This window comes from Sminthopsis crassicaudata, chromosome 1 (genome assembly GCF_048593235.1).
Source record: "Sminthopsis crassicaudata isolate SCR6 chromosome 1, ASM4859323v1, whole genome shotgun sequence".
Classification (NCBI taxonomy): domain Eukaryota; kingdom Metazoa; phylum Chordata; class Mammalia; order Dasyuromorphia; family Dasyuridae; genus Sminthopsis; species Sminthopsis crassicaudata.
Window position 1 is genome coordinate 543,217,581 of NC_133617.1, and position 72,089 is coordinate 543,289,669.

Genomic DNA, 72,089 nt, shown 5'->3' on the forward strand with positions numbered 1-72,089 from the left:
TGTGAGAAATACTTTAAAGTTAGGTTTCCACAGAATGTTTCAAGCTTCAAGGTAATGAAAAACAATAAGTACCATTGACAAGTGAGTTTTCAGAATGTGAGAAATTAAGGAAGGTTAAGTTTTCATGATCAGTTTCTTAGAAACCTTGAGCAAACTTGGGAAGCTAGGAAGGCACAGGTGGACTCAGCCAATCAGTGAGTCTTGTAGTTTTTGAGAAAGTCACAAGTTTAAGATAATAGCTGATCCAGTTCAGACTGGTTGGGGTCAGTCACTGAATAGACCAAATCCTTGGTTCAACTGCTCAATAGGGTAATTGAATATTAAACAACAAACCCCATAGGAGAGATTTTCCACCACTTTTGAACGCCTGATGTATGATAAGGGAGGAGGGATATGCTTATACATATTTAGGGGGAAACATACAGTGATGATATCAGGAAGATTGCAATTTAGAAGAGAATGGAGCAACCCATTCTCTGAAGGGAGGAGATTGCACCCAGCTAATAAATATAAAACTTCTCTTGCTTCTGTGCTCAGTGCTCCCTCTTCCTTGAATGAGGTGGGGGGGGCAAATCCTTTCCTGGTTAGAAACGTTAAGATGATTCCTTAAGATTCTTCTTTAATAAATTTTCCCTGATACTTGAATTTCAATGTCAAGTGTATTTCTAACATTAGTACTGTGGAAGGCCATTTTTCTTTTATCTCCTTAATTGCTTTAATAAAGCACTAGACTGTGCTCTCAATGGTCTTAAACATAAAAATGGAAATAAAAAGAAAAAAAGTAGCTATTTCTTGCATAATAATACATGTTTTCTCCTCTTTAGGTAGTTTATTATTTAGAAATAATTTTCTAGCACGCCTCAATATATATATATATATAGGAGAGGGGGGGATAATGAAGGAGGGAGGGAGAGAGGGAGAGAGAGGAAACTATTGAAACTATTAGTATGCAAAAGGGCAGGTCTGGGATATTCACTCTAGCTTGTCCTTTCAGTGTGTCTTCTTTTGACATCTTCACCCTGGGTATCCAGGCAACAGAAGCACTTTACACAAACAAAAGTCTCATAGAAACTGTTTGCTGAATTCCACAGAATAATAAAAAAAGACTATTTATTTAATCACCTACTGTAAAAAGGCATTTTAAAAAAATTGTAAGAAGGCAACTTAAAGTCCAATATTAAAAAGTGACTTACACCAAATGCAAGGCTATGTGTGATTTTTCTATTATCCCTTTATGCAAACAAAAAGGGAGAAAAAGAAAGAAAAAAATCATTAATGTTACAAAATGTGGAATAATCCAATGTTGTGTTTAAAGGTTCTCAAAAAGGCATCTTGTATTATGTCAGGGATATGGCTATAGACATATAACAGTCTTGTCAAATGTCTATTTTGCAACATGTACAGATAACCTTAGGGAACAAATAGATTCCACATTTTGCTCTGGAGATCGATAGATGTATCTTTCTCTCTGTTTCTCTGCCTCTCTTTTCCAGGTCTTTCTAACTTTATGATAGAAAGTGTGTTGCTTAAGGAGGTGCATAAACTCTTTCAGAACATTAGGGGATAAAATCATTTCATTCATTCTGTAAGGTTAGTGAAATGGATGGTTAAAGGAGTTTGATGGAGAAAGCAAAAATGTTCTTTAGCAACAATTTTTGAAAAACTGGCTTGCCGACAAAATGAGAAAGAAGATAAATAGTTATATAGTCATAGACAATGTAGGAAATGATCTTAAAGTTTATTGAGTCTAAGTATACATGAAAGAACCTTGTTGGAAAAGTCAGACACGTTTTTTATTCATACTTGAGTGGTAGCTATAGGTTTTTCTGAATGTTCTAGGGCCTAGAAAGAACAGGACTGAATAATTTTGAATTCTCCATTTTGGAGTCAAAACAAATGGAGGAATTTTGGAAATCCATACATTGCACATAGTTGATTATAAGGAATGTCAGTGCCCATCAGAGGCATTGTACAGTCAGCTAAACTTTTTTCCCTCAGGAGATTATACTGACCTTTGTTCTGTAGTTTAGGGCGAGAGATTTTCCTTCATTATAATGGATACTTATTTAGGATATGGGGTGGTAGTGCTAATTGCTTCTGTAACATTGCCACCCACTACCTAAATTATTATAGAACCTATGGGTCTCTCTATTGTACTATGGACTCTGATGAGTATATACATTTTACCCTGAAACTAGTCTCCTTGCCATCACTTTTGATGGATTTTCAATCTCCCATACAATAGTGTGACTGCCAGTATCATGGATTGTTAGAATGGCCTTTTAAAATTATAGTTTCACAAGAAATTTGGTTTTACACACATGTATTATATCTAGGTTATACTGTAACACATTTAACATGTATGGGATTGCCTGTCTAGATGACTGTCTAGATGGGGAGGGAGTAGAGGAAGGGAGGGGAAAATTTGAAAAAGTGAATACAAGGGATAATGTTGTAAAAAAATTATCCATGTATATATACTGTCAAAAAAAATTGTAATTATAAAATTAATTTAAAAAATAAAACAAAAAGTACAGCTTCTTGCTGTACTTTACACAGCACTAAAAAAAATAAATTATAGTTTCATCATTACACCCCTGATAATTAAGATTGGGTGTTTGATAAATCAATCCTTCCTCAAGGAAGGGGAAAGTGTTCCACTCCAGAAGTTTCTTGGATCCAGCATTTGTGTGGATATGATAGGGGTTCAGACCATAGATCAGTCCCAAGAACAAGCTATACACTGAATCTGTGTTCTGCTGAATCACTGGTTTCTCCTGGAGTAATAATCCTTTTCTCCATCTGAAAATTTCTTTCCTTGCTATGACTAAATAAAACTTCTTTTATTAACTCTTAGATGGATTACAAGTATCTAATTGCATTCCAGTTTTGGAATTAATCTACAGGAGACTGGTCCAAATCAGAGCTAATCCATTACAATTGTCTTTTCTCATCATCAGAACAATTCTGTAGAGTTATTTGGTAGAGCCTCCTTCACTATTATTGCTGATTGTGGCTTGTGGGGGATACAGTATATTGAATTTGAATCCCATCCAAGAAGTTAATGAGAGCTCAGGTCAGACTACATTTTAGTGTAAATAAGAGCCAAGTCGTGATGCAGATGGCAAACTCAGCCCTGAGTTGTTCCCAGCATAATGGATGACCTTAGAAAAGATAGTCATATACATCGCATGTTGTCAGCTATGACATTAAACTTTAGCATGCTTTGTGCAATTGGCATATTGTTGACTTTGACACAAAAGTGCCAGTGTATTGCCATGGCAACAAAGTGTTAGCATGTGGTTGATATGTAATTAACATGTAATTGGCATGTCATTAGCTTTTATGTTTAAAGTATTAGTATGTAATTGATATATTGTTTGCATTGGTTTTACAGTGTTAGTGTGTTATTGATGTGTAATTGCCTCTGTCAATAAAGTATTAGCATGCTGTTACCATATAGTTGGCATGTTATTGGCTTCTGGCATATGTTTTGCATGTTAGATTCTCCAATGTGTTAGCATGCAATTGTCATAATTAATATGCAACAGGTTTTTTTTGCTTTCAGGGTAAACTGATGGCTGTAATTGGTATGTTGTCATTGATGTGAATGTGTTAGTATGTTTTGTCATGTTATTGGATTTTGATGGTAAAGAGTAAGTTATGATCTATGTCAGTGGAAGGAATGGGAGGGGGCAGATTTGAGAGGTGTGGAAGTATTGGACACAACAAAGGACTCCAGACAAAATTGCTATATGCCTCCAGAGAGAGAACTGATGAACTCTAGAGTAAATACACTGAAGCAAAATTGGTAGGAGTTTCCTCAACTAGGAGTTTCCTTTGTTAATGAAATTATAAATCCATTCTTGATTCCATAGAAAATGCAATATATATGTCTATTCACTGAGATGATTTGGAGGGGAAAAATGTACTCAGACTTAGAAAATATTCATATAAGAACTGGCAAATATAGTCAAGAACCCAAGCTCTTTCAATTTAGAACTATGCTCAAAAAGTTATCAAACTGTGCATACCCTTTGACCCAGCAGTGTTACTACTGGGCTTATATCCCAAAGAGATCTTAAAGAAGGGAAAGGGACCTGTATGTGCAAGAATATTTGTGGTCGCCCTCTTTGTAGTGGCCAGAAACTGGAAACAGAGTGGATGCCTGTCAATTGGAGAAAGGCTGAATAAATTGTGGATATTATGAATATTATGGAATATTATTGTTCTGTAAGAAATGATCAGCAGGATGATTTCAGAAAGGCCTGGAGAAACTTACATGAACTGATGCTGAGTGAAATGAGCAGGACCAGGAGATCTTTATATACTTCAACAACAATACTATATGAGGATCAATTCTGATGGATGTGGCCTTCTCCAACAATGAGATGAACCAAATCAGTTCCAACAGAGCAGTAATGAACTGAACCAGCTACACCCATAGAAAGAACTCTGGGAGATGACTGCATGCATCTACACAGATATCTACATGCGTAGATATCTACATAGAATTCCCAAACCCTCTATTTTTGCCCACCTGCATTTTGGATTTTCTTCACAGACTAATTGTACACTATTTCAAAGTCCAATTCTTTTTGTACAGCAAATATTGTATTTTATTTATACTTTAACATATTTAGTATATATTGGTCAACCTGCTATCTAGGGGGGGGCGGGGAAGGAGGGGGAAAATTAGAAAATTAGGAGGGGGCAATTGTCAATGTTGTAAAATTATCCATGCATATATCTGGTAAATAAAAACTATTAAAAAAAAAAAAGAACCCAAGTTCTTTGACCTATATAATGTCAAATATTTAGAATTTTGACTACATCTAAGCCAACTTCAACAAATCAGTTTCACCAGGACAGGACAGGAGTGGAATAGATTTTCCTTTGAAAAAAATCTAAGATTTCAATGGATGGCAAGCATAGTCAACAATCTAATATGGCAACTGCTCCTCCCTTCAAAACAAACAAACAAAACAAACAAAACAAACAAAAAAAAACTAATAAGATCTTAGTGAGCATTAAGAAGAACATTTGTTGCTGTTTTTAGTCACAATCACTGTGACTCCTTTTGGAGTTGAGAGATATAATGGAAGTGTTTCCATAAATTCTGAGTAGCCATTAGCAGAAGAACTAGATAGATACAAGAGGATGCACCTAATTCTGTTCTGCTTTAGGCTAAATGTTAGTTAAGTAGGATACTACTTACCAAGGGTAATTCTTGCTTGGAGTGCTAATGCAGCAGTGAACTCATGAACATTAACTTTTCAGGGAGGAGTAAAGATGCATTGTAATGGTCATGTGATGCATAAGAAGGGAAGGGGATTATATCATAGTAAATGTGTAATGGGCCATGCCAGGAAGTTGTACACCTTGTAGTGCCTAACCAATGGGCAAAAAAAAAAAAAAAACCCACCAACAACTTTGTGGTGGGGAATAGGGATATAAAGCTTGCTTTCATTTTTGTAATGTGTGCTTTTGCAACTGAGTAATAAATTGAGCTTTTTACTTCGCCATCCCTGAGTTCAAGAGGCTTATTTCTTACAATTTCCTTAGCAAAGATACTGGAGTAGTGTGACATTTCTGACTTTAGCTCATTTTTACAGATAAGGAAATTGAGGCAAACAAGGTTAAAGCTACTTGTCCGGGGTCACACAGTTAATAAATATCTGAAGTTGGATTTTAACTTAATTCCTCATGACTTCAGGACCTGTGGGAAAATGAATGCTACAAATCAGAGTTTAGAATTGACTAGAAGCTTTCAGGGGTAGAAAAGGACCCAGATGAAGGATTTAACATTTGGAAGATAAAAAGGGAAACATACATAATAATATAATTATCTCCTACCATTGTACAATACTTGAACATTTCTAAAGCAATTTCACATACATTGTTGTGGTGGAAACAATTTATTCCTCATTTTATCACTCTGCAAATTAGTTTTCCTCAGATTCCTTATATTTCCTAGAGATTCTAAAGAACTGACTGAAATTGCCCTGGTCTTCATTCTCAGTGAATTGCTAGGGGCTGACCAGACTTCCTCAAATCCTACCTCTGATTATTTTGTAGATTTCTTAAACTCTCCTCTGCAGAGATTTCCAAGCTTTCTTTATGGACTTTTGTTGGTTACATAAAATAATTTACCAAGTGAGATGCCTAATTCCTTTAAACTGCAGTTTAGTCATTCTCTTTGCCCTGTACCTAACTCTCTCCTGGCATATCACAATACTTGCCATGTGGCATCCCAAGCTGCAAATCACTTACCCCAATTAAATAACCTCCATTTTTGTTGTATTGACTGTTTTCATCAAAATTTAGATGGACAAGATTTAATTGTCTTAAGGAACCAAGGCTTAGATCATTGGCAAAATATCCTGTCATTTAGATATAAAATAGCCAGGGCTTGAGGATGTGAAATCTTTCCTGGAGTTCAGATTGTATAGATCAGTCCCAAGCCATACTGTGCTGTGCTCAGCTGAATCACTGATTTCTCTTGGATTAATCCTTTCCCTGCTCTGAATTTTCTTTCCCTGTAATGACTAAATAAAACTTTTTTTTAAATTAACTTTTAGGTAGATTACAGTTATCTAATTTCATTCCAATTTTGGAATTAATCTACCAGGGGACTGATCCAAGTCTGGCTTAACCCATTATAGTTTGTTGTTGTTTTTTTTTTTTTCCATCATCAGAGCAACCCTGTAAAGTCATTTGGTAGAGCCTCCTTCATTATTATTGCTGATTGTAGCTTGTGTGGGATACAGTATATTGAATTTGAACCCCAGCCAAGAAGTTAATGAGAGTGCAGGTCAGATTATATTTTGGTGTAAATAAGAGCCAAGTGGTGATGCAGGTGGCAAACTCAGCCCTGAGCAAAAATATGACCTCAGAGAGAGTAGTCATATACATTTCTGCTAGGAAGAAATGGGAACATTTTTTGAAGCAAAGAAAGAGAATTTTCTCGTTCTTGAGAATTTAGTGGCAACTGATATACCAATCAGAAATCCGAGTAAAACTTATTATAGTTTAAAATATTTATTTAGGGCCCAATTTTGCCATTGTAATTCAGAGAGTACTCTACTGGGAACAGAAGGTAGCTGTTAGATGCTAAGGGAAATGAAACCTGATTAGAAATGACAGCCCTGATGCTTCTGAAATGGAGTTATAATTCCATAGTTCTTTTCTTTTGTTATGGAAGCTCAGTTAATAGGAGTCAGTGTGACCCCAATGGGAAAGGGTATCCAGTCTCTGTAGGGTAAAGCAGGGGGACTTTTTATGCCTTTCTAATTCCCATACATCTAAGGAATTTGACCTGTTGCTCTGTTTTAACATTTAATATTGGGAAAAATTGAAAAAAATTATTATTCAGGCAATATTAAAGCAATGTGTAATACAAATCTAAAAAAAGGCAAAATAGGCATGTTATTATTTGAATGACTGGGCAAGATCTCCAGGAAGCATGGGAAACAACACATTCTTGAATATACTTATACCTGATACCATCCTCCTCATACACAATCCCCACACAAGCAGCTTCCCTAGGAAATCTGATTGGTTTCAGCTTCCCCCATAGAACTTTTGGGCATAAGACCTATAAAAAAGTCCAGGCTTTGAGGGCTTCAAGTTTTTCAGACTTGATGAATGCCAGAGACCACATGAGTCACTCTACCATGGTGACTGTCTGACCAGCCTAATTTCCAGATGGAGAGAAAGGGGACCTTATCTGGAGAACCTAAGTGTCCACTGTATCCTTGTTGCTTTGCTGTGTTAGGGCAAAATAAATCTCATCCTTTGTTAAATGTTTAGTGAATGGGACTGATTGGATGAAGCTTTGTCAGTATTGAGACTAAGTCACACGATCCCTATTCCCAGATCTTGGACCTTAAGTTGCAGGGAGTCACATGGTCTCTAAAGGTCAGATCCTTAAGAAGTGAAGTGACCCACAGGAAGCAGACATTGGTCAAGGATGGTTACGGCCTTTTAGTCAATCAAATGAAAAGGCTCAGGTCTTTTGCCTTTTAAATTTTGGACAAACTGGAAGCTGGCCAGGTTCCAAAAGCACATGGTGGGAGTTGGGATGGCTCCCAGGAGTGTGTCTGGGCCGCTTCCTGCAAGGATTAAATAAGTGCTTTCTCTTTGTACCTGAAGATGTCTCGGATTAATTTGGGAAATGGGGTTTTGCACCTGTCCCGCACAATTTAAGGGGGCTCAGCCTTGGATCTGTGACTTTCCAGAAAGTTGGCTGGAATCTTGATTCAAGGCAGGCTCTAGGTTGGGTTTTCTCTAACTGACCTTGAGATCAGACTCACAGCCTCCTTCTCTGTGAAGAATGGGCCTAGGAAGACATTCAGATATAAGCAGAAGCACAAGTCTCCTAAGATGAAGAATCCTGGGTGATCAGGTTGTGAGATTAGATGCTCTGAGAGGGAGCAGTAATTTTTGTCTGTGTGACTTTGTGAAGAATGTCTTTGTCATGTCTATTCTGTGAGCTAGAATTTGTTAGGGGGAATAAAAAGAGAAAGGCCTAACTTTCCTGTAGACTACAACTCTGGCCAAAGTTGGAACTATAGGAAAGTCCATTGAGACTAATGATTGGGGAATTTGGCAAATGATCATTTCAAAATTCCAAAGCAATTCAATTAAATTGGGGCCTCCTGGAGGAGGATAGTGCAGAAAGGGAAGATAGACTCTTTCTTCCCCTTCCGTGTTTTCTAACTGCAACAGGGACATGTGGGGCCAGAGGGAGAAAAAGAAACTATGTTTAATTGGTTTAGTAAAATTTGTTATTTGAGATACGATAGCAAAAATAGTTTTGTATTATTGGGAATTTAAAGCTGTATTTGATTTGATTTGATGTCAAAATATATGTTAAAAGAAAATACTGGTAGCTTACCTTAGGGGAGGTCTCATTAGTATCCTCCTAATCAGATGGTATGTTGATTTCTAGAAGTATATTGGGTAATTTGTAAAATTATGAGTTATGCCTTAAAATTCTGTCAGCTCTGCTGGATACAAGTTTTATGAAATTTGATTCAAAGTTATTTAATTGTGAATCTTAAAGTTTAAAGTTTAAAAAAAGTGATTTAAAGACAAGGGACAAGAAAAATTGATTTGCAAAAGCAATTAATAGTTTAAATGGAGCATCTAGTTAGAAGGATTATTGGGTTTGGGAGCATGTTAGAAAAAGGGAGAAGAGTATGCTGGAGAAGGAGTGAGTATATTGGCATCGGGAGGAGATAAAGAGATGGGATGGGGAAGAGATGGTGTGAGAGAAAGAGGAAGAAAGAGAAGGGGAAAATGGCTTATTAGAAATAGGGGACAGAAAGGCACAAGCTCCTAGTGAACTTGCCATTTGCCAGGGGAAAGGAGATACCCCATGAGGTTGGGGCCTGTCTTTGGCTGGCAGATTGGATCCTGCAGTATTTGGCACCCTAAAAAGGTTAGCTATGAGAAATAGGGGTGGGGAAGCATGGTGGAGTTGGAAGGGCTGCCATATGGAATGAACCTTGTCAGGTTAGATTGTCACGTGACAATCTAATTTCTCCCTTCCCCCCACTTAGGGGTGGTGCAGCTGCTTTTTAACAAACTGTGGTTCTTTGCTGATTGAAACATTAATTGCTTATATTATTTAAAGGAACAGCCTACATTTACACGGTGTTAATAACTGAATGTTTTATTTTTATTTTTCAAGTCTAAGCTGCCCTAAGAGGTTTGTTGGAACCATAAGTTTTCTGAAAGCAATTTTTTTCTACTAAGGTGTTCCATCTGTCTTCAGCAAACTATTTAATGTTTAATGCATTAAGTGCAGAATGGTCTCCTTGTTTGAGGAATGTAATAAAAAAAAAACTAGAGCAGAATTTTAACCTGCTCTGATAAGCTGATAGGGCTATTTCCAAAAAGTCTTTAGGGACTCCTCCACTGGATGAAGTTGACTTAACATTTTTATAAGAATGAAGAAATTATTAATTCCAATAAAGTTCTTTTATATAAAATTAAGATTATATATTCTGTATAAGTTTTAATTGATTATATTGTGTCATTTTAAAGTCATACCCATTATTTAAAGTCACTCTGAGAATAATAGTTTTTGCCTTTGTCCCTTTGAAAATGTTTCTGTTATGGATAATATGCAATTTAGAATTTTTCTATGTATTGGATATTTTAGAAGCAAAATGATTTGTATAATGTTGAACTTAACCATCTACTTAATTATGAAAAATAAGCTGTGAATCTCTTACTGTGATCCTTGAGAGCTAGATTTATTTGAAGTTTTGATTAATGAGAATTGTTATTGGAGATCAAATAAATATCAGCTGCAGTTCTAAAGGATTTTGAGTTTTAAATTCAGATATAACTGTTTGATTTTCAAGCCAGTGATCCACCATCTGAAAGGAATATTCCACAAGCTACTCAGAAGTTGTTACAGGTGGAAGTTAATATCTGAGAATGAATTAGGAGGACGAACTCTGCTGAAGGTAGGATCCTTCTGACTCAATTTCCCAGTGGTCTTTTGAATTAGAACCCACCTGATTGTTCCTGAGTCTGGCTTAAGGTGGAATTGTTTAAAAAAAAAAAACAAAAAAAAAAAACTAAACAGTTTCCTGAAGTAAAACTGAGTTGAGAATGTTTTATTCTGTATGTGCTCTCAGGTCAAGACCTTAAGGAATAGTTTTGATACTATTTAAATCATGTCCCTGATTTTTCCTCTTATAGAAAATTTCTGTAATCAAAGCAATTGGTCAGTGGAAGATATAAAACACAATACAAGTATATAGATGTTTTGATTTGCAGCTCAGCCCTGGAGGATTCTCTGCTGCTACAAAATCTTTAACTCTTTTTGCTTCCTGGGGCTAGAGTTTCTATATCTAAAAGCTTATTTGGCTTAAGTATTTGGGGCCACTTCCACTTTTCCTTTTGTTCATGGAGAGGAAGCTGATAATATTATCATGCCCTGATTAGGCTAAGATTTTTTTTTTTAGGATCCTGAAAACTAAACTAATCTGCCTAGAGCCTTTAACACTGTATGTTGATGAAAGGTGGGCCTATATCTTAGGGGTCTCTGGAAGCCTATCCTAGATCCCTTGTTTACTTATAAAAGATCTATACTGATTTCAAATGTGATTTTCATGTTTTGCATGAATATGGGGGGATATATGGAAAGAAAGGGGATTTTTGACAGCCAAATAATTCTCCATTAAATATGCAGGGAAAATAATTACTGCTAGCTGTCCATGGATCTAGAGAGGTTTCTGTTTCCTAAAGGAAGGGGAATTTACTTCAGGTGAAGGGAATCAGGCTTACAGATCAGCTGCCTATGTTGATGATTGTTTGCCCCTGACCACGACAACTTTAGTTCCCCAAATCCCAACTCCTGCATTCCCTCATACAGCTCCCAGGCAAGTAAATTTTGAAAGGACTGTTAAAAGGACCTGCACATGTATCCCTTACAAGGGCTTCAAACTGCTTTCGCTTTTGTTAACACCTGTACTAATTATTGGGTAAAAACCTTCCCTTGTAAGACTCTAGAGTTTTTACTGGGAGAGATCATACTCACTGTAAGGCACATGTTCTACCCATTGAATCTACTCCTTTGAGGAAACAAAAGCAAAAATTTTGGGAAAACATTCTTTGGTATCTATCCTAGGAAAGCTGTTTGGATAAGAAGCACTTATGATAGCCTCATCTCCCCTCAGCCTTCCTCTGGGTGGGGTTCCTGGTTACTGTCCCTGTAACCGCCATATTAACTACAATTTTGTTTATTCTTTCTCTTTTGCTCATATTTAGTTCTTGTATTTTTAATATACTCGTGAGAGTTGCTTCTTCCAGACTCTGAGCCATGAAATTCCAACCACTTGGTCAGCCTGGAATCACCCGAGCCCTGATTCTGACACTCAGCACCCAATGCTGCTGCTGCTGCCTACAGCTCACTCATCTCTCATCTTAAGTCCAGACCCCACTGGGCAGGGCCAGCTATATGCCCCTTGTCAGCTTGAAGCAGCTCCAGAAGATGAGACCTTCATCTCTTTGTCCCAAATGAAGCTGGGTCTGGACTGCTTGAGGTGGGGATGGTGTAACAATGGACCTGAAACCTCGGGCCTCCACAGTGCTGCAGTTCTTTGTCTGCCAGATGCCAGTCTGTTCTGATGATGGGGCTATCGGATAATGGGAGTCGGTGGAAGCAGGATCTGATTCCTGCTCATTGTTTTAAGCAGCAATATGCTGTTACCTGAATTGCTCATGTACTTAATCATTAGAGAAATTCAAGATTTATCCAAGTTCAGAAGTACCGTGTTTCCCCGATAATAAGACACTGTCTTATTATTTTTTGGGGACTAAAAAACACCAGAGGGCTTATTTTCAGGGGAGGGCTTATTTTATCCTCCATCATGCCCCTTTTATCCTCCATCATGCCCATTTTAGCCTCCATCATGCCCCTTTTATCCTCCATCATGCCCATTTTAGCCTCCATCATGCCCCTTTTAGCCTCCATCATGCCCCCTGAGTGCTTATTTTATTCTCCATCGCTTACTGAACTTACCGAGTTTTTAGATGGTCCTGTCTCAGCTCTACTCCGCGGCGCTGCTCTCAGTAGTGCCAGCAAGCAAATCACCAGGGAAGAAGAGGATGACGCGCTCACTGCTGCAGCTCTGATTGGATGCAGCTCGGAGCGCGACGTGCGTTTCACCCGGGAGGGGAGGGCGGCGCTGCTTACTGAAGGTACCGCTACGCAGCATATAGAGCAGGGGATCACCATGATGACCGTTTTCATAGTAAGTTCGATAGGGCTTATTTTCGGGGGAGGGCTTATTTTAGCGGAATATTAAAGAGTATGTGGGTGTCTTATTTTCAGGATAGGTCTTATTATCGGGGAAACACGGTAGTTAAAGTAGTTCCTGAAAGCTTCCACTGATGGGCAGGGGTCAGTTCTAAATGATAGAGGATGGATTACAGTTAGTACTGAAGAAGGACCAGCCTGAAGGCCCAGGTCACAGAGATGTAGATATTGGGGTGAGAAATCTTCAAATGAATGAAAAAGAGGGGGACTGAATGGCACTGATTGGATGAAGCTTTCTCAATACTGAGACTAAGTCATATAATCCTTATTCTCAGGTCTTGGACCTTGGGTTGCAGGAAGTTACATGGTCTCTAAAGGTCAGACCCTCAAGAAGTAACATGACCTATGGAAGCGACATGACCCATAGGAAGCAGACAACATTGGTCAAGGATGGTTACATCCTTTTAATCTGTCCAATGAAAAGTCTTGCTTTTTAAATTTTGGACAAGCCAGAAGCTGGTCAGGTTCACCAGCACATGTCGGGAGTTGGGATGGCTCCCAGGTGTGTCTGGGCCTCTCCCTGCAGGGACTAAGTAAATGCTTTCTCTTTGTACCTGAAGATGTCTCTGATTAGCTAATTTGGGAAAGGGGTCTAGCACCAGTCCCACACATTTTGTAACTCATGATGACTTCATTTCATCCCAACATGAAAGTGAATGAAGCTGGGTTTTGAGCAGCAAAAGCTGAAGATCATATAGTAAAAAAGACATTGAAATATATAGAAAGCCCTTTCATGAAAATGGGACATTTAACACCTTTCTAAGGAACTGAAGTATACATAGCAAAATTACATATAAAGAAGTTAGCAAAAAATAATAAAATTGTGTTGATAGATCATAGGGTATAATCATGTATTTGTCCTTAGTGACTCAACTGCATAAGGGGTCTGAATTGGGACTTATCACCCTAGGCTTAGGTGGAATTCTATTCTAAGACATCTAGTTTTGAATAAGGAAGGATGGTCAAACAGGAATGGTCAGACCTTTTCTACCTCCTTACTGAAAATTATAAACCTTAGAGCCTCATTTGAGAGAATCAAAGTGGAGAGATTTCTGACACTTAAGTCTTTAACATAGATGAAAATAACATTTCCACTTAAGAAGTCTTAGTACTGATGAGGTCTTTGGTTTCTAGGTAGGTGTTGACTAAGAGTCTAAATTACTCTAAGCAATTTGGAAGCCAAGCTACTGCCTGAGGCAAAGAGAGGAGCATTGATAGGATTATAAATGAACCTCTTGATTTCAATTAGGCCTTGTTATACTAAGTAGGCTTTTATCGCCTTAGGCCCAGGTTGAATTCCTTGTTCAATTCCCTGCATTGACAAAACCTACAATTTACTTTATCCAATCAGAAGTTATGTCAACTTCCTTCTCCCCTGGTAAAAGAGACCTACCTGTACCTCAATCTCCTAACTCCTTTTTGGGTGTAAAATCTTTTTTTAGGGTAAACCTGCCTGTCAGTGGTGTAACCCCTCACTTTTTTGTGGGCTTATTAGGAACCACCCACTTTAGGTAGCAAGTTAGCTTCCCCCTGGTTAATTGTGAGTTCTGCTAGGGAATTTATAGATTGAGAATTTGCCCTTGTTAATGGCAAATATTAATTCCCTTTTGGAACTAAGCATGATAGTCAATGGCATAATAATAAAATCTTTGCCTCTTGATTTGGAGAAATCAGGTAGAATTCTATTCTAGCCTACAATTTCTTTTGAGATACTTTGTGACACTGGCCCAAGAACCCAATATACGTTTGGGATCTAAACTACCTTTCCCCAATATTTGGTAGATAACATGGGAGAAGCCTGAAATCTCAATCTATTTTGGTGGCTCAGCACCACTGCACACTGTACTCCATCATTTGACAGCATACCCCATGATCTAATGGCATACCCTGTCATCTGGTGGCCATGTATGCAGAAATGCTGGCTGAACCCCTTTACCCTATCCGTATTATCCAGCCAAGTCAGGGGCTGAAGATGGTGAAAGGGTACAGTTGCCCATCAAAAAAAGAGTCTAGGAAGTCTAATGAACTGACTTGCTTAACAGAGAGACCTTATCCTTAAAATTCTGTAGCAAAACTATTTGCTTGGTTTAGTCTAACAGCAAATGTCCAGTGGCAGCCTACTCAATGAAAAACCAGCACTTTGAGGACCAGCCCAAATGAGCAACTCAACACAATGACCAACAGCAAACTTTCATTTGGGGCCTTCTGATATTCTTGTTTGGAGAAGTTCTGGAGTTGTGAATTGTTAGGCCACTTGTTAGTGACCAAGTCTTTCACACAATATCTTTGGTTTATTCAGAGAAGTGTTCAGGCTTAGTTCTCACTCAGTTCCGATTGTTTGATTCAATTTTAAAAAGTATTTAGACCTAGTCAAGATACTAGAGTTAAATAGGGGTGATCCTGACCCACTTTTACACAGTTGCTTCGATTTCCAAGATGATTTCCAAATTCCAAGATGAGCAGCTCAGATTCCTAAAGTTTTACCTAATTACAGGAAATGTAGTAGTCAAGGCTTCAAGATTTAAGCCTTCTGAGGTTACTTCTTCCTTCCTTCTGTTCCTTTCCTTCTTGTTGGCAGGAGAACAGAAGATTCTTGGATTTATTCTCAGTCCTTCTCTTCTCTAGTAGTGCTGCAGAAACCTCACCTACTTTTCTCCTTGGGTATAAACTATAGACTTTATCTTAGATTATCAGTTTCTCTTGTGTGTTTTCATACAGAAGGCCTCTGTGGACCTTGAACAGGATGTATTGATTAAGAATTCATTTTGAAATTCTTTTCAGGAAGATTTATATCTTGTATGTCAAGGGCTGCTATTGAGGATCAATGTATTTAAGTAAATTCTGATGGATAAATCAGGACTTTTGTTGATAGATTCTATTAAATATACCCCAACCCTCTTCTTCCATTTTTTAGCACAATCTGTCTACCTCTTCAATAGTTTATAGGCAGCTAGGTAGCAGAGTGGATGGAGTGTCAGACCTGGAATCAGGAAGATTCTTCTTCCTGAGTTCAAATGTGGTCTCAGACCCCTACTAGCTGTGTGACCATGAGCAAGTCATTGAGTTTTAGTTTCCTCATCTGTAAAATGAGCTGGAGAAGGAAATGTCAAACCACTCCAGTATTTTTGACAAGATCACCACAAATGGAGTCACAAAGAATGGGACACAACTTTAAAAGACTGAACAACAACTTAGGAGAGATCATTGGATCAGGGCTATTACTAAAAAACTATCCATAGGTGAAAAGAATACTGACTCAACAAATATGAGGTGTTATAGTCTTATAAATGGTTTCTGCAATGAGTTCTTAATGGGAAAATGTGGGCAGTATCCTCCCTCTCAAAGCCCATATACACATAATTCATTAATGTCAGCTAAAATTGGGAAGTCTCTTTAACAACAGTGCCTGCTTAACAGCATCCTTAGGAATGGCTAGGGCTGGCTTTTAATGAAGACCTGAGAAGAGAAAAGAGAATAGGAAAAAAAAAGGTTGGAAAGAAGGAACTAGTAGTTCCTAGAAAAAGAAAGAGGACTCTGGAGGTTTTGTCCTCATCTTTTAGAGTTTTCTAGAGATTTAGTTTATTCTTGTCTGAGAAATTTAATAGACTACACAGTCAGAAGAAGGTCATAAAGATCTATGTATCTAGAGAGGAAAAAAATCCTCTATTCTTTAACTTACCGAAAATAATTGGTAACGATAGTCCTTAGCTGGAGGTGGCGAAGTATCCAAAAAAGAGCCCTCATAATTGAAGAATTTTAGGGGTTTGAGGATTTACATACTTATTTGGGACAACTGCTTGTTTATTCATGGCTTCTACTTTGTTTTCCTTTTTTTTTTTTTTTTTTTTTAAACAAAACTCTTCTCTATACTATTTTAGGTCATTTACATGCAGATATAAAATCAGTTTCAGTGTAGTAAGAACATAATGTCTATATTTTCCAAAGTTTTCTGAATAAGGGCTATAAGCCAAGCAAAGTGGGAAAATCCTCCAAGGTGTAGTCAAGAAGATTCTATTACCCAATGTGTATTTTGCATTTTAACTTTATTCCTGGTGATCCTATCTCTTTTGAACCTTAATTCTTGTTATTTTAGAAGGTCACAATTATTCTTAGGGAAGGTAATTTTTGCCCTAGAGAAGAACGCCACATGGAAGCACTTACTCAGCAGCCACCCTATTGCTTAAAACACTTAGTCTAAGTAAACTGTCAGACACCCTACCTATATTTGCATGTTGTAGATGATAAAATTTAGAGGTAATGAGTCATGCTTCAGATAGCACAGGGGGTAATGAAATCACAGAAGACTATTTTCAAACATTGCCTAAGAATCCTGGGTTTTAATTGCAAGGGAGAGGATAGAGATGCTGGGGGTTAAAACAAGTCAGAATACACTGACTTGCATTTCCTATTCAATGAGGAACATGCATGTTTTGGTAAATTATCCAAGTATATCATGTCAGATGCAATTCCATTTAGAAAGACACAATAGCCTCTACATTAGTTTTCTGCATATAATTTTTCAACTGGGAAGAATTTTAATAAATCCTCTTATATTTATATTATTAATTAGGAAGTTCTTTGGATCAATTAGGTAATCACTATTGACCAGGGTCTCTATTGCCCAGGTACTAAAAGAAGTGAAAGAACTAAAGAAGTAAGAACTAAAAGAGTCAGAGTCTTTGGAAGACATTGTTCAGGTTTATATATATAGTTTTGATGCAGGATTGAAATAAAATGGGATATTTGTAGAATACAAAACATTAAAAAATTGTTTTTCTGTTTACCATTAAGAACCTGACAAATAGCAATAAATATGAATATTTCTTTAATAGAAAGAATATGAAATTTGCAAGTGAAACCATGAATCTCCATTCTATCCAGTTTATTTTTAAACTATATATTTAACATGCCCTACTTATCTGAGTCTCCTTCTGAACTTCCTTCTTCTCCCTTCTGTATATTATTTTAGTATCCCATTAACATGCTTTTCTTTCTTTTCTCCTTTTTAAGAGTATTTTTCTCCATAATTTTCTCCCCATCAAAAAAGTTCTCACTTGTAACAAATACAGTTAAAGAAAACAAATGAACATAGTGGCAATGTCTGAATGGTATGTCTCATTCTATATCTCTAATGCACCACCATTTTTGTCAAGAAGTAGAAAACATTAATCATCATCAGTTTTTAGAGTTCTTGTTTGCTATTGCTTTGGGCATAGTTCTTAAGTATTTCAAAATTATTTTTTTTACATTATTTTATCCATTGTAAAAGTTGTTCTCCGAATTCATCTTAATTCACTTTATATAATTTCAAACAATTCTTTCCAGGTTTTTCTGAACTCATCATATTTGTTATTTTTTATGGAATAATAATATTCCATTATTTTTACTTTCTATAATTTGTTCAGTTGTTCCAAAGGTATTAATTTTGTTTCCCACTACTTTGCTATAACAAACATACACACGTTTGCAGGCATATGTCTGTATAGTCACACATGTATATTGCATGGGCACATGATATGGGTATTTTTAATGAAGGCTCTATAGCTTTTCCTTTGATCATTCTGAGAGCATATGCTTAATAGTGGTGTCATTGGGATTGAGAGACAAAAAGACTTTAGGGGGTACAATTCTAAATTGCTTTCCAAAATGGTTGGATAAATTCACAGCTTTACCAAAAGGGCATTAGCACTCCTTTTTTTTTTAGTCTTTCCAAAAATTGTCACTTTTATTCCCCCACCTTTCTGCTATTCTGATAGGTGTGAAACATATTTTAAATGGTTTTAATTTGCATTTCTGCTATTAGTGATTTGGAGCATTTTTTCCCCAAACGGTTATTAATAGCATGCTTTTCTTCTTTTGATAGCCAACTGTTCATAACCGAACATTATCTATTGTTATAGATTTATTTGTATTAATTCCATACTTATCTTGGTTATCAGATCTTTATTAGAAAAATTTGTTTCAAAGGTTTTTTTCCCCCCTAGGGTCAGTTTCTCTTTTAATTCTGTTTTGATTTTATTTATACAAAGTCTTTTCAATTTTATGCAATTGCCCATTTTATCTCCTATATAAAATTCCTTATCCCTTTTTGGGTCAAGAACTTTTTGCACATCCTTAATTGTGAAAGGCATCTCATTCCTTGGTTTTTTAAAACTTGTTTATGATATGATTATATATCTACACACACACATATATATATATAAATTACATGTAAATATTATACATAATTGTGTTATGCATCACATAATTATATGCTAATATATTTTTATATATTATGTGATATAATTATTGCTGATCCTTTCCTCACAAAGAAGACCAATGGTATCATGAGAATAATATCTTCACTTGTGTGTGAATTGGATTTGAATAAGGCAAAGCTATGCAAAATTGGCAGTCTTACTCTCTTCTCGAGAGTCATCAGAATCCAGTGGTAAGACATAAGTCAAAACAAGTAGTGAAGGCCCAGAATTTAGTGAGTGACACAGGCCTTTCTAAATGAAGGTTCCCTTCCATCAGTTCTCAATTTGACTGAGGTTTATGCCCATTCAATGACTAAGGGCTAGATAAAAATTGAGGCAAAGATAACCCAAATTTTCCATCTTAAAGATATCAATCTGAAAGGTGAAGAAGGTACAAATTTTGGGTCAGGACAGAAAATAATTGATATTTACACTCATTCTAAGCTACCCAAATCTAAACAATAAGTCTCAAAAGCTTAGGTTGAGCCTATTATTAGCCATTTAATGAAAGTAAAAATGGTTTGCTTTTAAAGTATCGGTCAAAAAGCTTCATTTAATGTTGGAATACAAGGAAGAGCTGTTGCAATACAAGGAAGAGCTGTTGCAATACATGGGAGCCACCTGATAGTTGCTGCTGGAGATCCATCCTCTCTTACTGGGAGGCCATTGCGTTGTCTGACTCTCTCCTCTTCCCTCTGCCTCCAATTTATCTCATTCCCGGTCTACAACACCTGTTATGGCTGTGCAACTCCTTCAGATGTTATGATCCACAGCTGTGGAGGCTCTGGGAGAATTGACCTGTTCCTTAACAATTTAAAACACAATAAACTTTTTTAAAGCCTGTTTTTCAAAACTGTATTTAACAAAATCAAAAATGAAAACTCTGAGGTTAAAATTAAATTGTCCCACATTTTGTAAAAGACATCAAAGGGGAAGGAGGAGAAGGAGGAAAAGGAGGAAGAAGAGGAGAAAAAGTCATAAATCTGGTTCTCTCTCCATTAGTCGTCAAAGTCCAGAGGCTAGAACATATATATTGTATAATTATGTTATATAATTTATATATGAAATAGTTAAATGTTTTAAGTTTGTATATTATATATTCATGTGTTATATTTGTAATATACATAAATTATTTATTCAAATATACATTTCTATATATATACAGACAAATGCTTAAATGTGTATATGTACATATGTACATGCATATACAGATATACACATATATACAGCCATCATCCACCTATTCTGTGGGGGTAGAATATTAATATGCTTGGGGCAGAATCTTCTTAACTCATCTGGATCTGAGACCTCTAAGTTACTTTTAATTTGGTTCATCTACTGAGATGGTTTACTGTACATGCTACAGCTTCTTGGAATCACAAGTGATAGTTGAATGAAGATCAACACACAAAGCAGATGGACAGTCCTGAAAAAGTTCAACAAGCTCACACATCAGAGGTACTAGACCTCCCTGAATAACCAATATATCCTTATAGATGGAGGTACTAAATGAGGGAGGAGCAAGCATTGCATTTGTTTCTGTCTGACTCCTTATATCATACATCAATTTAGCATTTATTAATAATGCACTTATCTTTTCAGAATTTGGAGATTTTGTCCTCATCCAGAAGGGACTGAGGGACTTGGTGAGTTTAAGAGTTTTATTAAACATATTAAGCAATATTTAATTAAACCTATGTGGTGCCTTGTCTTTTGTCTTCTACGGACTGGAGAGAAGGTTTTTCAGAAAGTCACTGTTCTGGTCACCATGACAAATATGATTGTAGGTAGTGCCTCCTACAGACTAATTGCTAGAGCTTCTATGAGTGAAAAATAACATTATGATTTCATGAGAATCACTTCATAACTTTCCTCCTCCCCTTCCTTTCCATGTCCCAAATCAACCAAGAATAGGTCCTCCATTTCTCTATCTTCAGTGTATGAGTTTCTGGGAATCCTCACCATCACCCCAATCCTTTTATAGTTGTTGCTATTTTAAAACTATTACTCTTAGGTTGCAGAAAATTAACTATCTTTTTGCAATACCTTTGGTTCTCCAGAGGCTGTGACATGTAAAGAGCACTTGCTTTGGAATGGGAGTGTCAAGGTTTTAGTTTTGATAAGAGCTCTTACCATTTATGACCCTAAATGGATTCATTTTCCTCATCTGTCAAATGAAGGAATAGAACTGAATTATCTCTCGGGTCTCATATAGTTCTATTTTTCTATGCATAGTACTGTGGTTGCTGGATTCTGATAGTACTTGTTAAGCCTAGTCCATTTTATTATTTGTCAGTTTTCCATGAAAAGGGTAGCTTAGGGTTTATGTGATCCTTGAGTGTTGATTTCCCTTGAAAACACCATTTTCTGACACACTTCGCTAAGCCTGGGACAACTTAACTCAGAGGGAAATGCAGAATCTGGAATTAATGAATGAGAGAGGGAGGAAGATGCTGAGAGGACAGGCTAACCTGTAGCTTGGTCAACTTTACAAATTAGAATATTGATTATCTTACGGAGGAGAGCTGTAGTGCTCTTTAAAAATGTACTAGACAGTTTTAGGAAACTGATACAGAAACTGCCTTTGAGGAAATTTCTAAGACAGATGGAAAAAATAGCAAATCACTAAAAGGTCAGGTAGCATAGTGGAAAAATAAGACTCAAAAGACTGATGGAATAAGAATTTTCACTGAAGAATCTGAACCATGTAGGAATATTAGCTGTTCTTTTTTTCTCTGTTCTACTCTAAATAGTCAAAAGGAATCTGAGATGAAAAAACAAAAACTGCAGAAAACTGTATATAGGTCAGACAGGGAATAGAATAATGTAAGTATTTTGTAAATGTCTAACAAGTAGGAATCAAATAGAACTGAAAAAAAATGAACTGGAAATGTCCTCTTTCCTCTTTTCCCTTTTAATCTGTCCTTTACTTTAACTCTTATATTTCTGTAGATGATACAAATTTCTTATCCAGGCTAGAAATCTTGGTCCTGCTGTCTAATTTTCTCATATCCTTCTTTCCCTACACTAAATAGTTGGTATTTTTCTGGAACTTTTAAGTCTTGAAAAGTGCTTTATATGTTATTTCATTTAATCCTCACAGCAACTCTGGGAATCAGATGCTATTATCCTCATTTTGCATGTGGGAAACTGAGGCTACTGGAAATTATGTAACTTGTCCATGGTCCATAAAATTAGTATATTTCAGGTGCAGAATTTGAACTTAGATCTTTCTTGAATCCAATTCCAATGAACTATGTACTGTGTGACCTTGGCATGGACTATCATATTTGAAAAAATAGTCAAATTTCAGGTTATATATCCTTTCAAGTATGGATTCCTCAGAGTCTCTAACTACAAAATTCTACTGTACAATTATTGACTTTGGAACCTATCACAGTTCAGTGGAATTAATAGTAATGGATTTGGAGTCAAAAGATTTGGGTTAAATCTATCCTTTCAATTTTTATAATCTCTTCTTTGATTTTGGTGTTTAATTTGTGTTTCAAAAATATTTTTGGTGTTTAATTGGGGTTTAATTTTTTTTTTAATTTTTCTTTTTTGGTAAGCTTTTATAGTCTTTTATTGATAAAAGTGTCTAGGAATATAAAACTTCACCAAAGGACTGTTTTGGGAGATAGACAACAGAAAGAGTTGTCTATCTTCCAAATGTTAGAATTTGTTTCTCATTATTGTCATTATTTTTAATGAAATGATTGAATGTTTCTGCTAAATGAATTGAATTTTCTGACTGAAAAAGATACTTATACTATTATATAATTTTAAATGTAACTCATTTAACTTTTCATTTGAATACTTAGATATTATGCCACTTAATGCATATATGTTTATTACCTTTAGTCCTTGGTGGTACCTTTCATCAAAGTATAGTTTCTATGTTTGTCTCTTTAAGTCAATTTTTGCTATTACTGTAATCATGATTGCAAGCCATTGATTTTTTTTTTTTTACTGAAGAAGCAAAATAGATTTTGCTTGGGCAAATTTTCTTTTTCAAGAAAGAAAGAAAGAAAAACTTGAAAAAGAAAATTTCTTTCCTCCTTTCTTTCTTTTCTCCTTTCTTTCTTTCCTTCCTTCTTTCTTTCCTTCCTTCTTTCTTTCTTTCCTTCCTTCCTTCTTTCTTTCCTTCTTTCTTTCTTTCTTTCTTTCTTTCTTTCTTTCTTTCTTTCTTTCTTTCTTTCTTTCTTTCTTTCTTTCTTTCTTTCTTTCTTTCTTTCTTTCTTTCTTTCTTTCTTTCTTTCTTTCCTCTTCTTCTTTCCTCCTTTCTTTCCTCCTTTCTTTCTTTCTTTCTTCCCTTTTTTCTTTTTTTCTTCCTTCCTTCCTTCCTTTCTTTCTTTCTTTCTTCCCTTTTTTCTTTCTTTCTTTCTTTCTTTCTTTCTTTCTTTCTTTCTTTCTTTCTTTCTTTCTTTCTTTCTTTCTTTCTTTCTTTCTTTCTTTCTTTCTTTCTTTCTTTCTTTCTTCTCCTTTTTTCTTTTTTTTCTTTCTTCCTTCCTTCCTTCCTTCCTTCCTTCCTTCCTTCCTTCCTTCCTTCCTTCCTTCCTTCCTTCCTTCCTTCTTCTTTCTTTCTTTCTTTCTTTCTTTCTTTCTTTCTTTCTTTCTTTCTTTCTTTCTTTCTTTCTTTCTTTCTTTCTTTCTTTCTTTCTTTCTTTCTTTCAACAACATAGTGTTGGATTGCATTTATGAGTGAATTTGTCCCATTTACATTTATGGTTATGATTGTTAATTGTACATTTTACTTCATCCTATTTTCTTATACTTTTCCTTCAAGGTCTTTGTTTCCTGCTCCTTGATTTTCTTTCTTTCTTTTGTCTCTTTCTGATATGAATATAAAGATTATATTTCTATCATAAAATAAATTTTATAAGACTCATTTTCTTTTTGCAAATATATATTCTTTTTAAAAAATGCCTTTTATTTTCAAAACATAGGCATGGATAATTTTCAACATTCACCCTTGCAAAACCTTGTTTTGCAATTTTTTCCCTTCCCTTCTTATCTCTTCCCCCTTTCCTAGATGGCAAATAATCCAATACATTTTAAACATGTATAATTTTTCTATACATATTTCTACAATCATCTTTTTGCACAAGAAAAAGCAGATCAAAAATAAAAAAAATGAGAAAGAAAACAAAGTGCAAGCAAACAACAACAAAAAGAGTAAAATACTATGTTGTGATCCACACTCAATTCCTACAGTCTCTGGTTGCAGATGGCTCTCTTCCTCACAAGATCATTGAAACTGGCCTGCATCATGTCACTATTGAAAAGAGCCACATCCATCAGAATTGATCATTGTGTGATCTTGCTGTTGCAAAATCATTTGTACAATGAACTGCTGATTCTGCTCGCTTCATGTAGCATCAGTTCATGTAAGTCTCTCCAGGCCTCTCTGAATCATCCTGCTGATAGTTTCTTTTAGAATTTTATAATATTCCATAACATAACCATAATTTATTCAGTCATTCTCCAACTGATGGGTATCCATTCAGTTTCCAGTTTCTTGCCACTATGGAAAGTGCTACCACAAATATTTTTGCACGTGTGGGTCTCTTTTTCTCCTTTATAATATTTTTGGGACACAAGCCTAGTAGAGACATTGGTGGATCAAAAGGTATGACAATTTGATAACCCTTCGGGCATAGTTCCAAATTGCTTTCCACAATGGTTGAATCAGTTCACAACTCCATCAGAGACAATCTAAGGATTATTGGACTTCCTGAAAATTATGATGAAAAAAAGATCCTAGATACTATTTTCCAGGAAATCATCAAAGAGAACTGCCCAGATGTTCTAGAAACAGAGGGTAAAATAGACATTGAAAGAATTCATCAATCACCTACGGAAAGGAACCCTAAAATCAAAACTCCAAGAAATATTGTGTTTAAATTCCAGAACTATCAGACCAAGAAAAAAATACAAGAAGTAGTTAGAAAAAAAAACAATTCAAATATAGAGGAGCTACAATAAGGATTACTCAGGATCTAGCAGCATCCACATTTAAGGATCAAAAGGCCTGGAATCTGATATTCCAAAAGGCTAAGGAACTTGGTATGCAGACAACAATAACTTACCCAGGCAAAATGAGCATTTTTTTTTCCTGAGGAAGAAGATGGATATTCAATGAAATAGGTGAATTTCATCTATTTCTGATGAAAAAACTGGAACTAAACAAAAAGTTTGATCTCCAAATATAGGACTCAAGAGAAACATAAAAAAGGTAAAAAGAAATCTTGGGAACTATTGTAGCCACTTCCTCTGAAATAACTGAGAGCTTATGGTCAATAGGATACAATAAAAATCACTTTCCTAAAATTGTCAAGGGTGATATGAGTTTGGATTAAATTGTGTAGTCATCTTTTTTTTGGAAATTAAAAACCTAAAAGACATATTTCCATTTAGAATCCTCTGATTTGTAATTTGTGATAAATGAAACAAAGCTAGATTTATAATTTCTATGAATCTTTCTTCAGAGTAATTAAGCTGTCTGGTTGATGTTCTAAGGTGGGTTGAGGTGCTTTTGTTGCCCCCATTTTTACCTTTTCTATACTCTTTCTTTACTCTTAGGGGACTTTCCTTCTTTTAAGTGCCTAGTGCTCTCATGTTTTCACTTTTCTCCCTCTATCTAAATCTATTCTCAAAAAAAAGAAACAATGAACTCTTACACATACAGGTAAAAATGTCTGACAAGGTTTAATATGTCACTGCTTCTAGAGTATTTATATTTTAACACTAGACTGTTCTTTCAGTAAAAGAAAGAAATTACAGAATTTTAGGACTTAAAGAATTAGTAGAGGAGTTTTTTGGGAAAAGAGATGATATTACTCTTCCCAGTGTTCCAGAAATCATATAAATCACATCACCCAAGTAGCCACCTCCTCTACCTGATAGTAAAGATGACTCTGGAACCAATAAGCAAGATTTCATGGGACGAATTTCAGAGAATAAAATTCAGATAACAATTTTAAAAAATTTCATCACATTTTAGTGTGGTTGAAAGATGCTGTTATTGATAAAATATGTTTAATTTTTCATTAAATTAGCTAGCTGTCCATTTAAAAACCCTGTTTTGGTTAGTTAAAATTATTGTAGATGGAATAAAAATAGGAAATGGAAATTGGAATGTGGAACTCTCAAATAAGGAAATTTCCTCTACCACTGCAGAAGTGTACCTTCTCTTCAAGTAATAGTCTTAGAGACTATCACTTAGTCACTGAGACATCATTTAGAGATTTTATGTGATTTTTCCAGGATCACACAACCAATATATATTAGATGAAGAACTTGAACCCATGTCTGAAAGTAATGAAACATTAAAAAATGCCTATTTTATAATTATAACTTTGAATTAATTCATACTGGGTTCATTAACCTAAATCAGTCAGAAACCTATCATCTAAACACTGCATGTTAAAAAAAAAAAAAAAAAAAAAAAAAAGGCTCATATCTGAAAAGAAGAGAACTGGCTCCCTTTTTACCAAGCTATCACAAACCTAAATCTACTCCATATTCACCACATTTAAAAAGATCAACACTAGTATTCCTTGGAAATTGGGCTATAAGTGAAGTGACCTGCATGCAAATGAAGTGAATGAATTAATTACTGAAAGCTAGATTAAGTTCTGCAGCTGTTCAGCCTAGGGAATCTGGTTAAGATTTGCCAGAATGACTGAAGATTCTTTATTGATGAGGGCAGTTTTAGAAAGCAGTCTTATGTAGTAAGTGGCATTTAGGAATACTGAGATGGAGAGAAACATTAAAATCACTTACTTAAACATGCATGAAATTTCTTAAAGGATTACCAAATAGATGAGTAGAAAACAGGCTTCTTTTGTTCTCTTTACTGTATAACCTTGGGGAGGAACACTGTATTCACTCACACAGCTGCCTGGACAAATCTGCAAGGATTCACTGGAATGTGTCAGAGGAGTTTTACAGATTATTTCTCAAATGTTACATGCTTGCTATTGTGGTAAATTCACAACCCCACATTCCCCACATTACCTACCAATGTCTATTTATTCTCTCTCCCCCAAACAGAGGAAGGCTTGAATTTTCACTTTTCAAAGTTTTGGGTCTCCTATCTTGGTAAAAATTAATGTTTAAGATATATTATGTGTTTTAAGGACTGCGAGAGATACAAATTTTATGTAGAAAATATTGGACTCTTCACTACCACTACCCTATGTTAAACCATTATTATCTAACTTACCAGCCTCCAGTTTCTCCTATTTTTAATTCATCCTCTATGTAGTTATTGTATTTATATTTCTTTTAATTTTATTTATCAGATTTTTAATTTATGAAATAAAGTGTTTCCATAACATAATATAAAAAAAGATTGCTCATGAAATAAACAATATATTTGTATTATGTATAGCTTTCTATTCCTTTTAAATATAATTAATTAAATAAAATAAAATAAATGAATAAAATTATCATGTAAATTTATTTTTCCCTTTCCTCCTTCCATTCTCCTAACCTAGAAATGGCTACTATTAGACACAAATATGTATATGTATATGTAAAATCATTCTATATATACTATTTATTAATTCTTTGGGTGCAAATAGCATTTTTCTTCATATGTTCTTTGTAGTTAATTTGGATAGTTATAATAGTCAAAGTTACTTTTTTACTCAAAGTTATTCTTAAAACTATTGCTGTTACAATGCATAGCATTATTTTTGCCTTTTATTATTTTGTACAAGTCTATTTTAAGATCCTCAAGATCATTTCATTTTTTAAAAATTAAAACTTTTTGTTTACAAAACATATGCATGGGTAATTTTTCCAAAACCTTGTGTTCCCAATTTTCCCCTCCTTACCCCCACCCCTTCTCCTATATGGCAGATAATCCAACACATGTAAATATATCATCATATGTATTAGATCCAATATATGTGTACATATTTCTACACTTATCTTTGCTGCACAAGAACAATTGGATCAGGAAGGAAAAAACAGACACTGAGAAAGAAAACAAAATTCAAGCAAACAACAACAGAAAGTGTGAAAATGCTATGTTGTAGTCCACCCTCATTTCCCACAGTCTTCTCTCTGGGTGTAGATGGCTCTCTTCCTCACAAGATTATTGGAAGTGATCTGAATTATCTCATTGTTGGAAAGAGACACATCCATCAGAATTTATCATTGTATAATTTTGTAAGATAATAATTTTTTATAGCACAATAATATTCTATAACAATCATATATCACAATTTGTTCAGCCATTCCCTAATTATTATTTTTAATGAGAATAAACTAGAAGTTTTCCCAGTAAGAACAGGTGTGAAATAAGGATACTCATTATCACCAATATTATTTATGGTGTTATAATGGAAATTCTAGCAATAACAAGAGAAGAAAAAGAAATGGAAACAGAATAGAAAATGAAGTAATAAAAGTATCTCTTTTTTTCAGATGACATACTTGGAGAATCCCAAAGAATCAACTAAAAGGTTAGTTAAAATAATGAATAATTTTGGAAAAGTAGCAGGATATAAAATAAATCTAATAAGTCATCATTATTCTTATACATCACAAACAAAATCTTACAAGAAAAGACAGTAATACATTACTCACTTAAAATAACTCTAGACAATTAAAAAATACCTGTGAGGAGTACACCTCTCAAAACAAAAATCAGAAACTATATAAGTAAAATTACATATATATATATATATATATATATATATACAAAAACTTTTTTTGAACAAATAAAATCAGACTTCAGAAATTGGAGAAGTATTAATTGTTCATAAGTAGACAAGGCCAATATAATAAAAATGACAATTTTATCTAATTTATATATTCAATACCATCCAAATTAAATTACCAAAAAAATTATTTTACTGAACTAGAATAGATAATAGTAAAATTTATTTGGAAGAACAAAAAGAATTGATGAAGAAAATGTAAAGAAAGGAAGTTTAGTAGTACCAGATTTAACTACATTATAAGGCAGTAATTATCAAAACTATCTGGTACTGAATAAGAAATAGAAGCATAGATACATAGTAGACAAACAATTTACTGCAGCAAATAAATATAAAAGTGTGAAGCTAAAGAGTATGGGATAAGAATTCAAGATTTCATAATAATTGTTAGGAAAACTAGAAATCAATATGGCAAAAATTGGGCAGAGACCAATATCTTATTCCATTTGCCAAGATAAGGCCAAAATGGATACATTGCCTAGATATAAAGATAGGTATTACAAGAAAAACTTCATTAAAATATGAAAATTGTTATTTTTAAAATCTAGTTAGTACTAAGTCTCTATCCAGAAGGAAAAATTTCAGTTGGATCCATGTTGTTACAGGATATGATACAAACACCTGTCTTTGGATTTAAAGTACAGTCTAGTTTGAAATAATCATTCTAGATTGATTTCTTATTACTTCCCTCTCACCCCTTTTAGCTATACTGCCCTACTTGTTATTATCCATAACTTTTCCTATTTCATGCCTTTGTCAAGATCACTGCCCATGCCTGGAGCGTTCTATATCCTCACCTGCACATCTTGAAATTCCTAGCTTCTTTTCAAAATGAAGCTCAAGTGCAACCTTCTACATAAAACCTTTCCTGACTTGCTCTGCGTTAATGATGTTCTCCCTCCCCCAAATTATTTTGTGTTTATTTTTTGTATATTTAGTTATCATTACTTCATTCTCTATCAGTTCATCTTTTCTGTGTAGAGATGCTAAATTTGATGAGTTCTAAGGCCTCTTTATCAATGTGAAACAATAGTGAAGGAGTGAATGACAGAAGGCATCTGAATTATAAGAGATGAAAAGGGGAAAAAGCTAGAACTCATAGTGAATGGCCTATAAATATATGTATAAGATTTCATTTATTATCTTTCAATTGTTTTTTTGTTTTTTTTTCTTTCTTTTTTCTTTAAACCTATCCTGGTGTAAAAACTAATCATTAGAAATCATTTCTATGTAGATTATTGCTTGTTTTGGGATATATATAACCCAAACAAGATAATTTTGCTCACAAGATGGTTTTAAGAAACTTGGCAAGTTTACAAACGAAGGAGAGTTATCAGAGACTCCGGAGAAGGGGCTGAGCTTGCTGCTCTTGCCCTCAGCAATTTTTGTGGGCTTTGTTATTAACTAAACAAAGATGAAGACTTTTACAAAATATAAAGCAGATAACTTTGATTACATGAAACTAAAAAAAAAAAGCAACCCTGAAAAACATAAAATTAAATCATCTATAATAAGAAGACAAGATGTCTAATGGGGAAAATTGTATTGAATTTCTATGATGAAATTTTCATATAAAATACACAAATAAATGTATAAATGTACATGTGTACATGCAAATATATATATATATATATATATATATATATATATATATATATATATATATATATGCAGAGAGGGGGTTGTGCATGTGCATGTGCATGTGAATTCATATAATCAAAAGTCTTTCTCCAATAGATAAATGGTCAAAGGACATGAGAAAATAGCTCTTAAAAAAACTTCCAACTATTTTTTTCAAATTATGTTTCTCATCTGAGAGTATAGGAGAATGAAAAGTCATTGGAGGTTTGGAAATGAAAATGTTCCAAATTCTCTTCTTTCCAAGATAGCAAGCAATATGATATAGGTTATACATGTACAATCATATTAAACGTTTCCATATTATTCTTGTGAAAGAAAACTCGCAACAAAAGGAAAAAACCATGAGAAAGAACAAAACAACAACAAAAAAAGTGAACGGAGTATGCTTTGTTTTGCATTTAGATTCCATAGTTTTTCCTCTGCCAACATTTTCCATTGTGAGTCCTTTGGAATTTTCTGGGATCATTGCATTGCTGAGAAGAGTTAGGTCTATCATAGTTATCATTATGCAATATGCTATAGTGTTCTCTTGGTTTTGCCTACTTCACTTGGTATTAGTTCATATAAGTTTTCCCAGGTTTTCTGAATGCATCCTGCTGATCATTTCTTATAACACAATAGTATTCGATCACAATCAAATACCACAACTTGTTCAGCCATTCCCCAGGTGATGAGTTTCAGTTTCCAATTCTTTCCCATCACAAAAAGAGCTGCTATAAATATTTTTGAACATGTGAGTCCTTTCCCACTTTTTTTTAAATGATATCTTTGGGATAAAGACATTAGGTACTATTTTGCCAAACCATATGCCAACAAATCTTAAAAATAAATAAAATCAGTGAATATTAAAAAAATACATATATTGTCCAGATTAATAGAACAGAAAATAGAGCTCTTGAATGACCCTATCTTAGAAAAATAAATTTAACAAGCTCTTAAAAACAACCCAGGACCAGGTGAATTTAAAAATGAATTGCATCAACATGTAAAGAATAGTTAATTTGAGAGACAGCATGATGTAGCAGATAGAGAGGAGGCTATGAAGCCCAAAAGATCTGAGTTTTAAGTGCTATCTCTTACATATAGTGGCCATGTGACCTCTCAGTGCTCTAGATAACTCTAAAAAAATTTAAGTTATAGAGAAGATGAACATCTACAATAGTAATGGGAGCTTCCTCACCTGGGAACTTTTATAAATGAAATCACAGATCCAAAAGAAATTTTAAAAAATAATAATTCTAATGCTACAGAAATTGTTGGAAAATATGAGAAGTCCTGTGAATTTCTTCTATGATATAAATATGGACTTGATACCTATATTAGGGAGAAACAGAATAGAAATGGAAAAGCATAGAATAATATCTCAAATGAATATTGCTATAAACATTTAAAATATAGTAGTGAGACAATATCAATATATCACACAGTTTGTTCACTGATCAGATTTTTTACATAGGAATGCAGTTTTCAATATTATGAAAATTATAAACATAATTGATCATATCAATAACAACTACAAAAATCACATGAATATATTCAATACATGCAGAAAAAAGCTTTTGACAAGATAGAACATCCATTTCTATTTTTAAAATAAAAGAATAAATGGGGCTTTCCTTAAAATGATATATAATGTTTATTTAAAATCAAGAGACAGTATTATGTGTGACAGGGATGAGCTAAACCTCTTTCTGATGGAGCAGAAGTAAAACAAGGTTTTCCACTATTTAATAGAACATTAGAAATTCTAGCTATAAAAGTAAGAGAATAAAAAGAAATTGAAAGGAAATTTTTGAGGTTTGATGTGATGGTTTATTTAATGAAGCATAAAGAGTCACCTAAAAGACTAATTTAGAAGAATTAGCAACTTCAGCAAAAGTGTGGAATATGAAATAAACTCACACAAATCGACATTTCTGTGTATTACAAACAAAATCTATGAAAAAGAATTAGAAATAGAAGGAAATTTCCATTTAAAATAACAAAAGAATAAAAAACGCTTGAATGTTTACCCGCCAAGACACAAAAAGAAATTATGTAAACAAAACTACAAAGTATTCTTTTCACAAATAAAGACATATTTGAATAATTAGAGAAATAGGAATTGCTCATGAGTAGGAAAAACTGCTATAATAATAATAACAATACTATCTAAAGTGATTTACTTTATTTTGGGCCATATCAATGAAATTTCCAAGAAAAACTACTTTAGAGTTCTAGAAAAATCAGAAAAAAATTAATCTAGAAGAACAAAAGCTTAAACAATACCAAGAGAATTAATGAAAAAATATGTTAAGAAGAGTTCTTAGATTATATTACACATCCATAATATGTTACACATCCATAATCTCTTGTCACTGTTTCCTCAGTTCTTCTCCAAAGCTAAAATTATCATTATGATTATGTGATATTTGCCTTTATTTTAGTGTTTTAATTTATAATATTATAGTCATCTGTATATATTGTTTTCCTGCTTCTGTTCACTTTATTCCATCCATATAATTACTTACACATAGCCATGTGTTTGAATTTTTCATATTCATTATTTCTCATGGTGCAATAACTACTATTATATTAATATCCAAGAATTTTTCATTTGTTCCCATTCTTTGACTTTTTCTTTGTTTTTAGGGTTTTTTTTCCATTACAAAAATCCTTTTTTTCTTTTACCAAAACAAAGACATTTATCTTATTGTAAATAGGATTACAAATCCTTGAAAGCTCTGGATTGTCTTTCCTGTTAGATACTTTTGATAACTCATTTAGCATTTGTTGGCAAGGTTCATGGAATATTACAGGACTATAATCAGAATTAAATGACATTTAGATAAATGTCCTTTGTGTTCATAACATAAAATCAAGTAGAGACTTTGGAATCATGTAACACAAACCAAATCTAAGAATTCAGATACTAAAATAGAAATCTACTTTGGGGGCTGTTATCCTTAGTTGGATTTCTAGCCTTAATTAACTTTCTTTTAGGCAAGTAATTAGGATAATAATTGCATTTAATTAAGAATTGTTTGTTGCCTTACAATTCGGGCCCAATTACTTAGTCTGCCAATATATAACTTAGGATAAGAAATTATGAATATTATGAAAATTATAAGCATTATTGACCATATTAACAATAACCACAAAATCACATGATTATATTCAATAGATGGAGAAAAAAGCTTTTTACAAGATACAACACCCATTCCTGTTTTAAAAATAAAGGAATAAAAGGAGCTTTCCTTAAAATGATATATAATATCTATCTAAAATCAAGATACAGTAATATGTGTGATAGGAATGAGCTAAAGACCTTTCTGATAGCAGCAGAGGTAAAACAAAGTTTTCTACTATTAAATAGATTAATTTAGAAGAATTAGCAACTTCAGCAAAGATGCAGAGTATTGTAGGAAAAAAATTGCTTAGAAATTAGAAGGTCTGGGTGATAATCTTGGCTTCATTTACAAATCATAAGACAAGAGACAAATAAAGTATTCTATTTCAGTCTCAGTTTATCTTACTTAAAATGGGGGTAATAATACCTGAATCATGTAATAGGAATGATATGTACGGAAGCATTTTCAAATTGTAACATAATACTACAAATATAAGATATTATTACTAATAGAGCAATATAAAACAGCCATGAATTTGATCAATCATTTCTATTGGTCATTTCCTATAATATTTTTAGAAATTCTTGATCAGAATGATGGAATAAAGGTATAAAGTTTGACTGCAAGGACACAGTATCATTTCTGTTTTGAACTTTTTAAAAACTATCTTCAGTAGGTTTCAAAATTTTAATTATATTTCAGACACAATCAATATCATATCTTATCTAAATAAAATCACTATCTGGACACCTTATAGATAAGATCTTAAAATTGTTCAGTTCTATGCTGCCTGACATATATTTTCATACCTCTCTGATGGGTATATTATGTGACTCCTTCAAAATGTTAATGTTTCTGACAATTACTTTACATAATTAACATTCTCTTTTCCCCTATTTCCTGAAATTATGGAGATTAAGTTGTATGTCTTCTCTTACTCTGATATGGGGAAAAAAGTAGTCAGATTTCCAATATGTCTAATTATCAATGATTAAATTCATTCCAGGAGTCTATAGTATTACAACTGTTTTGTATCAAGGACTGATATTCTGTTATAACATATAAGACATAATTTCTTCATTTAAAATCAATATGATGTCTTTGTATCTGATTAATACAAATGAAAAGAAAATCAGTTAGTACTGATAACTTAGATTTATTTTTAGTTTGATTATAGAATTAAACTTTCTTCTTTAGGAAAAGCTGGTCCTAACAGTTAAGCCAGACTAACAGATAATCTCTTAAATCTAAATAAAAAATAAATTTATGAATATTAGATTGATAAGACTTTCTGGTTTTAGAAACAGATAATTTAGAATAAGACAGATATCTTTATAGAAATAAGATAATCACAAGATTATTAGATACTTTTAAAAGGCTGCATCCTTTTCTGGAAGCTCCAGAAAAGAAGATTTGCCTAAGAGCTAATTCCCCTTTCTGGCAGATGGAAAAAGGGGAATTAGCTAAGGTTAAGTTCTTTCTAGTCTTAGTGAATAAGCTCTCTCTTTTTTTCTTAAGATAGAAGTTAACTTGAATAATGGAATCTTATAAGATTGGCATTTGGTAGATAGGGCATGACTGCTGATTCCATACCACAAGTTCCTCTTTCTCAGAGAGCATTTTTATGTTTACAAAAGGTATCACTTATAAGATTGTTAGGTTAAGAAAACTTGAGAGAAACTTACTAGTCAGAGGACCTGTCTTGTCTAATTAAATTATCTTCAAAACAAGTATCTGTAATTTTCTCCCCTCTCTTTTATTATAAAATCAACTCTGTTAATTATTCCTTGTCTCTGACATCTGAGGAGTCAGATGATCTGGTTTGATATGCAAATGATATCTTTTCAAATTAAATCGTCCATGTCCAATCCTCAGTTTCTTTTTATTTCAGATAATTATGTTAACACAGGGAAAGCTGAGGATTTTGGAATTTTTCATTTAAAAAAATCACCAATTCTGCTCAATATAAAATTATAGTATATGGGATTCTTGTTACCACTTTTTAATGAGAAGATTCTCTTAAAAGTTGAATAATCAATTTCAAAATAATGCATATCAAATAAGTTTTATATATATATATGATATGTATATCACATATATATCATATATATATATCATATATATATATGTAAACATTTTTGTTAATTTAACATAAGCTTATGCCCAGGTAGTAATTCCAAATTAAATAATGAACTCAAATAAAATGGACTTTTTCCATTTAGATAATAAATTACTCTTTATGGAAATTGATTTCACTGGAATTCTTTTCTTCAAAATAAAATTGAAGTTGTTTCTGATGCAATCTTAATAGAATACAGCTTGGTCCCATAAAATGTTGTATCAATTACCTATTATTCTTATATTATTTTGAAACATTTAAGGACCTTATTTTATACACAGCACACATGCACATTATACTTTCTCTCCCAAACACAATAGTAACAGTTAGGTAACAAGACCAAATACTCATCTACTTATATATTTAGAATATAGAAAATAATAAAATTCTAGGCTACATAGCTTAGATCTTATACTTTTATTTTATTGTAGAGACTAATATGTGCTCAAATGTTAGCCTATTAGATAAAGATTTAATAATGAGTTTATACTGATTACCTGCCATGATTATAGAAATTTTCCATAAAAGGAGAATTAGGGACATAGTTATAGAAAGGGAATTAAGTTTCCCTAATTTCATATTAGTCCCTGTCAAGAGTCATGAAGAGAGCATAGCTATCAGCCAAAGAAAAAAATATATGTCAACCCCATAAGGTTACTGGTATCATGGATTATTGGCTCAATAACATTTCTTGATGAGTACACTTGAAATCAGACACAGATTGACATTAATTATAATCCCATAAGGTCTTAAACAGGAAGATCGATAATCATAGCTTTCGAAGGATTCAATTATTAGGGATCACATATTGTTGAAAACAAGTATTGACTATAGATTGAAAAGTATAAGATATTTATCGCTTTAAAAAAATTACAGCTTATTTTCTCTCAGAGAGATTTGCTATGAAAGAAAAAAGATATGAATATGACATGACATGAACATAACACATCAATACTGGTCCTAAAGGCTTATGCCCAAGTCTCAGAATGATTATAAGCAGCCAAGTTTATGGAAGTAGGCAGATTTCTTGTTTGGGAAAATGAATTTTGGAAGTCCAACATTAGTCTTTCCAAGGCCATTCTCTTAGTTTTATTCCCAGGGACAGATATCCACTGGTCTTAGATCTCAGATGCCACTCCCATTGACCTGCTTGTATTTTTCTTGAAGTTCTCATTTTAGGATTGGCTTAAGGAGACAACAAACTTAAGAAGGAAGCTCAAAAAGAATGTTCAGAATGCCAAAAAGGTTTCACTTCAAACAACAGTCTCACTAATCACAGTATGGCTGGACATAATTGTTGTCAGTACTCTTAACACACAAAAAAAATTAGCTAGCAAATAAAATTTATCAGGTCTTCTGAAAAATCACCAAAAAACTTACTTACCATTTCTCTTTTACTAATAACTTTCTCAAAATAACTTAAAATACATCTTCATGTAAAAAGATAATTATTAGATTTTTATGAAGTAATATAGCTGGAAACCTCTAGAATGACAGATATCTATAATTCAAATTTTAAAACAAAAAAAAATCTTTAAGACTAGTATTTGTTGACTAAGTTGATTTGAAAATGTAACTTCAGTATCAACCATTCTAGCTATAACTTCATTTCACAAGAGTATTTTACTCTAAAGTCCCAATTACCATAAATAAGTTCATAATTACCACCCCTCTCTTTCCAAAAAGTGTTTACAATGGGGAAGGAGATTCAGTTTTCTAAGAAGAAATGCCAAAAATATAGCCTATTAAATTGGCTTTATAATAATCCCTAGTAACAACTATAATTTTTTTTCTCCTTAATTTTTAAAATTAATTTTATAATTATAATTTTTTTTGACAGTACATATGCATGGGTAATTTTTTTTTAAACAACATTATCCCTTGTATTCATTTTTCCAAATTTTCCCCTTCCTCCCTCTACTCCCTCCTCTAGATGACAGGCAATCCCATACATAATAAATGTGTTACACTATATCCTAAATATAATATAGGTGTGTAAAACCAAATTTCTTGGTAACAACTATAATCTTACAATTTTTATTCACAAGTGATAGCCCATCATTTTAGATGAAACTTTCTCTTAAACTCTAGGCAAGTACTTCAGAATATTAACAATTTTCAAGCACTTTCTTTTACTTTAACAATTCAGCTTATAATATACCAGTATCTAGATTAAAAAATGAAGCTGTGTTCCTAACAATATTTTTGCATAGTATTATACACAATATTATGAATTTGAAACATAAAATAAAATCCATTTCTATTGATACTTCAATTAAAAATTATGCAAAAAATCATTCTGAACAAATGTAGCTAAAACTTAAATGGAATGAGCTATATGCTATCTCATTCTAATTAGGTGTGGTAGCTTTACACCTTGGTAGCTTTTAGGTTTAAGCACTATAGGATTTATACCATGTCATCAGCAGAGCCGAAACAAATTACAACATTGTCTTTAGACAATATTTATCAGACAATAAAAATTTGTTTTTGCACTATTGTAATCTAAATAAAATACTCAACAATAATTTATAACTTAACAATATTCAAATTAGAAGAGAATCTACCAAGTTTTATAACATAGCCATGTATTTAATTTTACATGAATAATACTTGGAAATACATATAAAATTTTACTAGTTTGAATTTACACCTCTTATTATCAGGTTAGCTTAAAATATGTTAGGCTAAAATATAATAAGACTGGTTTTAGTTCAGGCTAAAAATCTTAAGGAGTTTATTTTGATGCTGACAGGCCTAGTCAGTTTTTTTTTTTTTTTTCAGGCAGAAAGGAACCTTTAAGAGTTTTCACAGAAATTAAATTATTCCCAGTTTGAACAATATAAGGAAAGTTTTAAGGTCCTATATAATAGTCACAGGTCATAATAATCAATACTTTCACCATAACCGATATTTATATAGTATTAAATATATAATATGGACTTCTTACAAACCATGCTGAATGTGGGTGGACATAATTGCCAGATGCTTATCTAACCTTGTTTGTAGGACACTAAAGTAAAAGGTGCAGAAATGTGGTACAATGAATAGCGATTGGATTTTTTTAAAAAAGGAACTCTTTTCCTTTGTAACATCTAGTTCTTAACTAAAATCAAATCACCATGTTTTAACTTGAGCATAGTGTTAGATTTTGAAGTCTGCAATTATGGAAACCCTACTTGATTGTTAAACTACCACAAAAGGTCAGCACTCAAAATTACATAAAATTTTGAAACTCTCTTTTCTCAGATAAGGACATTTCAAAGGTGCCTATGCTATAAGAAGCTCAAATTAATTATTATCCTTTGTATTTCTATAGAATCTTTTAAACATATCTACATCAGTATTTTAACAATTACATCTATAACCCCAAAGAATTAAAGAAGAGTTCAGTTTTCTAACAATGTTTCTAATCACATAAATTATCAAATTAATCTTAGGCATTAATTTTATTCACATCACAAATTGAATAACTAAGATAATTTGAGTTAAAATCACACAGCTAACAAGTTTCCTGATGCCTATAATATAGCAAATTGTAGGAGGGATGCATTTAACTTAAAAATGAGACCAAAAAACATTCAATTACATTTGTAGTTGTTTTCCAGTTGTTATCATAAGAATCTCAATTTATAATTTCAATTATTTAGTATTATATTTTACAAAGGGGCTATTTTTAGAATTTAATATTATAGAGTTAATTATTTCCAGCTAATTCACTACTAAGCATTTTAAAAGTAATAGCAATCTACAACAATTATCACATTTAAGAATATCTTGCTTATCAAATTTCTTCTAATCCTCTTTAATTTTCCCTATTCCATTTCAAATCAAGCTGCAAATTTTTCATTACTACTATAGCTTAAAATCTTTTAAACTTAATTCCTTAAAACTTGTCAACATATGCAAACTTGTCTCTTCAATTTTTTATCTTTTTTATTTTAAGAAAGACATACACAATCTTTTTCTTGCTCAAATTGTACATTTCAACCATATTCAAGACTTCCTTCATAATTTTAGTACATATTGTTGTTAAACAAATATCTTAATACAATTTTACTTTCCTAACCTATGTGATATTCTTCATTAACAAACCTATCACAATTATACTGTTGCTTGATTAGTTATAAATTAAGTGTCCTCTAAGAAATCAAAGAATACCAAGATTTCTCTCATTCTTCCAGAAAGGAGATAGAAGCTATTCTGCCTGTCCCTAGTCTCTAAAGAAGTCTGTGGGACTTTAAAAAAAATCCATAAAAATTAAGATTTTTAACAAAGTAATTATAAAAAACTGTTTTGGGGATGAGAGATCTGCAAGTGGTTTATGTTCCTATTGAAACCCTGGAATTGAAGAATTCCAGAACCCAGTCTGGATTCTTTCAACACTGTTGGCAGCTGATCTGCTATTTTACAAAAATCAACTTAAAGCAATTTTGCAAATTCAATAATTTACTATTTACTTTTTTCTGTTTAATTAATTTTTTTTACTTTCCAAAATCTGGAGAGAGTTAATACTTTGTAATTCATAAGTTAAGACAATTGCACATTTCTTATACAAACAGCTTTTACAATATTAACATACTTTTAAAATACAAATTGCTGAAATTCTAAAGTGATTGCATTTAAGAACACTTAAAGAAATCTTGATCACAATGTGTATTTAAGGACAAAGACTTATTTTTGTAGTTTTAAACAAATTGTTCTGATGTTAGATATTGGGTGGACAAAGACTTAAAATTAAATATAATCTACAAACTTTAATTTTGGGATCCACTTAAACTTTGATTATTCATTTTAAAAAATTAGTGAGAAGAGCACTTGGAGAAAGGCTGGGGCTGGGATGTTGGGGTCAGATCTTTCTCCACTTCCTGCCCTTTTTTTCTTTCTCCTATCCAAGGTATCCATTATAGAATTTTTTTTAACAAAAGGATAGATTAAAAGGATAGATTAAATTAGCACCTTCATAGCCTATTATAAAAATGATTAGGATTTTCACCTTCCTCTTGTATTGTTGCTTGTAGTGTTCGTAGTTGGTTTTCTGGAGGTCTTGAAGCAGCCTTCCTTTTAGTAGATAGTGTTAAAGTCCAAAAATCTTTACTGTCTCCTTTGCCTGGTGCTCAGCTAGCTTTCTTGTGCCCTTCAGAGGGGACTTGATTTCAATGGAGAAAATGCAGGAGGCCTGGCCAGCCACCACAAAGTTGATGAAGAGGGAATGAATCTTTCTCCTTGGCTCAGAGAGCCTCCAGTCCTCTTGTCTTCCCTGGCTCTGATTCTGCTGAGGCTCACAGCTTATATGCTCTACAATCTACACTGAGTATAAACCAATCATTACATCACTAGGAAACCATTATTTGTTGTAAGATTAAATCATTCACACTGAAGGTAGAGAACTAAGCACCATGCTAAACTATATAACCATTGTATTTATCAATTCCATCGACTTAATAACTTTAAGAATCCTTGTTTCAGAGTTCTGGCTCATAATAGTTGCTCAAAACTTCCTTACTTCTCTAGGTGGAGAGATCAGAAGGTGAGAAAGGCTTGTATTGTAGAATAAAAACTACATCATTCTGGTTAGACCAAGAGAAGAAATTTTTAGTAAATCTTTCAGTTTATATTTAGTCCAAATTCTCTCCTAAGGGGCCATGTGGTTTAGGACAGGTGGGAGGCTATTGATTAATCTTAATTAAGACTAAAAATTAAAGGTACAGGACACAAGAATAGGTGTGGAATCTACATCCAGGGGTATACTTTTTTCTTAGGTATAAAATAATAAATTTGAGTCTGTTATAAAATAAATAGGAGTCTTGTAATTTACAGCAAGTTCATTCAAATACAAACAAATTTAAAAAACACACCATTTCTAAAGTTCTTTTTTTTTTTTTTTTTTTTTTAGTTTGGGTTCCCATATTTTTTATTTTATTTTATTTAGAATTTTTTCCACAGTAAATATGCATGAGTAATTTTTTATAATATTATCCCTTGTATTCATTTTTCCAAATTATCCCCCCCCCTACTCCCTCCCCTCGATGACAGGCAATCCCATACATTTTACATGTGTTACAATATAACCTAGATACAATATATGTGTGTAAATACCATTTTCTTGTTGCACATTAAGTATTAGATTTCGAAGGTATAAGTAACCTGGGTAGATAGACAGTAGTGCTAACAGTTTACATTCACTTCCCAGTGTTCCTTCTCTGGGTGTAGTTGTTTCTGTCCATCATTGATCAACTGGAAGTGAGTTGGATCTTCTTTATGTTGAAGATTTCCACTTCCATCAGAATACCTCTTCATACAGCACTGAAGTGTACAGCGATCTTCTGGTTCTGTTCATTTCACTCAGCATCAGTTCATGCAAGTCTCTCCAAACCTCTCTGTATTCGTCCTGCTGGTCATTTCTTACAGAGCAATAATATTCCATAACCTTCATATACCATAATTTACCCAACCATTCTCCAATTGATGGACATCCATTCATCTTCCAGTTTCTAGCTACTACAAAAAGAGCTGCCACAAACATTTTGACACATACAGGTCCCTTTCCACTCTTTAGTATTTCTTTGGGATATAAGCCCAATAACAGCAATGCTGGGTCAAAGGGTATGAACAGTTTGATAACTTTTTGGGCATAGTTCCAAATTGCTCTCCAGAATGGCTGGATTCTTTCACAACTCCACCAACAATGTATCAGTGTCCCAGTTTTCCCACATCCCCTCCAACATGCATCATTATTTGTTCCTGCCATCTTAGCCAATCTGACAGGTGTATAGTGGTATCTCAGAGTTGTCTTAATTTGCATTTCTCTGATCAGTAGTGATTTGGAACACTCTTTCATATGAGTGGATATAGTTTCAATTTCATCATCTGAGAATTGTCTGTTCATATCCTTTGACCATTTATCAATTGGAGAATGGTTTGATTTCTTATAAATTAGGGTCAGTTCTCTATATATTTTGGAAATGAGACCTTTGTCAGAACCTTCTAAAGTTATTTCTAAATAATTTCTAAAGTTATTTCTAAATTGATACTTCCTTCACTTACCCTCAAATATACAAAATCTCAAGTGTAAAATTAAAATTTCTAACAGTTCCTTATAAGCTTACTTTTCCTTTGTGCAAGATTATCTTTTTCTTCTCATTGCAAAACCATGAATTTGTTTTTTTGAGGAAAGGATGTTCAGAATTCTCTTCCTTAAAACAATTTTAAAGAATGTTAATCTAATCCTTACATTGCTAAATTTAACTGAGTCTGGAAAGTAAAGGAAAAGGAAAAAGTTTTTTGAAAGCTTAAAGCTTCTCAGAGTGCTTGAAATGGTTTGCAACTGCATTCTCAGTCTCTGAGAGTGACACAGGCACAAAGAGACAAAGGGAAAACATTCAAAGACAGGTGACCGTTACTTCAGGAAAATATTAGTTTGATTTGAAACAAAAAGAAAACAGAGATGCTTGAGTTCAAACCATCTTGTGCATTTGGGAAGCAAAATGGATAATTTTGGTCCTATTCAATTACAAAGTTTTTGCACACACAGAACCAATGTAACCAAGATTAGAGGAAAACAGAAAGCTGGGAAACAATTTTTATAGTATAGCCTAATTTCTCAAATTTATAGAGAATTGAACCAAATATATAAGATCAGCCATTCCCTAATTGATAAGTGTAAACAGACATAATAGGTCAAAGGATATGTGTGAATAGACAGTTTTCAGATGAAGAAATCAAAGCTGTCTATACTTATATAAAAATGTTTTAGATCACTATTGATTAGAGAAATACAAATTTAAACAACTCTGAGGTACCTATCAGGTTGGCTAATATGGACACAGACACACTTTTGATGAAATTATGAAGAGCATTCTAAAGAGCAATTTGGGTAATCAAACTAAGCATAACCTTTGATGCAATAATACCACTACTATATTTTTAACCCAAATAGATCATATAAAAGGTAAAAGGACTTTGAAAGAAATCACTATTTTCTGTTATATTAATAACAAATTATTAAATTAGTATTGAGTATTATCCCAACTTTTTAAAATTTCCTCATTCAGGAACCAGCCCCTGTAGGTGAGTTAATCAGTCTCCAAAGGACATTACTGATAGATGAGATAGCTAAAATATTCAGGGTACATGCTCTTCCATCGTGGATGGGCCCCTACCCAACCTAAAGATGTTACTGATGTGTAGAGTTTAAATAGAATTTAATCTAGGTGAATTCTTGCTATAGTTATTGTTCTCCACTGGAGTTTGTGATAATCCAATTTATGGAGAAAACTGGAAATTGGTCTGGGTAGAGATGGATTCCTTTGTCCAGATTGCTGGAAGTGACTGAGACTCATGATCAAACTACATTTTCAAAAGGAAGAAGTGAAGACTTTTAGCTTATCTTGCCATTAACGTGTCCCTCCACTCATTGATTGTTTACCAGGGTTGATTTTTATCTGTCAGGGGTATTCTCTTTTCTAAAGGTATTTAAGCATTCAGTATCTTCATGGTTTTGCCTTTGGTTACTCAAAAAAAAATCATGAATTATCAATTTGTTTACCAACTAAGCTAATCAAAAAATTAATTATTAATTATCCACTAACTGTCTTTTAAGCTTATTATTCATTTTAAACTATATGTAAAATATTTATAGCAGCTATTTTTGTAGTGGCAAAGAATTGGAAATTGAGGGGATACCCATCAATTGGGGAATGGCTGAACATGCTGTGGCATACGAATTTGATGGAATATTATTATATTATAAGAAATGACAAATGGGGGAGGGGGCAGTTAAGAGGCTCAGTGGATAGAGCACCAGTCCTGAAGTCAGGTGGACCTGAATTTAAATCTGATCTCAGACACTTAACTCTTCCTAGCTGTGTGACCCTGAACAAGTCACTTAACTCCAATTGCCTCAGGAAAAAAGAAGAAGAAGAAGAAGAAATGACAAACAGATCAATTTGAGAAAAAAACTGAAAAGACTTATAGGAACCAATGCAAAATGCAGCGAGCAGAACTAGGAGAACACTGTACACAGTATCAGCAATATTATATCAACCATGAATAACTTAACTCTTCTCAGAAATACAATGATCTAGACAATTCCAAAAGACTCAGAATGGGAAATGCTATTTACATCTAGAGAAAGAATTGATGTAGCATGAATGGAGATTAAAACATTCTATTTTCACTTTTTTATGGGTTTTTTTTTTCCTTCTTAGTTTGTTTCTTCTTTCACAACATGCCTAAAATGGAAATAGGTTTTACATAATTGCACATATATAATCTAAATCCAATTACTTACTGCTTTAGGAAGGAAAAAGGAGAGAGATGTAGGAGGAAAATTTGCAACTCAAAAATTATAAAAAATGAATATTAAAATTATTTTTGCATATAATTAGGAAAAAGTACTAAATTAAAAAAAAAAAACCCTTCATCCTGCTAGGCTCTTTTGATGTGATTATTTGAGAAAACACACAACAAATATAAGGGTGACAGGATTTTACTCTCAATTTGGATAATTATTGGTCTCCAGTCACACAAACATATATATAAACACTACATTCAATACTCCACAAAGACAGACAAAAAGTTGCACAGCTTTTAAAAATAATTTAGTGTGCACACAAGAAAGTCCTTTTTTAGGTCAAATTCTGTGACATGTTTATATTAAGCTATTATGGAAATTCTTGAATGTCTCTTTCAGGTCCTGAGAGAGTCTTAATTTTCATTTTTTCTTTTAAGATTCCAATTGGTTTCCTACCTGGAGAAAAATATTTTAGATTCAACTTTCTTTTTAATTTTGAATTTCTTTGAGAGATGAAAGTCTAGATTCTGTTCCCCCCTTTTTATATAACTGTTTATTTTTTAAAATAGTTGCAAAAATAATTTTCAACATTCATCCTTGCAAAACATTGTGTTCCAAATTTTTCTCCCTCCCTTCCCAGCTCCCACTTCCCCTAGACAGTAAGCAATCCAATATAGGTTAAATATGTGCAATTCTTCTGAATATATTTATCCACATTTATTATGCTGCACAAGAAAAATCAGATCAAAAGAGGGAGGGAATGAGAAAGGAAAAAAAAAAAACAAGCAAGCAAATAACAACATCTGTTTCCCTCATAATGGCTTTTAACTATAAATGATTCAAGAAGTCACATTCAGGGTGTTTGATTTTTGATCCTGTCTTAAAAAGGGGACATTTTAAAACAATTAATTTTTATCCTTTCCAAGGGATCATCATAGACCATTTTTTCTTTTTTTTCTTTTCCTTTCTTTTCTTTCCTTTCCTTTTCTTTTCTTTTCTTTTCTTTTCTTTTCTTTTCTTTTCTTTTCTTTTCTTTTCTTTTCTTTTCTTTTCTTTTCTTTTCTTTTCTTTTCTTTTCTTTTCTTTTCTTTTCTTTTCTTTTCTTTTCTTTTCTTTTCTTTTCTTCTCTCTCTCTCTCTCTCTCTCTCTCTCTCTCTCTCTCTCTCTCTCTCTCTCTCTCTCTCTCTCGGATCAAATTTTGTCAGAGATTGTCATGATGAAACCCACCAGTGCTATCACCATTTAATGTCAAGTTCTGAAATAAACCAAATTTCTAAGTGGAGGAAAAATATGTCTTTAATTGAGATAGCAAACCTTCCACTCTGAGGGATATCCCACTAGGAAATTCACAGGAAAGGTTTTTATATTCTTAGGAGAAAAGAAGGAAGAAATAGTTTGAGATAGCAAGGTCTGGTTATGAGACTTTATTTACTCTTGGCTATGCTGGTAGGAATAACTACTTTATGATCTAATTTACCATAAATCTCAATGAACAGAACAAGGATATTAGGAACTGAGATCCAGTTCAAGCCAGATTTCTTTACAAGATCTACTTAATCTAATCTAGAATAATTATTTTAAGAGTAGTAATGCTAGGACATGACAAGGATCCTTACATAATTAGGATTAATAAGAGTGACAGATAATAGGTAATAATACGAACAATATTTTTGTTACGTGATCTACCTTATGCTTAAATTTTTATATATTAATGTTTTGTCTGAATAGCTATAAGCAAAAATTCTGTCTCTGATGATTTTATTGTTTTAGTCTAGTTTATTTATTGAATTTTCAAGAACATTGTAGGCTTTGTGTTTATAGTATGACTATTTGTCATCTGATGATTTATAAAGAATAGCAAGCTTTTGGCCACTGAGAATATTTTTCTTGATATCCAAGAAGTACTAAATTTCTGTGACCTGTGGGGCCATTGCACAAGTTTAGCCACTTCACTAAATGATCTGCATTAATCAAGAAATCCAGGTTTCTTCATGACCTTTCTGCTATTTCTGTTGCTGCAATCTGATCCTGAATCACTATCATAAACTCATGCTTCTATAAAGATATCAGCAAAATTCAACCATTTGATTAACACTTTTCCAGTGATTATTGGTTTAGAACATGAAGTTCTGCAAATGCTGTCCAAAGAATACCTTTTGATTTCGCTCTTGGATCTTAATCAAGAGTGCCCTGAGATAAACCACTACTACCTCCAAGGTGAAATCTTTTTCCTTTCCTCACCCTCCTCTTAAAATTTTCCCTCTTAACCCTTACTCATTCCCCTATATATCTCTTCTTATCAAGGCCACAGTGATCTTGTTGCTAGCCCTCAATTTAATCTGGGCTCATTGCATATTCCCCTCTCCATTCCTCTGCTTTCCTCTCTCTCTTTCATGTTCCCTCTTGTTTTGTAATGTAGTTTACCAACAGACATTGATTATCCTGCAGACAGATTCTGTAATGACTCTTCTTAATTATCTCCACCAGATTTCCACTTCTACCCCTGTCTCCATGTGTACATTTTGAAAGAATTTATTACTGGTTTCTTTGCTTTCTCTCTCTTGTGGCTGCTGTCCTTGGCTCTTGTGATTATTTACTCCTGCATTTCTATTGTTTGCAAAGCAAATAATATCTTCAATTCTCTCCCTCCCTCCCCCAAAATGGTCACTTAAAAAAAATTATGCTTAAGCTTAGATTTGCAGTGAAAGTCACCCTGGGCTGCATGCTGAGCTCCAATGTTCTTTGGAACACATTATTTGATTATTTTTTGATAAGTGTAGAACAATTTTGTATTATTTCAATTTCCTTTCCTTCATATTTGAAGACTTTCTCTTGATGGCTTGTAGAATTTGCTGTTTCTGAACAGAATTATTGAATTTAATTATTATATGTTTTGGAATTGGCAACTTTGGGTTTTATTCTGGAGATTTATAAATTTTTTCGATCAGAATTTTATGTTTGATATTCAGAAGTTCTGGACAGTTCTCTTCTATTATTTACTGCATTATGTTATGGGTTTTTGGGTTTTTTTTTGTCCTTTCATATTGTAGGGGAGATCTATGATCCTTAGGATGATTTTCAATGTCCTTTCTTTGAAATAGATATTGTTTGTATATTGAACACATTTTCTTATAATTTTTTTTACTTTTCTTCACCTACATTTTTTTTTCATTTTTCTATATACTTATGTATATTTTTTCATTCCAAGTTTGTTGTTCATTCTTTTTTTTTTTTTCTCATAATAGATTCCAATTTTTCTGTTCTGCTCATTAACATTTTCTATGTAGGCCATAAATTGTGCTTTCATAATTTTTTTTTTTTAACACTCATGAAGAATGTGTAGTGGTTTCACCTCCTCATATTCCACTGATTCTTCCTTCTTATCAAGTGTTGGATAATTTTCCTTTGTTTGGCAGTATCTATTTATAGTTAGGTTCAGGTAGGTAGTTCAGTGGGTAGAATGCTAAACCTGGTGTTGGGAAGACTCATCTTTAGAATCAAATCCATAGTCAGACAAGTGTGACCTGTTTGCCTCAGTTTCTTCATTTATAAAATGAACTGGAAAAAGAAATGGCAAACCACTTCAGTTTTTTTTTTTTTTTTTGTCAAGAAAATCCCAAAGGGGTCATGAAGAGTTGGACATAACTGAAATGACTGAACAACCATAACATTCATAGATGTTGAAATTAATTTACTAGATCTATAAACTATATTTCCTTTTGTTGTTAATGTTTTTTTTTCTTTTTCTTTCTGTTGATTGATTTACTTTTGTTCAAGGTCTTTTAGTTTTCTTCTTCCTGAAACCACTGGTAATTTCATTCTCCTTCTTACCTTCCCCCAGACTTGCTTTCTGACTTTTCCCCATCTATTTCTATTTAATCCTTGGATTTCAAAGTATCTCAAGCTTCTCCTAAATTGGAGAATTCACACATACAGTATCATGACAGGGATTAATTCTATAAAAATTGTCTCCCCTTTAATTTGTAAAATAATCACTGAAACTGGGTCCCCTTTGATCTGTAAAAGAAGGGAGATTCCGGCCTCCCAGACTCCAGAGAACCTGGGAGAAGGCTTATTTTTCCAGACAAACCTTTTTCTAAGATAAGAAGCATCATTCAGTTGGAAATCTTGGACAAGTCACCCCCATTGATCTTTTGGATAGTTGGATTCAGGAAACTCTAAATTCTGAAAAATCCTCCAAAGTAATTTCATTCAATTAGGAGATCCTGGTCTGATAATTAGTTCAAACTTCCCCAAGATTTGCTCATAAAATAGGTTTCTGTCAACTCATACTTTGCAAATTTCTTCATTAAGAAATCTGCCTGCTAAGAGAGAGAGCCTCTTAGTGAAAAATAAAACATCCTTTTTTTTTTTTTTTTTTTTTTTTTTTTTTTTTTTTTTTGCCACAGACTTTAAGCTTTGCAAATTCTTTTGTATTTGGACCTGCTTCTCCTAGCAGAGAGAGGATCTCTCTCATTCCTATACATCATCACTCTTGAATCTTGTCATGGTCCTCCTGCTCCTCAATTCTCTGGTCTGGCACCAGCAGTTCTGAACTTTGAAATGTTGGTGCTCTGCTGTTGCAAAACTTGGCACTGGAAACTAAGATCTTAATAGGACTGGTTCTATAAGGTCAACTGCCAACAAACTGGATGCCTCTGGTTTTCCAATAGGTTTCTGCTTCTGAAGAGCTGCTGCCATCAGGACTGCCTGCTGTGACCTAAATAAACTTTTAAAGCTTGGACCTAAGGTATGTTTGGCACTGAAAAGAGAGAGAGAAGACTAGAATATGGAGTTATGCTGCAAATTCAGATTTTGTGCCTTTGGGTCTATTAATGCAGCTTTATTGCAGCATAAGAGTGGTGCTAAGGAGCTCATAATAGGTGTAAATTTCTATGTTATTTTTAAAATCTTTTTTTGTATTCTTAGTTTTATAGATTAAGGAGACAGTTGGAATTTTATCTTTGATGCAGAATTTCTGTTTTGGAGAAGTTTGAGAAAGAATAATCAATAGCAGGATAGCAGTTTGATCCATGACTATTTATATATGAATTCCATGAAAAATATGAGAATGGGATAATAATGATAATAATAAAAATAATAATATGCAGTTACATATCATTTAAAAGTTTATGAGATGTTTTATATACACCATCTCATTTTATTTTTCATAATAATACTGTAATATAAGGTGACAGTCTTTATTTTACAGATGAGAAAACAGATTGAGAAGCTACAAGGCTTACCCAATTAGGTTGCATAAATAGTATGTGCTTGAGATGAAATTTATATACAACTATTCCTGACTTCAAATTTAGTGACTTATTAAATATGGCATAGAAATCTATTGAATTATAAAGCATTTTTTATTCTGTATTGATCTTAACTGAATGTGTTCTCTTGGGCCATTAATAATTTTTCTTTAGTTCCTTTATCCTTGTTGGTCTAACTAAAGGATGTTTTTCTTACTTCTTTACCTCCTAATTTCATGCTCTCAGATCCTTTAGATATGTTAACCACTTTGATTAGATAAGAAAATACAACACTGAGTGAATTTTCTTTCAGTGGAAAAGAAATATATTTCAATACTCTCAGAAATTATTCCAATCAAGGGTGAACACCTTTATATTTTATATAACCCAATTTAAATTGGGAAAAATATGCTTTTTAGTGAAACCATTGTCCTCCAAAGTAAGCTTTTTGGGAGGAGGGCTTCTTCCACAAATTTCTTATGGATTATTCTAGAGATAATAATCTCAGTAAATTATTTCACCATTTTTTGTTACCATTTAAATACATAGTATTAAAGGAAGGCTCCAGACTCAAAAAGGGAGCCTTAATAAACATAGTTTAATCATGGATTATAAAGGATTTACTGTCTGAGAAGAGATTGCAAAAGAAAACTTGTAAGAAAAGAGGGGGGGAGAGAGGAAGGAAAAGAGAATCAGTGAGAGATAAAGAGAAACAGAGAGAAAGAGACAAAGACTGAGAGTTCTTAGTTTATTAAAGATGTGGGAAAAGATTATATTTTAACAGTTTCTAAAGGCCTTCAAGGAGTGGTATGTTAAGGAGAGGGGAATATCTGTAGACACAATAAGCCAGGATGTTTAGGAAGTCTATAGCAAGGTCTCAAGTCTACAGCTATTGCTCAAGATTGCCTTTGAGGTGACTGAGGCTAATTTGGTGGTTTCTTACAACTATAGGCATATCCAAATTTGGATAGAATTCACTTGCAAAGGATCAATGATAAGGCTCTGAGCCTTATCTTTCTAATTGGTTAGTTGATGTATAACTCCACTGTCCTGCTTCCCATGAAGGGGAGTTCTAATTTATAATAAAGTCATTACAGAGTCATGTTCACAACAGAGATATTTAAAATGCATAGCATTTGTGAGGTTCACTCTGAATATAAATCTATTCTTATTTCATAAGAGAGTCATATTTATAATTATCAAGAAAAGAGTTAAAGGAAAAATATTTCTGTTAGTAAGTTAATAAGCATTTACGGACTTCATTTTTCCACCATCCTCAGAAGTCTCATCTCATCACTTCTCCAGTAGGAAAGTATATTTTAATTACCTTGGTGTGGAGGCTCTAGAAAGCAATGGTATGTATTGTCACCTCACCTTGGGGGCTCTAGAAAGCAGAACACAACATTTGGTGCCCAATGTGGGGTGATCAGTTGAATTCAGTGGAGAAGTCCCTGTGACCTGGAATAGGGTAAGTATAAAAATAGGCCAGTGGGAAGAATGGGTAAGGGATAATCTAGTCACTTTTGTTTTTCAGCCAAAATGGGGAAAATACTAAGAAAAGAGCCTCCCCCATCCTGAAGGAAGTATGAAGAGTGCATAATTAGGTTAATAGAGAAGCAAGATTTGTTGGTAACTCAGAAACAGATCACTGGGCTCTTAAATATATTAGAGCGGATGCATCTTTGGCTCTCTAAGGAAGAAAAATTAGAGCCAGATATGTGGGAAATAGTGGGAGAACAACTAATTGAATATTACAAAGCAATGGGTCCTGATTCAATTCCTGAGGAAACATTCTCTATGTACAACATAATGCAATTGGCTTTAAAGAATCCCCAAAGCTTTAAAACAAAGAAAGATTTTAACTTGAATGTCTAGGCAAGGAAGTGTGAGTAGAAAAAGCCTGAGGGAGAGGGTAAAGACAAAACAGCTGAAAGGCATAGTAACCAACTTAAGTACCTCAAGTACCCTGCTGAGAAGCCTAAAGAATATGGTGCTTCTCACTTTCACAACTTGGTTTTACTTCCACTTCCACTTGAGCAGGCACCCTTAGGGTATTTCCCATCTCCTGAATCCTCTCCCTCAATTCCACCTTTGTAGGTGGAGGTGGAGGGAGGAGGAGTGGGAGGGGTAGTGACACCCTCAGCACCATCCATCCAGCAGCTTTGTTCATCCCCTATGACGCAATTACAAAAGGCATTAATTAAAGCTAAAGTAAAAGGACAGGATACATCTGATTTGGGAATAGAAGCACACCCTGTAATTGAAGAACTTGGCTCTTCTGGTCATATCAGAAGAAGATACACTCCTTTTAATCTAGAAATTATCAAAGATCTAAAAAAGGCTTGCACTCTTTATGAGGCTATATAATCTTATGTAAAGATGTTATTAGAGAATTTGGCTTATGAAATTTTAACCCCTAATGATTGGAAATTTATAGCAAGGACATGTTTAGAACCTATACAAAACTTGTTGTGGCTTTCTGAGTATAGTGAACTCTGTAGAATACAAGCCCAATGAAATAGGCAAACTGGAGTTAATATACCAATCACCTCTGATCAACTAGCAGGTTTAGATCCTTATGCAGACACTTTAGCACAGATTAATTATCCTATAGCAGCATATGAGCAAATTGCTTCTGCTGCTATCAAAGCATGGCACACCCTCCCAGGAAGGCAAGATAGAGGGGAAGCATTCACGCAAATAGTACAAGGGCCAAATGAACCTTTTGCTGATTTTGTGGGACGTCTTCAGGCAGCTGTCATATGAACTATTAGTGAAAATGCAGCAACAGAAATTATGGTAAGACAACTTGCTAGAGAAAATGCTAATGAGGATTGTAGAAGAATTATACTAGGACTACACAAGAATGCTCCCTTAGAGGAGATCATAAGATGCTGTGCCACAGTGTGCACAAATGCCTTATATAGCCAGGCTATGATGCAAACTTCCCAAAATCTGAACATGGGGAGACAGGGTCTCTTTTGTCAAGGGACTTCCAGAGAGACTCTGGCAGTTGCTAATTGTAAAAAAAAAATATACACCTTCCTTCTGGCACTCATGGAGATATTCTATAGTATTTTGTTTATTCATATCATTTGTTATGTTACTACTTGCTTGCATGATATTACAACTTGCCTGTGTGATTCCTCCCATGGTAATGGATTTAACCACTGATGTATACCTGCTTCAATTAAAATAAAAGAAAGGGCGAGATATAGAGGGTCAGAGTCAGTGGGGAAACTTGGGTAAGGTGCAAGACCCTTCAGTCCAGAGGGAATCTGCTGACAATGTCTGGTTTGGCTCCCCATATCCCCTAAGGGCTCTCGGTCTCCCTGAGAAGTCAGGGGGCAGTGACAACCTGTGTGGAGATTGAAGCAGAGTGATAGCAATTAGAAGAGTGATACCAAGTAACAAACTACATAGCAAATTGTTTATGTGATCCTACGTGCTCAGTGTTGTTTTTGATACATTATATAAGGGCAAAGTCTTTGAAATAAACAGACTCCATTTTCTACCATCCTTGGGAGTTCAGCATCATGACTTCTCCACTAGGAAGGTATATTTTAATCACCCCAGTGTGGGGGCCCTAAAAATCAAAGCCCCTGGGGCTCTTGAAAGCAGGACTCAACAGGGAGGTACTTTCCTCTGAACTCTTTTTTCATCTATGACTGGCCTTGCAGGAAGCTCCTTTCAACTAGCCACTCATTCTCTCTTGTATTCTCCTCATCCTTTGGGATGCTGAAGAATAGGAGATGGGTCATGGATATTGGGTAAGATTATTTCCTTCCTAAGAACTCACCCCTGGAAGGTCTCCTAAAACTTTGGGAAGTATTTGGCAAAGGGGAATTCAAATGAAAATAACTCATCTTCCTTTGCAAAACTGCTTGGTCCCACTACAATCTTGGGGACCAGGAAAAATTGCTTAACAAAGGCTCTCTAAATTATAAGAGCATCTTACAATTGGACTTATTTTGCAGAAGGGAAAGAAAATGGGGAGAGGTCTACCTCTCTCTTTCCCAGGATTTCTCCCTTTGTGATTCTTGCAAAATGTTTGCCATTGAAACCCAAAGACTTTGAACACCTTGTCTTGCAGAGAAGATTCCAGATCTCAAGCTCCCTTTTCACCCCAAATCTCTTAATCATTCAGGTGGTGCTTCTCTCCTTGAGATCCTCTTAGATTTTTGGGACAATTTCAGCAAGCGAGTATTTGACTTTACTATACCCTGAGGGATCAAGATGAGCCTCTCAATTAAGTATTTTAATTGGATTTGTCTTGTTGTTTTGTCTGTTCGTGCCTGTGCCTTTATATTTGCAGAATATCATGTTTATACTGTGAGCAAGATTCTTTTACCTTGAAAGATTTTAAATGCAGCCAAGGGGGAGAAAAAAAAACAAAACTCTCCTAAGGAGTGAAGTTAGGTAGAACACGGGAAGGATTTATTAATATCCCTAACTTTTAACTCAAAAATTTTTTTTTCCTGTGGATCTAGCACTGCCAAATTGGGTCTATAGATATAAAGTTAGTTAATTAAAGTTGTAGAAATGCTAAAAAAAAACATTTTTAGCTGATTATGGGGGTTTTGAGATTAATCATTAAGTAGTTTGGCAAATAGTCTAAGACACTACTCTAGACTTTATTTTAAGGAAAAAGGATTAAATCTTATAAAAAGTTTAAAAAGATTTTAAAAGTAATTTTTAAACAAGAAAATTTAATTTAAACAAGAAAAATTAAAAAGAAAGTTTGGTTTTAAAAACAATTGATTAGATTAAATGTTTTGGTGTTTCTAAGGAAGGGAAAGAAAAAGAGTCTCTTTTTCTTTCCACCCCACCCCACTCCATTCCTACTCTGACTCCAAGAATAAGTGAATGGGAGAAAGAGAGAAAGAAAATACATTTCAATGAAAATGATAGAGGAAAGCAGAACTATTGGATCAGAACAAGAAAGGAAAATAGGAAAGAAATGGTATAAATAGGGGAATCTGAGAGTTTGGAAACTGTTAGGAAAAGAAAAGGCAGTTTCATGTCACTAAAAACTGCAGCAACAAATTAGCCTGCATTTGCATGATTCAGGAGATCAGTTTGATGGTCAAGGTGAGGGAAAACTGGCAGTTGACCCCTGCCTGGCTCAAAGAAAGAAAAAGGTTTGTGTGAATCAGAATTGGAACATCTAGTGAGAATTTAGGGAATCTTACAAAATAAAGGTAGTTTGGTCAACTTTTAACTAACTTTTTAAAGTTGTACGTGTATTACTCCCACTCATTTTTGTGAGATTATGTTCTATTTGAATTTTGAGAATTGTCTTGTTTCTTCTCTAACTCAAAAGGGAAATTCATTGGAGAGAACTGAAGGTAAAGTCCAAGCTTGCTCTAAGAACTTTCAGAATTTTAATAATTTGGAAAAAGAAAATCCATCCAGTGGTGTCTATGAAACTCAGTAAATACTTATTAATAAGTAATGGGTTCTTTCTAAAATTGAAGGATTTAGATTTGGCTTGTCATCCAATAATCTGAATTATAGTATAAACTAAACAACTAAAAACTTGTTGAAAATATGTTTAAAACAAGTTATGTTATTTTGTATTTAATGTTTTATTACTGCTATTTAGGGAATTAAATATTCTGACTTTTGCTTGTTAATTAATAAGTTACAGCTAAAACAATTGGCTATAATTTATGAAAGTTGTAAGATTGGTAATGATAAAACCTAAAACTGGTCATTACCATGTATGGAAAGGTGGGAAGTGAGGTGAGCACCAATGGTTTTGCATTTTAGAGCAGTTTACTTTGAGATATGAGGGTGCTCTCCTTTTCCCTCTTCACAGAATGTGGGGGAAGATGTCAAAGAAGAAAAACCGCAAGAATAGCTGGAGTGATCAGAAAGGAGCAGCAACCTTAGCCTCTCCTTTAGAATCCCTGTGGACTCCCTTAATTGAAAGCTTTCCAGATTTCTTAAAACCATCTTGTGAGCAAAATCATCAGCCCTAGGAAAAGAACTTTGGGGTTATATAGGTTCCAAACAAGCAATAGGTTTAACCATAATTTACAAGTTTGTTATGTAGACATAATTTCTAATGATTGGTTTTTGCATCAGGATAGGTTTAAAGGAAGAAGAAAAAAGGAAAAAACAATTGAAAGATATTGTGAAATATCTTATGTATATGAAGGCTGGTAAACCTTGTTATTGGAATAAGGCTAATTTAATTGGTTGTATTAAAGTCATCTTAAAATTGTGGTCAATAACTGAACATGTTTTTACTTTAGACAATATTTCCTAACATTTATTCTTTGTATACAATTTCAAATTTTTATATTTCTACATTCCAAGTCTTTGGTTGCTAGTTATTGAACATCTTAAAGCAAAATCAATATTTATTATTTAGGAAATGTGATCCTTGAGAGTAAGCTGTGATTATTTGCTATTTGTGAAACTTGCTATTTGAGATGAAATCTCTTGGGATTGTAACTGTTATTGTTTTGAGTTTTGAATTCAGGCATGTGTGTCCGATAGAGTGTTAAATCAACAACCCACCATTCCAAAGAAATGCCATAACTCAGAAAAATGTGATCCTAAATGTTTACAGGTGCATGTCTGTATCTAGGCAAAAAGCTGGGAAAAACAACTAAGCTTTTTTTTGTGGCTCAGTTTCCCAATTATGTTTCTTCATATAGGAATGTTTCCCACTTAATTATTCTTGAGTCTGGCTATGGGGTGGATTGTAATAGAATGTTTGGTTGGCATTTGTGATTCATGCTTGAAGTCAAACACAGCTAAAGATGGTTTCTGTCATAATCGTGTCCTTGCTTTTTCTTCTTATAGCAAATTTCTATATTTACAGCAAGTGGTCAATAGAAGGCATGAAAACATTATTGCAAATATCTAAGATCTTATTTTCAGTCTGAAAAGGCATAATTAACTAAGAGTATTTGACCTCGTCATCTATCTGTAACTAAATATGTATGCCTGTATGAAATAAGGTCCTTAAGGTTTCAAAATTATGTAAGAACAATTGGTACAACTATTTGTGGGACCCAGCTATAATTTCATTGATTATTGAAACTAAATCTGAAACATATTCAGTGTACTTTGAAGATAAGAATTTTAGTGCAACCACTTTTCCAAGAGGACACAACTTGTGAAATATTTTGTGTTATATCAATGGGACATTCAGTTTTATTTAAGTTTATTCCTGATGTGGGAATAATATCTGTTTGTACCGTATGTTTTATGGCACAAACATATTTTCTTATAAATAGCTTATCTGATATGCATAGACCAAGCCATAGGAAATTGGCTTGCTGATGCAGTCACAAAAAAGGCTTCTGGTCAATCTATTACATTGGCCTTCTTAATCCCCCAGTTCCCCAATTCTTATATTCTATCCTATAACAGACTCTTACAAAAGAGAGAAATATATTCTTTCCCTCTTTGGGTGGTTTTAAATAACATCCAGCCAATTTCTAATCCCAGAGACAATCCAGTAGAAACTTCTGTTATACCTATAACAAGCTACAAAGAATGCTCTTCAGTCCCTAATGAAATATATTGTCATGATCACAAACTAGGAGAAGCTTTAGGAAAGATTGTCAGAACTGCCCAAGATCTAATATTTTGTGCCCACGTGACTCCTGAAAGTGCCATTTACACCCCCCCTTCTAAAATTTGTTAAAAGGAGGGATATTTGTTTTAAAAAAGACTAGCAGATTATCTGCTTAGAAAAAAGACTGGCAGGTAGACTTTACACATATAATTCATGTAGAAGTTTGAGCTAATCTCTCCATCTTGATGCCCTGTTTTTTTGAAAGGGGATTATTCTAAGATCCCTGTTAAAGAAAGGTTGAATGCCTCTAGAATTCCCCTTTCTTTTCATTCCCCAAACAATCTTCTTCATGGAGATCTTGCCTATTCTTTTTACTTGGCTCTAATACTCACCACAATTCAGTATAAAAATGTCAGGGAGGAGCAAATTGATCTTATAAAATTATTTTGTACTAACACTATCATGTATAGACAGTTATCCTGTACTGACACTCAGAGTTACTGTATGCAATATAAAGGTTAAGCTACATAAATCAACTCTTGAGGCTATCTTATATAAACAAGACTGCAATGACCACCAATTGATTTGCAGACATTCATAATTAGCACAGTTAACATAAGTTGCTTTGGATCCTTTTCCTTAAAAGGTTCAATCTTCTCCCTTGTTAATTGTGAGTTTATTAGGAACTTTGCTTGTTTGCTAAGTATCGCAATAAAGCTTTGTCCTTTGACCTAGTGATGGCTTGAGTCTGTGAATTCATTCCAAATGTGTCCCCACATGACTTGTGGTCGTTAGTCATGATTTGTTGGACTTCATTACAACCATGACCAAGACACTGCTAATGGGTGGAGATATTTTTTAAAAATAAGCTATATAACAAATATATATCAACAAAAAAATTATATTTGGAATAAATATGAAATTGGAAACAAATATTTGGAATGAATATGTCAGAGGAAAGACACTAGCATTAAGAAGAATTGGGATAACTTTCCTGTAGAACAGTGTTGTTAAACTCAAATAGAAATAGGAGCCATGTCACATGTGGTGGGAAAGGTAACTGCTTGGTGGATGGCTTCCGGACATAGTAGAGCTTTTCTCATAGAAAAAAGTATTACTGGTCCCTTATTTTTATAAGAAATTGTGATTGGAAGGATGTTTTTCTAAAAAAACTTGGACAATATATATTTTTTTCTTTATCCATCTGTGCTTTTTCACTAAATTTTCTCAAGAACAGCCCTGTTTTCTAAATGGTCTTCTTAGAGTATACCTTTTAGCTCAAGACTTTTATTATATGACTACTAAAAGTTCTAGCCTTCAATTCTTTCTCAAGAATTATTTTCTATAAGCAGTATGTTTTACAACTTATATTTGTAAGTTACAATTTTTGTGATAAAATTTGGAAGGAGGATTTTCTCCAACATTGATTTTATTTGCTTATTTTAGTGGTGGTAAATCTTGAGGACATACATGTACTTTGTTTCATTTCTTATCTAGATCTTTTCTTTGGAAGGGTGTTGCCACATTCAAGCATTCTGGACATTTTAAAACTTTTAAAATATGTTTCTGGCAATTTTTTTGTTTTGTTTTGTATTTCTGGTTTAGAAGTAGATTTTGGATTTTCATTCTGGAAAACAAATTTAATTTTTTTTCATTTTTTTCTCTTCATAGGAAGTAAATTTTCTTTAGAATCGCAGATAAGTATTTTTTTTTCCTTAGTTGTATTCTGGAAATTTTTAATATAGATTTTTATTTTTGTTTTAATGAATTTTGGTAGAGACACAAGATTTAGGACAGTTAAGTGATGCAATGGACAGAATGGTGGGTCTTCTAAGGGTGAACTGAGTTCAAGTATGGCCTCAGACACCTACTAACTGTTTGATCTTGGGAAAGTTACTTAACCTGAAAACTTACTTAACTTCTGCCTTATCTTTTTCATTTATAAAATAAAGAAAACAAGAATTCTAACCTCTCAGATTTACTGCAAAGGTCAAATGAAATCATAATTGTAAAGCACTTTCATAATGCCTGGCACTGATATATATATATATATATGCTATCATTATAAATTATTATTATTATTCAATTTGGCTTATCTACCTGTCATATAATTGCTACATTTATTGTCGGGGTATATTTCTTAAAAGTTTGAATGCTCTTGTATATGTAATTGTTTTTGTTATTCAGTCTTTCAGTCATATTCTATTCCTTGTGACTTCATGGATGTCATATGAAAGGGCATGGTTAGCTCTTTTATCCTCCACTCTCCTTAAATTTGTCCAAGCTCATGTTTATTGCTTCTATGATACTATATATCCATCTCATCCTTTGAAGTCCAATTCTCCTTTTGCCTTTTCCAATGAGTCCTATCTTCAGCTTCAGTATTTGACCTTTCAATGAATAGCCTGAATTAATTTTTAAAATTGTTAACTGATATGATCTCTTTGCTGACCAAGGAACTCTCAAAAATTTTCTCTAGCACTGCAATATCAAAGCATTTATTTTGCTAATTTCCTTATAGTCCAGCTCTCTCAGTCACATATTGTTACTGGAAAAAGCATAGCTTTGACAATTGGCAAGGTGATGTCTCTGCTTTTTATTATGCTATATAGATTTTCCATAGTTTTCTTCCAAGGAGCAACCATCTTTTAATTTCATGTTACCATCTGCAGTGATTGTTAAGTTCAAGAATGTAAAATCTGAAACTTTTTTCCATTTCTTCTCCCTCTATTTGCAAGGAAGTGATAGGACTAGTTGCTAAGATCTTAGTTTTTTTTTCTTTTTTTAAAATTTTAAGCCTCAAACCAGCTTTTATACTCTCCTATTTTACCCTCTTCAAGAGGCTTCTTAATTCTTCATTTTCTATCATTAGAGTGTAATTATCTGCATATCTGTATTGTTGATATTTCTTTTAGCAACCTGAATTCCAGCTTTGGATTTATCCACCTTGGCATTTCATATGATGAACTGTGCATATAAGTTAAATAAAATAACAATATGTAATCTTGTCATACTCCTTTTCCACTCTTAAGCCAATCTTAAGGTTGTTCTATGTTTGGTTCTAACTATTGCTTTTTGGCCTGCATAAAAGTTCCTCAGGAAACAAGTAAAATAATCTAGTACTCCCATATCTTTTGAGGACTTGATACATTTTATTGTGCTCTACAGTCAAAGGCTTTAGTGTAGTCGAGTAAATAAAAGTAGACATTTTTCTGGTACTCTTTGCTTTCTCCATAATCAGGCAAATGTTGACAATTTGGTCTCTAGTTCCTTTGCCTCTTTGAGAACCAGCCTATTCTTTTAGGAATTCTCTCTTCGAGACTTACAGGAACTTATGCTAAGTGAAATGAGCAGAACCAGGAGATCATTATATTGTTTTCTTACTCATTTTCTTTCCTTTTTGATCCGATTTTTCTTATACAGCAAAAGAATTGTATAAATATGTTTACACATATTCAATTTAACATGCATAACATATATTGGATTGCTTTCCATCTAGGGGAGGGGGTGGGGGAAAGGAGGGGAAAATATGGAAAGGTCAATGTTGAAAAACTATCTATGCATATGTTTTGAAAATAAAAAGCTTTAAAAATAAAAAAAAAGAAATAGATTTCAAAGGCACATGGAAAGACATATGTGATATATATAATTAATTGTGCTTGTTGTTTTCATAATGTTAAATTGTATACCTGATATAAATCTTAAATTTGTCACAATAAATTATTTGTTGCATAAAAAAAAGTAATTTTCTCTTCAGACATTGCTAAAGCCCAAGGGCATACAGCATCTTCAGCATTATGTTTCTGGCATATGAAATGTGCAATTATTCACTAATTTGAACATTCTTTGTGATTGCTCTTTTTTAGAATGGAGTATAAACTGATGTTTTCCAATTCATTGAACTTTGTTGAGTTCCAAATTTTCTGGCATATTGAATGCAGCACTTTAACAGCATCTCTTTTAGAATTTTAATAGCTCATCTGGGATTCCATTACCTCCACTAGCTTTATTGTTAGGTCCACTTGATTTCATTTTATGGGATGTCTGGTTCTAGATCAATAACAATATCATCATGGTTATTGGTGATGTTAAGATCTTTCTTGCATAGTTCTGTGTATTTTAATCAAAGGAGGTATTCTTACAAAGAGACTGAATGTCACAATTAAATTCAAAAACGCCACTCCTTTTATGAGTAAGGCAAAGATCATACTCATGCTAGGCAGATGTTATAGGCTCAAAATTGACATTTTCTCTGAATGTGAATCATAATCCCTAGAAGAATAAACCTGGGAAGTTTGAGTTGGACAGGCAAGAGTGTCCATAGGATATAGAAAGGCCTCTGAGCAAGACAAAGAGATGAGTTTGACAGCTAGCAAAGGGAATAATAGCTATAAAAGAAGTTGTTAATCTCAGAGGTTATCTGGAATGAACATATAGAAAGTTTAGCTGAGATGTTTGGAGAGAGTGAATAAAAAGATCCCTGTGCTAATTTTTTTTTTTTCTTAAATGCTGCAACACAAAGAATAGGGAGGGAAATGCTAAGAGGATGGAAGAGAGGAAAGACTCATAAACAGTATAAAACTCCTGACTCTGAAATGGGGATTTAGAAGTGGGAAAAAGAATTAGAATCTAAATAGTGTCCTAGATTGCCTCTTACACAATTAAGAAATGGTTAAACAAATTATAGTAAATGAATATAATGGAGTGGTATTAATCCCTAAGAGGAAATAAATAACTAAAGACATCTTAAAACTCTTCATTTGAAAATTTTTCTTACACAGATCCTGCTTAACATAACATAGCCATGGAATTTAGAGCAAAAAGAGATTTTAGAGATTATTTAGTCCTAGGATAGGGAAACTATAGCTTTAAGGTTCAATGAAACCTTTTGTAATGGTATTGTGAGTCAAGATACTAGTTCCCAGTTGAACTGGGAATTTGTGAGTTAATCCCTAACACTCCCCCAAGATGCTAGTATTATAGTGAATGAAGAAGCTATGATACAAACTGGAACAATTTGGCTCAAAGCAAGAATAATGTAAATATAATTGTTTTAGGAAGGATAGTTCTGAACACCTCAAAGAACTCATTTGTTGCCTGTTTTGAATTCTTTGCAAAGAAGCATTTAATTTCACGCACTGTCTTTTAAAATACCTGGGGAAATTACTCTTACTTGGGACATGTATGCATATTTTTATTAAAGGCATTGGTAATTTGAGCCATCAGGTTCTGAGTGATCCATTTCTGACTCATGACTAGGACTTACAGTTAGTGCAACACTGATACAAAAAGTGGAAGTATGCCATAACAATACTGAATTATTAGTTATTAGAATTAATAAGCTATAAGTGGAAAAGATCTTGCTGTTTTGATCTGAATTTGTTGTCATTCCATGGCCTAAACAGAAGTTAAATTAGTGCTTGTACTTGTCACATATATAGGATTCAATTCCTAAAGTATCTCATTCTTTCAGAATTCAGAAAGATTTCAGAATCTCATTCTTTTCAGAGTATAATTAGGCAAGCAAATTTGTGAAACAAAAATGTAAATCTATTAAGTTGTGTAGTTATAAAATTAGGCAGTCTTTTTGTTTTAAGGAATAAGATTTCAGTATGGACAGTGTGAGAAACAAACTAGGGGTAAATTTACACATAACAGTTAAAATTCAATTCCTCAGAAACCATTAGCAGACAATAAGAAATACTGAAAAATCTAAGTTTCCACAAAATATTGTAAGCCTCAAGGTAATGTAAAATAATAAGTATTATCTGATCAATGAGCTTTCTGGAGAAGAGATTCCCTTGGCTATTGATGATGTCTAAGCTTGAAACTGGTTTAAACTGACCAAATACAAAGACCAGGAAAAGGCTTACCTTTATTGCACTTGCTTAATAAGCTTTATGCACATAAGCTGACACAACCTGCATAGAATTAGAACCTCATTAATAGAACATGGGATATATGACAAAGGAGGAGAATGTGTTTAAGAGTAGCATATAAGAAATGATATAACTCTAAGGGGAACTATATCAGTCCATTCTTTGGGGGAGGGAACTGCAAGGAACTAACAGCATAAAGCTTGTCTGCTTCTGTACTTGGTGCTCCCTCTTCCCATCAGATAGATGAAGCCATCTTCTGGCAGAAACGTCCAATTCCATTGGACTTTATCTCTCAATAAAATTTCTATGTTACCTGACTCTCAGAGTTAGCTTGATGAGTAGTAAATGATGATGCGGTCTAAACAAAGATGGTTCAGTTCCTTTCTCTCTCTCCTTCCTTCCCCAAAGTAACCAATGGCGGGTTCGGCAGCAAAGGAATTTGCTACTTAATGCTGTATGGAAACATAGTCTTTATTGATTAGAATGGAAACACCGGAGAGCCGGTGGGCAAAATGGCTGCATGGTACAAGGCCATTTGCAAAGAGAAGATTCCTGTTCTCTCTTTTATGCAGTGATGTAAGGAGGTTCCTGAGAGTGATGTAAATTAAGATAAGGATTCTCTTGTTATCTTTTGAGTAGAGACAGAAGTCTCTTCCCCTGCTGTCACATTTGGTCTGTTTGAGCAGATTTAGAATGGGGGCTGTAAAACCCTGGCCATCTCAGATAGCCCAAACTAGTTTGACCACATCTTGTATCAAAGGTCCAAGTCCCAAAGGAAGTTGGAGATCAAACAAAGAATACCAAAGGGGCTACCGCCCTCAACAAGCTTGTTTCTAAAATAGTTATGTTGGTGAAGAGTCATAACTTATGAACTATTTTGTGTCACTCTAATGAGAAATCTGATTTTATTTGTTTATTATTTGATTTGGAGTTCCAATATGTGTAGATTGTATGCAACTATTTCAGAGTAAACTTTAAGATGTTCCCATTATTTAAAGGGATTCTGGGAATAGTAGTCTATGTTTATGTTTCTCTGAATGTGGTTAATAATTGAACATGTTTTACTATAAACAATGTTTTATAAAATCTGTATACAATTTAGAATTTTTATATTTACATACCTAGTTTTTAGTTGTTATTAAGCATTTTAAAGCAAAATCATTTGTGTAATGTTGAACTTTAAAATCTTCTATTTAGCATGAGTACAGGTTATATCAAGATAACTTGTGAATATTCTGTGATGAATCTGTTATTGTTACCAATGTAAGATTATAATCACTACTTCTTATTTAGTCTGAACTTGAGAGCTGAACCCACCTGAAACTCTGATTATTTTGAACTTGCTAATTAAGACCTTATGGGACTGTGAACTGATATTTTTCTGAGTCTGAGTCTTGATATGATAATCAAGGAATGCTATAGAGTCAATGATCTGTGCTGCCAGCAACCCTATGGAGTTTTACATAAATGAACAGTAAGCAGAGGTTTCATAGGAAAAGTTAAGAGAATATTTGCATAAACTGATGTAACTCAACTTCTATATTATTTTTGGCTGGCTTTACACATGATTCTGTGTAATTGGTCATATATATATAAAACTTTTGCCCATAATTGATATCCAAATAATGGGACACTTTCCCTCATGCCCTTATTTTTTAATAGCAAGTTTCTATAATCAAGAAGTTTTGTAAGTATAATATTTTTCTATTAAGTAATAGATTGATACTAGATGCAAGTATAACCACCTTTTAATTTATATTTATTATCAAATTGTAATATAGGGATTATATCCTCCAAACAGGGGAGTGATTAGATAAGACAATGTGAAAATTTTCTAATTAAATGGAATAGTAAAATTTGAGAAAAACAAGAGGACTAGATTGTTTTTCTTTAAGAACTATATACAGACTGTTAATTCTTAAGGTCAGAAGAATAGGCCATAAATAAGCATTCTGAGAAAAAAACACTAGAACTAGGTAAATTTATAAAGGAAATCCATCAAATATTACATCAGGTAAGGATAGAAATAACAAATGATATATGAACTGAAATTCTCTTAAGTTTCAAAATTGGAGAAAAAAATTTAAGTGATTGCATTGGATTAAGTTAGAATCCCTAGATTTGATACCTGAGAAGCAGAGCTTTATTAGAGTGGTCCTAAAAATAAAGCATATTGTTCAAGTAAATATATCTAGGGATCAGATAACTGTATGAAATATCTGTATTCTCTCTAACATGGGCTTTTCCAACTTTATTCTTTTTTTTTTTTTTTTTAATCACTTACACTGCAGGCTAAAGGCAAGTTAGCAACCTACCTCTGAGTCTTGATGCTAATGTTTAAGTTTTCTTGGTTACCTTGGTGAGATGTAAATTTCCCTTTTCAGAACTGGTCCATTGAGAGCTCTCTAAGTGATCTAATCTGTACCAGATTTAGTGTAATTATATAATTAAAAGAATTGTAAGAAAAAGTCTTATTGCATTGTATAAACTTAGTCCTATGTGGCCGGATCATCTCTATGTGTTGTTCAGAGACTTTTAACTAAGACCCTGTATTATGCCAATCAAAAATAGTAGATTCAAATATCCTACCAGATCCTTCTGACTATTCCCATAGTTACCAGACTTGTGAGTGAGGACTCCCAGATTGCCTGAAGAAAGCCCCTGTTCCTGAATGAATAACAGAATCCTCTGGAGACCTCAAGGTTTGCTTAGTATGGACCAGAAGCAGAGGACATCAAGATGAGACAGCTTTCTCAAGACTTCAGGCAAGGGCTGAGTACTCCATTCTAGTTTTTTCCCTTTCCTTTTGTTATATGCCTTACTATCAAGGCCCTGATTCAAGCATGTGTCGGCATTTTCCCTTTCTACACTCTTGCCTCCCCACTCCTATCTGAGTCCTTTCATACCTTGCCCTATCTCCTGGACACTCTTGGGCTGATGCTGGTTTGCTTTGCAATCCTAATTTCTTCCACTATGCCTGGAAAACTTTTGTTATAATTATCCTGCTAGGGGCCCAGTATGGCTTGACTATACTCAAGGGCATCTCCATATAGTCATTCCTTGGCTTTCTGAGATTTTTGATCCCTTTAGCCAAAATGAAGGGATTGTGAAACAGACCGTTAATGAATTTTTCTTTTCTGATGCAATTGGGGTTAAGTGACTTGCCCAGCTAGGAAGTATTAAGTGTCTGAGACCAGATTTGAACTCAGGTCCTCCCGATTTCACTGCTGGTACTCTAACCACTGTATCGTCTAGTTGCCCCCAGTTAATGATTTTTACTAACCACCTTGACTTGATCAAGCTCTCCTACTATTCAGAGGAGGCCAGATTGCTCTGAAAATCAGAAGCAGGGGACAAACTGAACACTCTTTTAAACTGGGCACACCAGAAATTTGTTGCAGTATTCACACATCAGAAATTACTTAATCCCCTTGCTATGTCACAGAATTAACTCAGACTGGCTCCCAAGTCCAGTGGCCAAACAATATGGCTATGGTATGCCTTCTGAAAAGCAGCCCAGGTCAGGGATAACCTGATAAGACCATTATGTGCTTACATCTCCCCTACTTGTGATTTTTAAAAATTTATAATCCCTGCTGCTTAGCTCTAACTATGCTCCCATGTAAACATATATATACATCTATCTTCTTAGGAAGAATAAACTCACAGGTACAATTTAATTCTGTCTTTCTTAGCTTGAACTCTGAAAAAGTTTGATACACAGTACAAAAAACAGCTGTTATATGTGTGACCAATAATAGCTGCTCATTTACTTTAAAGACTGATTACCTGCAGTTCTTTTGCCAGGAACTGATAGCAACTTTACAGAACCAGCCTTTCTAATTCCATCTTTTTCATTTAAAAAATATCCATTATAAGAAAATGAGGTTTTCCCCCCACAAAAATAGAGTCACTGTATGTATTCATAGATATTAAGGGTTTCATGTTCTAATAAGGTGCTAATATCCAACACTTCTCTAACCGAATCTAGAGGGAGAAACTTATTGTACTAAGAAATAAAAGGGAACATGTCTTCAAGGGATTTTAATTAATTTACCCTTGGCCACACCCAAGCCAGAAGCTGTCCTTGGAAGAAATCCTCTAGCTTTATCTTAGTAGCTACAGTGTTTAGCTGTGGAGAAGAAGGCTCCCCATCTAGCAGTTAGGGCAATCAGTGTGAAAAAATTCAAACTACAAATGAGGTAGCTTGCACATAGATGCACACAAAGATGTGGATCTAGAGAAGCAGTCCCTTGAGGAAGCATATACAGCTTCAAGAGACCTATGATGTTAGAAAGGAGAGCTAGCTAAGGACTCAAGGGATAACTAACCCTGGCAATCAAGAGAAAAGCTGACCCTTGGTCAGTAGAGCTGCCCAGAGGAGATATTGCAACATGTACAAAACAGAACTTAGTATTTCTCTCAAGTTCTTCCATATTTCCTAATCCTGTAGAGAAAAAACATCCTCTCAATTCCTGAAGATTGAAATGTTAGTTATCCTTGACTTGTTATTGTATTGAAAGTTATATTGATTCAGTGATCCAATTGTTCCTAGAACAGAACTTAGTATTTCCCTTAAGTTCTTCCATCTTTCCTAGTCCTGTAGAAAGAAAAACATCCTACCAATTCCTGAAGATTGAAATGTTAGTTATCCTTGACTTGTTACTATATTGAAAGTTATATTGATTCAGTGATGCAGTTGTTCCTAGAACTAAAGTACTTATAATAAGCTACTTTTAATTATCTCTGTCCTGAGTTTTGCCTCTTTAATCAAGATGAGAATTCAACAGAAGAATTTTCTTTTCAATAATTCTCATTCTGCCCCACTCCCCAAACCAATATGCAATATGACTGTGTCCCTTTCTTTTATCTAATACTACCATAATTCTAATATAGTTCTTTATCACCTTAAACATAGAATATAATTGCTAATGAGTCTGTCTACTTTGTCTTTTCCCATTCCAGATTATTCACTATTCATTTCTTTGTAATTTGAACTAATATGTTTTGATGCAGAATACAGTACTTTTTCTGCTGTTATTTCCTTATAATTTCATAGTTCATATTAGTCAAGTCCACTTGGCCCCCTTGTCATAGCTCTTCCTGTATCTCAGGATGATTGGGTCATTTTTATGTTTTTTGAGATCCTTTCCCAGGCAAAGATTCTGTGATTCTGTTGTTATCCAATATCCATGGTATTTAGGGGAAAGAATGTTCTCAACGCAAATTAGATTTGTTCTTCCCTGAAGGGGGTAAGGTAGGCAGCCGACTATCCAAATTAGAATCCTGAGAATTTACAACAAAATACTTGTCAAAAAAGATGAAAGAAAGTGATGTTTAATGCAAGAATCTTCATGATAGATATGCAGGACTGATATCTATGGAGAAATACTGCAAGATCATAAATAATATGTACTTGCTGGCTCTGAGGCGGAGAAAACACAGCCTGCTATTGTGAATGAGGCAATTAGAACACACATTCTATGGAACTATGGAACACACATTTATGATAGTAGTCCTTGCAGAGAGTCTTTAGAAAGACATATTTACTTCTTTTGTGCACAAAAGTACAATCAAAATGTTCTCCCCTTTTGGTAGTTTGAGTTCTATCTCTGTTTCTAATTTATGCTTGCCCAGCTGCTTTTTTTCAATTTATTTCCTTTAATAAATCCAAAAGAGTATACTGAAAATAAAGCATGTCAATGTCTTTGATCATGCAGACACTCCCAAATTCATAGAACTGCTCTGGACTGTTAATGTTGCTTTGCTAGTTCTTAAATAATAGAAAATTTGTATGCAAGAAGAACATTTTACTCTAACTCAAACGATTGAAGTCCTGCATGTTTGTAGAGTAAGAAATAATTATTAGTCATTCAATGATTTAAATAAAAAGAGTTAAAGCCTGAGGATTAAGCATCACAAGGACTCAGCTTCATAAAATCTGAAGAATGAATAGGACTGCAGAAAACAACAAAATGAGCTAAAAGGGCATTTGAAAAGTAAGTAGCCTTTTACCTCAGATTACACAGCTTTCCATAGTGTGTTATCCAATGATAATATGGTCTGCCCTAAATCTCTCTTCTTGGGGCCAGTATATCCAGCTAAATCAATGATAACTCCTAATCTATGCAGTGTTGGGGTGGTCATTTTCAGCCTCTAGGAAGTTGTGAAAACAAAACTTAGGACAAACACTTGAAAACAGGCAAAAATTATAACTAGCTTCCTGCTGAGCCAACAAGATGACTATGACAAATAGAATTTTTATTTGGAAATTCAAACTTTCATGGATGCAACCATGAATATGCAACAATTTCCCTGGTTTAATTTTATTGGTGGGATGGGGAAAGGTTATAAGGGATGGGACAACTGTCTATTATGATTGTAATGGAGCTCTTATAAATATGATACATGACTTACTAAGTAGCACATCAAATTACATGCTGGAAACATTGCTGAATCACAAACACCTGCTCCTGAATTTCTGTAAATACATTAGCTATTGAATCGGTGATCACTGACAAGACTAAATTATATCAAAATCAAGTCTGATACAACTTAGGGCTAAATAGAAACATCACCAGGCAAATTAGAATTTTGATACATTACAGCTGCTAACCTTTCCGTCATAATTATACTTATGTATACATTTTAAACATTATTCTAGTTTGTATTTGATAAGAAGCAATCTAATGCAGTGGAGAGAACAATGGACTTGAAATCAAGAGATCTGGGTTTTAATATCTACACGATGGCTAGTTTTATAACTGTGGGAAATTTTCTTTAAATCTCTCTCTCCCTCCCTCTCTCCCTCTCTCTCTCTCCATCCCTCCCTCCCTTCCTCTCTTCCTCTCTTCCTCCCTCTCTTCCTCTCTTCTTTCCTCTCTTCCTCTCTTCCTCCCTCTCTTCCTTTCTTCCTCTCTCCCTCCCTCCCTCCCTCTCTTCCTCCCTCTCTTCCTCTCTTCCTCCCTCTCTTCCTCTCTTCTTCCCTCTCTTCCTCTCTTCTTCTCTCCCTCCCTTCCTCTCTCCCTCCCTTCCTCTCTCCCTCCCTTCTTCTCTCCCTCCCTCCCTCCCTTCCTCCTTCCCTCTCCCCCTCCCTCCCTTCCTCTCTCCTTCCCTTCCGCTCTCCCTCCCTTCCTCCCTCCCTCCCTCTCTCCCTCCCTCCCCTCTCTCCCTTTATCCCTCTCTTCCTTCCTTCCTTCCTTCCTTCCTTCCTTCCTTCCTTCCTTCCTTCCTTCCTTCCTTCCTTCCTTCCTTCCTTCCTTCCTTCCTTCCTTCCTTCCTTCCTTCCTTCCTTCCTTCCTTCCTTCCTTCCTTCCTTCCTTCCTTCCTTCCTTCCTTCCTTCCTTCCTTCCTTTGTTTCTTTCCACCTTTAATTAATCTCTACATCTAAAATTTCTAGATGGTATTGTTATTGTTTGCAGTTGTATCTACTTTGTTGACAAAACTTCATGAAGAAATCAAAATGAAATAAACCCATGATAATGCAATGACAATTCACTCTCTGGAATTGAAAAACCTAATTTAAAATCTTATAGCTGCTATTGACAGCCTTTGTGATCTTTGAAAAGTCACTTGATTTCCTCTAAAACTTAATTTCTTTACCAGTACAATAAAGTAATTGCAAAAGAAGATCACTAGAAATCCTTTCCAGGGGATGACAGAATAAAAGGAAGATTTTTTTTGGTAGTTCTGCAGAGCACCTTCTCCAAAACAACCTAGAAAACACAGCTGACAAAATTTTGATTAGTAACTACCTCCCCCCCCCCCCAAAAAAAAAAGAAAGTCTTAGTGAGTCTTTTTTCCAGCCCAAGGCAGTCTAGGAAGACAGAAACTTTTGTTGACACTGGATTAAATGTTGGCCATAAGCATGTAGCAATAGTGTCAGGGAACATTGTAAAGGGAACTGATGTAGAATATCTGAGGAGAAAGCATCAGGTAAAAGGAGAACCCAAGGGACTCCTTAACTAGTTTTGGGATAAAGAAAAAGGGCCTGTCTGGCAACTCTTTGGTCTATTATCTAGTTTCAGATCACAGACTAAGAGCAAAGAGTAGTGGTTATGAGGAAGAATGGGGCTTAGAATAAATTCCAATAATATAGTTGTGTGGCTATAACCCCAGTAGCAGAGTGATGACTCTTTTAACCATTCGTCTAGCATATAAGCCTGAAGTGAAATATTCAGGGCAGAAGACCAAGACCAAAGAAAAACTTTTAATTAGGAACTCTGAACTTAACTTCTCAGAAGTTTTGGACTCAGTAACTGAAACTCAACTATATACAAACCAACAGATCCAAACTGAAGAGCTCTTATCAGGACAGTGAACAAACCTCTCCCTGAATCACAACATTTTAAAAGCCCTAAAAACATGCAGGTCCTCAAATCAAGTGTGAGAACAAAAGAACATTCAATGTCAGAAGTTCAAGCTACATATTACCATCTAGCA

The 72,089-nt window shown here is 33.9% G+C and overlaps 1 long non-coding RNA gene across 1 annotated transcript; it reads right to left on the reverse strand.

Annotated features, from left to right (window-relative positions):
• Nucleotides 1-19,566: 19,566 nt before the first annotated feature.
• Nucleotides 19,567-40,952, reverse strand: LOC141555283 (uncharacterized). The gene is made up of 2 exons (XR_012486138.1): nucleotides 40,681-40,952; nucleotides 19,567-19,884 (listed from the first exon to the last, which is right to left on the reverse strand). It is a non-coding gene; the product is annotated as an uncharacterized LOC141555283 (long non-coding RNA).
• Nucleotides 40,953-72,089: the final 31,137 nt, after the last annotated feature.